Source organism: Rutidosis leptorrhynchoides, chromosome 3 (assembly GCF_046630445.1).
Source record: "Rutidosis leptorrhynchoides isolate AG116_Rl617_1_P2 chromosome 3, CSIRO_AGI_Rlap_v1, whole genome shotgun sequence".
Taxonomy (NCBI): domain Eukaryota; kingdom Viridiplantae; phylum Streptophyta; class Magnoliopsida; order Asterales; family Asteraceae; genus Rutidosis; species Rutidosis leptorrhynchoides.
The window spans coordinates 88,770,439-88,832,227 of record NC_092335.1 but is presented as its reverse complement, the minus strand read 5'-3'; the positions used below and the strand labels follow the sequence as shown (position 1 = coordinate 88,832,227).

General features: G+C 35.0%; 2 protein-coding genes across 2 annotated transcripts; one reads left to right on the top strand and one right to left on the bottom strand.

The window, feature by feature from the left end:
- Positions 1–2,220: 2,220 nt before the first annotated feature.
- LOC139900181 (FT-interacting protein 7-like) lies at positions 2,221–50,977 on the top strand. The gene is made up of 5 exons (XM_071882975.1): positions 2,221–2,329; positions 2,503–2,751; positions 2,847–3,094; positions 49,185–49,801; positions 50,554–50,977. The coding sequence occupies exons 1-5, from the start codon at positions 2,221–2,223 to the stop codon at positions 50,975–50,977; spliced, it is 1,647 nt and encodes a 548-aa protein (XP_071739076.1).
- A 927-nt stretch (positions 50,978–51,904) lies between these two features.
- LOC139900180 (TMV resistance protein N-like) lies at positions 51,905–58,202 on the bottom strand. The gene is made up of 7 exons (XM_071882974.1): positions 57,895–58,202; positions 57,700–57,774; positions 56,844–56,859; positions 55,827–56,681; positions 55,430–55,729; positions 53,896–55,311; positions 51,905–52,796 (listed from the first exon to the last, which is right to left on the bottom strand). Exons 1-7 carry the CDS (start codon positions 58,200–58,202, stop codon positions 51,960–51,962), a joined length of 3,807 nt encoding a protein of 1,268 aa, XP_071739075.1. The 3' UTR covers positions 51,905–51,959.
- Between the last annotated feature and the right edge of the window lie 3,587 nt (positions 58,203–61,789).

Genomic DNA, 61,789 nt, shown 5'->3' with positions numbered 1-61,789 from the left:
TATGGCTACATGAAGCCACTGCCTTCTAGAAATAGTGGCTCAACCCTTGAATGTGGATATTGCGAAATCCACTTGGTGACACGTGACAACGAAAACTAACACTACTCAATCTCACGAATGCGGTGTAGGGGAGTAGTATTGAACAATGCTAGACGTAGAGAAGGCTACGCACTTGGTGACATTTCTAGATATTAGTTTCTGTTCAAGGCACAAAAATAAAAACTCAAAATGTTTGTAAGTACCAAATCTTGAAATAAGTGTGCACTTCACAAATTAGTACCCTCCTCAATTGCTCTAAAATAATAAAATAGTTTTGTTTGAATGGAATTCGTATTCTAAATGAGAATTTGTATGATTTGGTTATGAGATAAAATGGGAGAAAAGTGACTTTTTTTATTGCCACGTTGTATCAAAGATTACACAACTTTTTAAATTAAGGTATATGGTAAAAGTTCGTTCAAAATAAAAGAGCGGATGGTTGAATTGTGTCGGTGATTTTAGTGTCATCCAATGTGCTTTTTAGCTAGTTGCGATTTACTTGAATATAGGTGTTAGCTAGCTATACTTAACAACGGGTTCGAAGAATGTGGAGTACACGCCCGTAAGAGTTGGCTACTAACTGTCGCGCAAAATGCGGGGGTCAAGGGGCTGCGCCCCCATGCGGGGTCCAAGGGGCAGCGCCCCTGACAGGGTCCAAGGGGCAGCGCCCCTGACTGGGGTCCCGCCAGAAATTGCACTAGTCGTTACTTAAGAAAAGTGCATTCGAACCCTTTCAGCGAATAGATATACCTTTTGGTATAACAGCTTTTCTCGCCAAAATGAAGGGACACACCCTTTCATTTTCCAACTGTTTCTATAACAGACAGAAAACACACACATATTCTCAGATAATTTGATCAGTGATTTCATTGCCAAAAACACTGATTGTGTTCTTGTCTTATCCCTGTAAAGATTTCGTGCAACCTAGGCAATCGTTGGGTCGAAATACTTTATAGAAAAAGTGAACACGCGATTCAAGAACGAATCCGGACAGTCAATGCATACCCAATTTCTAACCAATTGTACTCCGTACAATTCAACTAGTGGTTCATCTAATTCATCCTCTTCGTGATTAAAATATTCAAAGCCCGGAGGTAACTCGGAAGTAACACTGGTAGACGTTTGAGAAGATCTTGGAGGAGTGCTAAATAATTTAAAATTCTAATGTATAGCCATTCCATTGGTTTCTATATACGTACAAGACTAATAAAATAAGTAATTGAAGGATTATCCTATGATAAAAAGTCAACGCTTAAATTGGTATGACAGCGTGCATATATATATATATATATATATATATATATATATATATATATATATATATATATATATATATATATATATATATATATGGGGAAATAACCAATCGGGGGAAGCGGGGGAAGCAAAAAAAAAAAAAACTTTTATGAAAAAACTTTGTTCACGAACATTATAGATTGGATGAAAATATGAACATTTAGAAAAGACACTTCGTGATGAATGTTATTATTTTGGCGGGAAAACGATCGACAAAAATAACATTCAAGATAATATTGTTCGTGAAGAATGTTAACGTTTTTTTTTCCATGATTTGTGAAGTAAAATTTAGCCCGATTTAGAGTTTAGGGTTTAGGGTTTAGGGTTCGGTGTTTTGGGTTTATTCCATAAACCCAAAACACCAAACACTAAACCCTAAACCCTAAACTCTAAACCGTTCGTGTTAAAAACTCAATCTAAATCCTAAATCTAAACCCTAAACCCTAAATTTCTAAACCCTAATATCTAAACCCTATAAACCCTAATATCTAAACCCTAATATTCAAAACCTAATATCTAAAACCTCAAAATACGCTCGAAAAACACGATAATTGTTATATATTACTTCTTCGAGCGTTTTCCCGCCAAAATAAAAACATTTATCACAAAGTGTCTTTATTAAATGTTCATATTTTCATCCAATCTATAATGTTCGTGAACAAAGTTTTTTCAAAAAACGAAAAAAAAAATTTGCTTCCCCCCGAATGGTTATTTCCCTCTTGATAATGCCAATATATATATATTATATATATATATATATATATATATATATATATATATATATATATATATATATATATATATATATATAAATTTGTTCAATAAAAAAGATATATGCTCCTTAGACAAGTTCTTTTTGACTTTAATCTTGGTTGAGTTTTATCAATGGCAAAACTCATAATAGAGGTGCTTGATGCCTGTGACCTCTTGTCTACTGACAGCCATGGCTTAGCCAGCCCCTTTGTTGAGGTTGACTTCGATGGCCGCTGCCTGCGTACCCAAACCAAGACCCGAGATCTCTATCTATGTTGGAATGAAAAACTCATCTTTGATGTCCAAAATCCAAGAAATCTGCATAACTCCATCATCCAAGTTATCATGTACGACGATCATACTGCCAACCTAACAAAGACTTCCTTGGTTGTGTTCAAATTTCTGGTGGAACAGTTTTGATATCAGAGTCTGAAGCCTCTGTCCAGAGATATCCGCTCTGTAAACGAGGCTTCTTTCCTCATGGTCGTGGTGATATTTCTCTTAAGATATACACCGTTCGAGCACAGTATTATGGAAATCAACAACTCCTTTATTTGAATTTTAAAAACAATGAAACGAGGGATCGATATTCTTGTGGGACCAGTGGTATTGCAGCAGAGGCTAATGATGCATTTCCTGAACTATGGAACTCAGATTCGAACGGTAACGTACCTCATTAAAACCTCACAAACCGCACAGGCTCAGATGAATATATCCCTCTCCTACTTTGTACTATCTAAGGGTTGTTGTCCTTGAAGCTCAGCATGCGTCACCTCTATACCAAGATCGGCCACCTGAAATTCGAGTAAAGTTACATCTTGAGAATCAGACCAAGCTGACCAGCACCCCCAAGGTAATTGATGGTAATCCTTCTTGGAACGAGGAGATTTTACTTATAGCTTCGGAACCACTGGATGAAATTCTTACCATAAGCATTGTCAATAGAGGTACACCTAGCAAAGAAGAATTGATGGGAAGGACAGTTTTACCCTTAAGTGGCATCCCTGTAAGATCTGATTTTGAATATCACCTCCAACCTCGGTGGTTCAAACTCAATAAAGTGTTTTTCAACGAACAAGCAAGAAATAAGAATAAACAACCGAAGATTCATCTCAAAGTTTGTTTGGAGTCAGGTTACCATGTTGGAGGTTTTATTTTAATTTTCGTGTAGGGTAAAATAATCAAAAGCGGGATAAATTACTGAATCGTGGTATCACTTTCTGAAAGTAATTATTCGACCCTTATTGCCAGGGTTACACGAATATCACTTTGGGATAAGACAGAGATTAATTCTTGTTATTGGCAGTAAACAAGAACTCTTTTGCAGAGGAGTATTAGATGTTCGTAACTTGTATATCCTCTCATGCATATTGGTTAATATATTTATATACACCCTTAATCATGAAAGAGTCTTTTATTAAAATCAATTGGCCGATTGATTAATAAAAGTATCTTCTATAATATTCAAAAGTGGTTACAGGAAGAATATTTCTATAAACATATATTATCACTTCCATCATTAAAGTAAAAGTTATTACTTTTACAATAAACAAATATTATTACTTCTATCATTAAAGTAAAACTTGTTACTGTTACAATAAACAAATATTATATTTTACAACTATCAAAGCATGAGTGATTACTTTATAATAAACAAGTATTATTTCTTCCACTATTAAAGTAAAAATGGGTCCAGGAATAATTCTTCCGTAATCACTCAAAATTGTGTTAAGTGTTTTCTTGCTACTGCCTCTTAAGGACCAGCAGCGCAAAAGTCAGCAAAAGGACCAGCAGCGCAAAAGTCAGCAAAAGGACCAGCAGCGCAAAAGAGTCAGCACAGGGACCAGCAGTGCAAAAGTCAGCAAACAGGACTAGCAGCGCAAAAGTCAGCAAACATGACCAGCAGCGCAGAGGAACCAGCAAATAGGACCAGCAGCGCAGAGGAACGAGCAAACAGGACCAGCTGCGCAGAACAACCAGCACATGGACCAGCAATGCAGAACAACCAGCACAAGGACCAACAATGCAGAACAACTAGCACAAAACACTTAGCCAAATTTCAGCTTACTAAGAAAACTTAGTGCTGAAAACACTTAGTCAAATTTCAGGTAGACCAAGTCATGATAGTAAATAATGGAAAACCACTTTTGGGTCCGGGTAATATATCACTTAATGGGTGTACACTCCGTACCTCCAAACTCATTTACAAGTGTAGATTAAAACCCACAATTACACTAAATTTCCAACAATCCTCCCCAATTTAGTGCAATTCGTTTCATGAGAATCAAGCAAATTAAAACAAAACTCATGCATAAATGAAAATATCTTGAAGATTGAATTTTCACCTTATTACATTACGCATTCCAAATATTCGAGAATCGAGGTGTTCTAAGAATTGAACCCTTCAACCCATTTGAATAACTGAAAATAACATACACATAAGTTTTCAAATACTCTAAAGCTATCCTGACACTTTACAAGCCATGTGTCCATATCCTTTCATGAATGTATCGAAAGCAAAAGTCCAAGCTTTGTTGAAGCGACAAAACTTCACATTCACATAGGTAGTTCATTTCAGTCATGCACCTGCTCATGCACTTTTTCAAATGAACTATTAAGAAGCCAGACTTTAACCTCTCCTTCAGCAGGTCCGAGTACATACATTACCTTGGGATGATACAAAACTTACGTACTCCAAATTTCTAAGTATAAGCCTTCCACATTGAATTCAACTTCTAATTTTTATCAGAAGGGAATTGGGTATCTTATAATTAGAAATTTACGCGGACTTTAAACCCATCCCCACAGCAGACTTGTCAACCAAGTCTCTTGCCAATCCCTTCGTCAAGTGATCAGCTAAATTCTGTTGTGACCTCACGAACACTATGAAAATCACCCCATTCATGATGAGTTCACGAATCATGATATGTCTAACACCTAAGTGTCTAGACTTTTCATTGTACATCTGGCTATAAGCCTTTGCCAATGTCGCAGCACTATCACAATGGATAGACATGGGTGCTATAGGTTTAGGCCATAATGGTATCTCATAGATCCAGTTTCTAAGCCATTCTGCTTCTTTACCAGCAGCAGCTAAAGCAATAAACTCAGATTCCATCGTTGAGTTGGTAATACATGTCTGCTTCTTAGAAGCCCATGAAATAGCACCTCCCCCAAGCAAGAACACCCAACCACTTGTTGAAGAATGATCTTCAATATTGGTTATCCAACTCGCATCAGAATATCCTTCTATTACCGAAGGAAACCCATTATAAGATAAACTATAGTCCATAGTTTTCTTCAAGTACTTCAGTACCCGCCTAATTGCTTGCCAGTGATGAGTACTAGGATTACTAGTATATCTACTCAGTTTTCCCACCGCAAAAGCAATATCCGGCCTTGTACAAGTCATGGCGTACATCAAACAGCCAATCACCTGAGAATACTCAAGTTGTGATACATCTTTACCTTGATTAGGCATAAGCTTCTCACTTGGATCCACAGGGGTACTCACAGGAGTACATTCAAAGCAATTGAACTTTTTCAAAACCTTCTCAATATAATGAGATTGAGAAATTGAAATTTCTTTGCTTTCACGTTTGATCCTAATGCCAAGGATAACGTCAGCCTCCCCCATATCTTTCATGGAGAATTTTGATGACAAAAATTCTTTTGTTAAATCAACCTGACTTTGGTCAGTCCCAAAGATTAACATGTCATCAACATATAGACAAATTATAACTCCTTTACAAGAATCATCAAATTTACTATATACACATTTATCTGCTTGGTTTAATTTAAAACCACTAGATAAAACCACTTCATCAAACTTCTAATGCCATTGCTTAGGTGCTTATTTCAAACCATATAAGGACTTCACAAGTTAGCACACCTTGCCTTCATTTTCTGGCATGACAAAGCCCTGAGGTTGGTTCATATAAATCTCCTCATCTAATTCACCATTCAAGAATGCTGTCTTCACATCCATCTGGTGAATAACCAAATTGTGAATTATAGCCAAAGCAATCAGCAGTCTAATGGTAGTGATACGTGCCACAGGAGCATAAGTATCAAAATAGTCAATTCCAGACTTTTGTCTAAACCCTTGAATGACTAACCTTGCCTTGAACTTTTCAATAGTTCCATCCACCTTCATCTTCTTTTTGAAGATCCATTTGCAACCCAAAGGTTTGCAACCAGGAGGTAAATCAGCTAACACCCAAGTGTTATTGCCCATGATGGAATCCATCTCATCATTAATTGCCTCTTTCCAGAATGCAACATCCTGAGACCCCATTGCTTCATCATATGTTTTAGGATCATCATCAACATTGAAGCAATATGAATATTGGGTAGAAACATCATCCCTGGAACCTTCAACTAAGTATAGTTTAAAATCTGGTCCAAATGATTTAGGTTTCCTTTCTCTTTTGCTTTTTCGAAGCTCGAGTGACTGATTAACAGCCTTTTCAGGGACTTCATCATTACAATCCTTATTGATTCCATTGTTACTTGGAATCATATCTTTTGGTCTAGGTATAGATGAAAATTGATTTTCATCAAAGATTGCATCCCTTGAATCAATCACATAATTGATTGAGACAAACTCATTAGGCTCTATTACATAGAACCTATATGCCTTGGAATGTTCAATATATCCAACAAATATGCAATCTATACCTCTTTCACCTAAACTTTTCTTCTTGGGATCAGGCAGTCTTACGACCGCCCTACAACCCCATACCCGAAGATAATTCAAGTTAGGTTTCCTTTTATTCCAAAGTTCATAAGGTGTAATCTTGTTTCTTTTGTTAGGAACTCTATTAAGCAAATAACAAGCGGTTAACATAGCTTCCCCCCAAAATCCTTCACTTAAACCCGAATAGGATAACATAGAATTAACCATTTCCTTAAAGACCCTATTCTTCCTTTCAGATATACCATTTTGTTGTGGAGTATAAGGAGCTGTGGTCTCATGGATAATACCAACGGATTGGAAATACGATTGGTCAACGTATTCACCTCCCCTATCCGTTCTAAGTCTTTTAATCAAAGCCTTTTGTTGCAATTCTACTTCAATTTTAAATATTTTAAATTTATCTAATGCTTCATCCTTAGTATGTAACAAGTAAATATAGCAAAACCTAGAAGCATCATCAATAAAAGTAACAAAATATTTCTTATTCCCTAAAGTAGGAGTTGCATGCAAATCACACAAATCACTATGTATTAATTCCAAAATTTCAGTATCACGATGTACATTTTGAAATGGTTTCTTAGTGATTTTTGTCAACATACACGTTTTACACTTTTCATTGTCCATATCAAAGGCCGGTATTAAACCATCGTTAGACATATCTTGCATTCTTTTAAAGTGTACATGTCCTAGTCTAGCATGCCAAAGTGTGGAATTATTTATGCCAGAAGTTGAAATAAAAGCAAAATTAACATTTAAGTGATTAATGTTAAGTCTAAACATTCGATTACATAAATAACCAAAACCAACAAACATACCATGTTTTGACAAAACAAACTTATCAGATTCAATCACTTGTTTATAACCACAATAATTTAACACACTACTGGAAACTAAATTTTTTCTTATTTGTGGTACATGCAAAACATCAAACAAACAAACAGTTTTTTCAGAACTAAAACTTAAATCCACACTTCCATGTCCATGAACAGGAGTTGTTGACTCATTTCCCATATGAAGAATTGATCCATCAGTTACGGACTCGTAAGTCTTGAACCAAAATCTATCCTTGTATACATGGGTGGTAGCTCCCGAGTCAACTCACCACGCAACATCATCATCCTGCACAAAATAAGCTTCAGATATATATGAAACATAATTCTTAATTGAATTATTAAACATATTCTGACCTTTCGAGCTTTGGTTGTTTAAACCATTTCCCGAACCGCTTGTGCTAGTTCCTTTGGTATTATTATTACCAAATATAACCTTGCAATCCATTTTCAAGTGTCCAGTTTTACCACACTTCCAACAAGTCAATTTAGACTTCTTATTCAAATTAGCCTTGTTATAACCTTGATGTTTACATTTGCCCTTTTTGTCATTTTTACTAGTGAACTTTTTATGATCCACCATATTGACAACAGACGTACCAGCAACTTCGTTGCTCTTTGGTTTGTCATTATCCTGCACCCTGAGGGATTCTTTAATACGTAGATGACTACCTAACTCAACAAGAGTTAACTCCTCCTTCTTATGTTTCAAAGAATGTTTAAATTCTTTCCAAGATTGAGGTAGTTTATCAATGATACTTGAGACTTTAACTTTAATAGACTCGTCCATATTCATTTTATGTTGTGTGAATTGACCAAGTATACGAATGAGCTCATTGTATTGTTCCAAGACCGGTCTAGAATAGACCATCTTGTAATTATTAAAATTACTCACAAGGAACTTTTTACTATAAGCATCCTCAGACATATACTTGGTTTCTAAACAGTCCCATAGTTCTTTAGCAGATTCAACATTTTGGTAAATATCAAAAAGAGAATCATCCATACCATTGAGGATTAAACCTCTAGCGATGTAGTCATCGTTCTCCCACTTGCACCTTTTCCGAATTTGTTCAACAGTGGCATCATCACCATGATCTTCAGGAATTGGTGTGCTGAGTACGTACACCACACTCATGCTGCTCAGAAAGAAGTGCATCTTCTTTTGCCATCTCCTAAAATCAATTCCCTCAAACTTACCAAGTTTAGAGAAATTCGTCGTCATGTGTTTCATCGTAGCCGCCATCGATTATAACAAATAATTACTTTCGATTGTTGGAGGTTTTATTTAATTTTCGTGTAGGGTAAAATAATCAAAAGCCGGATAAATCACTGAACCGTGGTATCACTTTCCGAAAGTAATTATTCGGCCCTTATTGCCTGGGTTACACGAATATCACTTTGGGATAAGACAGAGATTAGTTCTTGTTATTGGCAGTAAACAAGAACTCTTTTGCAGAGGAGTATTAGATGTTCGTAACTTGTATATCCTCTCATGCATATTGGTTAATATATTTATATACACCCTTAATCATAAAAGAGTCTTTTATTAAAATCAATTGGCCGATTGATTAACAAAAGTATCTTCTATAATATTCAAAAGTGGTTACAGGAAGAATATTTCTATAAACATATATTATCACTTTCATCATTAAAGCAAAAGTTATTACTTTTACAATAAACAAATATTATTACTTCTATCATTAAAGTAAAACTTGTTACTTTTACAATAAACAAATATTATATTTTACAACTATCAAAGCATAAGTGATTACTTTATAATAAACAAGTATTATTCCTTCCACTATTAAAATAAAAGTGGGTCCAGGAATAATTCTTCCGTAATCACTCAAAATTGTATTAAGTGTTTTCTTGCTACTGCCTCTTAAGGACCAGCAGCGCAAAAGTCAGCAAACAGGACCAGCAGCGCAGAGGAACCAGCAAACAGGACCAGCAGCGCAGAGGAACCAGCAAACAGGACCAGATGCGCAGAACAACCAGCACAGGGACCAGCTGCGCAGAACAACCAGCACAGGGACCAGCTGTGCAGAACAACCAGCACAGGGACCAGCAATGCAGAACAACCAGCACAAGGACCAGCAATGCAGCACAACCAGCACAAAACACTTAGCCAAATTTCAGCTTACTAAGAAAACTTAGTGCTGAAAACACTTAGTCAAATTTCAGGTAGACCAAGTCATGATAGTAAATAATGGAAAACCACTTTTGGGTCCGGGTAATCTATCACTTAATGGGTGTACACTCCGTACCTCCTGTAGTGACCCGAACTTTTCCATGTTTATATATATTAATTGAGATTGATATTTACATGATTAAGTGTTTCCAATATGTTAAGAAATCAAACTTGTTTAGACTTGATTAAATGAAATAAGTTTCATATAGACAATTGATCACCCAAGTTGACCGGTGATTCACGAACGTTAAAACTTGTAAAAACTATATGATGACATATATATGGATATATATATAGTTAACATGATATTATGATAAGTAAACATATCATTAAGTATATTAAGAATGAACTACATATGTAAAAACAAGACTACTAACTTAATGATTTTGAAACGAGACATATATGTAACGAATATCGTTGTAACGACATTTAATGTATATATATCATATTAAGAGATATTCATATATCATAATATCATGATAATATAATAATTTAAAATCTCATTTGATATTATAAACATTGGGTTAACAACATTTAACAAGATCGTTAACTTAAAGGTTTCAAATCAACATTTACATGTAACGACTAACGATGACTTAACGACTCAGTTAAAATGTATATACATGTAGTGTTTTAATATGTATTCATACACTTTTGAAAGACTTCAAGACACTTATCAAAATACTTCTACTTAACAAAAATGCTTACAATTACATCCTCGTTCAGTTTCATCAACAATTCTACTCGTATGCACCCGTATTCGTATTCGTACAATACACAGCTTTTAGATGTATGTACTATTGGTATATATACTCCAATGATCAGCTCTTAGCAGCCCATGTGAGTCACCTAACACATGTGGGAACCATCATTTGGCAACTAGCATGAAATATCTCATAAAATTACAAAAATATGAGTAATCATTCATGACTTATTTACATGAAAACAAAATTACATATCCTTTATATCTAATCCATACACCAATGACCAAAAACACCTACAGACACTTTCATTCTTCAATTTTCTTCATCTAATTGATCTCTCTCAAGTTCTATCTTCAAGTTCTAAGTGTTCTTCATAAATTCCAAAAGTTCTAGTTTCATAAAATCAAGAATACTTCCAAGATTGCAAGTTTACTTCCAAGTTTTCTAAATCCATTCCAAGTAATCATCCAAGATCAAGAAACCTTTGTTATTTATAGTAGGTTATCTTTCTAATACAAGGTAATAATCATATTCAAACTTTAATTCAATTTCTATAACTATAACAATCTTATTTCGAGTGGAAATCTTACTTGAAATTGTTTTCGTGTCATGATTCTGCTTCAAGAACTTTCAAGCCATCCAAGGATCCTTTGAAGCTAGATCCATTTTTCTCATTTCCAGTAGGTTTATCCAAGGAACTTGAGGTAGTAATTATGTTCATAACATCATTCGATTCATACATATAAAGCTATCTTATTCGAAGGTTTAAACTTGTAATCACTAGAACATAGTTAAGTTAAAATCTAAACTTGTTCGCAAATAAAAGTTAATCCTTCTAACTTGACTTTTAAAATCAACTAAACACATGTTCTATATCTATATGATATGCTAACTTAATGATTTAAAACCTGGAAACACGAAAAACACCGTAAAATCGGATTTACGCCGTCGTAGTAACACCGCGGACTGTTTTGGGTTAGTTAATTAAAAACTATGATAAACTTTGATTTAAAAGTTGTTATTCTGGGAAAATTATTTTTATTATGAACATGAAACTATATCCAAAAATTATAGTTAAACTCAAAGTGGAAGTATGTTTTCTAAAATGGTCATCTAGACGTCGTTCTTTCGACTGAAATGACTACCTTTACAAAAACGACTTGTAACTTATTTTTCCAACTATAAACCTATACTTTTTCTGTTTATATTCATAAAATAGAGTTCAATATGAAACCATAGCAATTTTATTCACTCAAAACGGATTTAAAATGAAGAAGTTATGGGTAAAACAAGATTGGATAATTTTTCTCATTTTAGCTACGTGAAAATTGGTAACAAATCTAGTCCAACCATAACTTAATCAACTTGTATTGTATATTATGTAATATTGAGATACCATAGACACGTATACAATTTTTCGACCTATCATGTCGACACATCTATATATATTTCGGAACAACCATAGACACTCTATATGTGAATGTTGGAGTTAGCTATACAGGGTTGAGGTTGATTCCAAAATATATATAGTTTGAGTTGTGATCAATATTGAGATATGTATACACTGGGTCGTGGATTGATTCAAGATAATATTTATCGATTTATTTCTGTACATCTAACTGTGGACAACTAGTTGTAGGTTACTAACGAGGACAGCTGACTTAATAAACTTAAAACATCAAAATATATTAAAAGTGTTGTAAATATATTTTGAACATACTTTGATATATATGTATATATTGTTATAGGTTCGTGAATCAACCAATGGCCAAGTCTTACTTCCCGACGAAGTAAAAATATGTGAAAGTGAGTTATAGTCCCACTTTTAAAATCTAATATTTTTGGGATGAGAATACATGCAGGTTTTATAAATGATTTACAAAATAGACACAAGTACGTGAAACTACATTCTATGGTTGAATTATCGAAATCGAATATGCCCCTTTTTATTAAGTCTGGTAATCTAAGAATTAGGGAACAGACACCCTAATTGACGCGAATCCTAAAGATAGATCTATTGGGCCTAACAAACCCCATTCAAAGTACCAGATGCTTTAGTACTTCGAAATTTATATCATATCCGAAGGGTGTCCCGGAATGATGGGGATATTCTTATATATGCATCTTGTTAATGTTGGTTACCAGGTGTTCACCATATGAATGATTTTTATCTCTATGTATGGGATGTGTATTGAAATATGAAATCTTGTGGTCTATTGTTACGATTTGATATATATAGGTTAAACCTATAACTTACCAACATTTTTGTTGACGTTTAAAGCATGTTTATTCTCAGGTGAATACTAAGAGCTTCCGCTGTTGCATACTAAAATAAGGACAAGATTTGGAGTCCATGTTTGTATGATATTGTGTAAAAACTGCATTCAAGAAACTGATTTCGATGTAACATATTTGTATTGTAAACCATTATGTAATGGTCGTGTGTAAACAGGATATTTTAGATTATCATTATTTGATAATCTACGTAAAGCTTTTTAAACCTTTATTTATGAAATAAAGGTTATGGTTTGTTTTAAAAATGAATGCAGTCTTTGAAAAACGTCTCATATAGAGGTCAAAACCTCGCAACGAAATCAATTAATATGGAACGTTTTTAATCAATAAGAACGGGACATTTCAGTTGGTATCCGAGCGTTGGTCTTAGAGAACCAGAAAATTTGCATTAGTGTGTCTTATCGAGTTGTTAGGATGCATTAGTGAGTCTGGACTTCGACCGTGTTTTCTTTAAAAATGATTGCTTAACATTTTTGTTGGAAACTATATATTTTTAACATGTGAATATTATGTGATATATTAATCTCTTAACATGTTTGATATTGTGTGATAGATGTCTACTAGCAAAAATCCCATTGACTCACCTAATAATAACGAAGAGTCGAATAAGTGTATTTTTTTTATGAATCTAACTCTTGTCTATTTTACAATATAAAAACACAAAATGGATAGACAACCCAATATTTTAAGAGACCTACCCGGAGACATGATTGATGAAATCTTGTCTAGAGTCGGTCAGAATTCTTCGGCACAACTATTTACGGCGAAATCAGTTTGTAAGACATTCGAAGAACGTTCCAAGAATGCCTTGGTTTATAAGAGACTTTCGTTTGAAAGATGGGGGATATCACATTGGGAAACCCATAAGTTACGATGTGTTTACTTTGACGCATATATTGCGGGGAACCCAAATGCTATTTTACGCAAAGGGTTAAGAAATTATTTTGACTCAATGTATCCGAATATAGGACTTCATGATTTAGAAAAAGCGGCTAACATGCAACATAAAGAAGCATGCTATGCTTACGGGTTAGTAATGTTTGCTTCTCACCAAAGCGAGAAAAAGAACATCGGGCTACAACTATTAAACAAAACGTTCCCACAAGTGACGGAGTCGGTAATTGGGGTAAGAAATGAGGTTTTTAGGTTATTACGGGACTGTTGGTCATTACGCAACTCTCGTCCCTTTGACGACGTTACAACACGTTGTCTTATCAACGGCCATAACGGTTATATTCCACAAGACCAAGGATGGGAAGTAGTCCTAGTAAAACCAGAATGCATGACTTGTTTCTGGACGTATGAATTACTTGTCTTTATTGCCTTTGCTGAACGACTTGTGTACTAGCTAGAATTATCTTTACAACTATCTTGTATCAAAGTTATTGTGTGCTATATTTCATGCTTTATGTAAAATAAGCGGTATTGTAAGTTTGTAAAATATTGTATAAAAGTTTGAACGCGAAATATTATTATAATCAGTTTTTCATATAGAATTGTAGTAGTTGAATTGTATATTAGCTACTAAGTATGAACTTAACGGGTAGGTACTACCCGAATTTAAACTTATAAAATGCTAATATGAAGAAAAAGCTTTTATAAATGAGTTCATATTATGCTACGAAATACTATTAACTACTCTTAATATTCTGTATGATTAACTTGTTCCATTTGACTATTTTGAAGGAAATGGCACCGACTACTCGACACACCGTGAATATGAATGAAGAGGAATTCCGTACTTTTCTAGCTTCAAACATAGCCGCAGTACAGGCTGCGCTACATACCAACAATAACCTTGGATCTAGCAGTACAGAAAATCGTGTAGGATGCACCTACAAAGAATTCACTGCCTGCAAACCTTTGGAATTTGATGGAACCGAAGGACCGATCAGATTGAAACGGTGGACCGAGAAGGTCGAATCGGTGTTTGCCATAAGTAAGTGTACTGAAGAGGACAAAGTGAAGTACGCTATGCATACCTTCACAGGTTCTGCGTTCGAAGATGAGGAAGAGAAGATCGACGCGTTTGTGAAAAGATTACCAGAAAGAATCCAAGAAGATATAAGTTCACACGAGCCCACCTCCATACAACAGGCATGTAGAATGGCTCACAAACTAGTGAACCAGATTGAGGAAAGAATTAAAGAACAGACGGCTGAAGAGGCCAATGTGAAGCAAGTCAAAAGAAAGTGGGAGGAAAACGATGATAAGAATCACCAATACAACAACAACAACAATTACAACAATAATCGCAACAATTATCCCAACAATCGCAACATCAATCGCAACTACAACAAACGGCCCAACAATAACAACAACAACAACAACAACAACAACAACAACAATAGCAGCAACTACAACAATCATCCCAATAACAATAACAACCGCAACAACAAAAACAATCAGAAGCAGCTATGCCAAAGGTGTGAAAAGTGTCACTCGAGGTTCTGCACCAAATTTTGCAACAAGTGTAAAAGAAATGGTCATAGCGCGGCGAAGTGTGAGGTCTACGGACCAGGGGTTAATAGAATGAAAGGAACAAATGGTGTCGGAATGAGTAATGACGGAGCAAGTAGTGTCAGAGCAAGTTTTGCCAATGTAGTTTGTTATAAATGTGGAAAACCGGGCCACATTATTAGAAATTGCCCGAACCAGGAGAACACGAATGGACAAGGCCGCGGAAGAGTTTTCAATATTAATGCAGCTGAGGCACAGGAAGACCCGGAGCTTGTTACGGGTACGTTTCTTATTGACAATAAATCTGCTTACGTTTTATTTGATTCGGGTGCGGATAGAAGCTATATGAGTAGAGATTTTGTGCTAAATTAAGTTGTCCATTGACGCCATTGGATAGTAAATTTTTAGTTGAATTAGCAAACGGTAAATTAATTTCAGCAGATAATATATGCCGGAATCCAGAAATTAAACTGAGTAGCGAAATATTTAAGATTGATTTGATACCAGTAGAGTTAGGGAGTTTCAATGTAATAGTTGGCATGGACTGGCTGAAGAAGATGAAAGCAGAGATTGTATGTTACGAAAATGCAATTCGCATTGTACGAGAAGAAGGAGAACCCTTAATGGTGTACGGAGAAAAGGGCAACACGAAGCTACATCTTGTTAGTAATTTGAAGGCACAAAAACTAATAAGAAAAGGTTGCTATGCTGTTCTAGCACATGTCGAGAAAGTACAAACTGAAGAAAAGAGCATCAATGATGTTTTTGTCGCAAAAGAATTTCCCGATGTATTTCCGAAAGAATTACCGGGACTACCTCCACATCGATCTGTTGAATTTCAAATAGATCTTGTACCAGGAGCTGCACCAATAGCTCGTGCTCCTTATAGACTCGCACCCAGCGAGATGAAAGAACTGCAAAGCCAACTGCAAGAACTATTAGAACGTAGTTTCATTCGACCAAGCACATCACCATGGGGAGCTCCTGTTTTGTTTGTCAAGAAGAAGGATGGCACATTTAGGTTGTGTATTGACTACAGAGAGTTGAACAAACTTACCATCAAAAACCGTTATCCACTGACGAGAATTGACGACTTATTTGATCAACTACAAGGCTCGTCGGTTTATTCGAAGATCGATTTACGTTCTGGATATCATCAAATGCGAGTAAAGGAGGATGATATTCCAAAAACTGCTTTTAGGACGCGTTATGGTCATTACGAGTTTATGGTTATGCCGTTTGGATTGACTAACGCACCAGCTGTGTTCATGGACCTTATGAACCGAGTGTGTGGGCCATATCTTGACAAGTTTGTCATTGTTTTCATCGATGACATACTTATTTACTCAAAGAATGATCAAGAGCACGAAGAACATTTGAGAAAAGTGCTAGAAGTATTGAGGAAAGAAAAACTGTACGCTAAGTTTTCAAAGTGTGCATTTTGGTTGGAAGAAGTTCAATTCCTCGGTCACATAGTGAACAAAGAAGGTATCCAGGTGGACCCGGCAAAGATTGAAACCGTTGAAAAGTGGGAAACCCCAAAAACTCCGAAGCATATACGTCAATTTTTAGGATTGGCTGGTTACTACAGAAGATTCATCCAAGATTTCTCCAAAATAGCAAAACCCTTGACTGCATTAATGTATAAAGGGAAGAAATTTGAATGGAAGGATGAACAAGAGGAGGCGTTTCAATTATTGAAGAAAAAGCTAGGCACCTATATTGTCATTGCCTGAAGGGAATGATGATTTTGTGATTTATTGTGACGCATCAAAGCAAGGTCTCGGTTGTGTATTAATGCAACGAACGAAGGTGATTGCTTATGCGTCTATGATGTCGTACGAGGTGTATACAAAATAGCTTATATTTTACTAGGAAAATACTATTAAATACGATACAATTTTACACAAGATATTTATTTATTTATAGAATGGATATACTTAAACCTTGCTACAACACTTATAGGCAGTGTACCTAATCGTACAGTAGTGTAGTTTTTAGTAAGTCCGGTTCGTTCCACAGGGAAATCTTTAAACAAAGCTCAACGCTATATTAGTTTACTTTTATAAAAATACAAATATATATATAAGTAATATTATTATTATAAAGGGGGGTTTTTACCGTTTAATGACCGGTTTGTCGATTTTAAAACTTTAGTCGCAGTTAAAACCTAATGTAAAATATAAAATAAATAAAAGACGTAATTTAAAGCGTAAAGTAAATAACGATAATGAAATTGCGAATAATAAAAGTGTGATAAAATAAACTTGCGATAATTAAAAAGTACGATAATTAAAAGTGCGATTAAATAACAATAAATAAAAGTGCGATAATTAGAAGTGCAATTAAATATAAAATAAAGGAAATTAAATATGAAATAAAAGAATTATGCTTATTTAAACTTCCGTAATCATGATGTTTGACGTGTTGATTTTAGTTTTATGCCCATGGGTTAATTGTCCTTTGTCCTGGATTATTCAATATGTCCGTCTGGTTTTTGTCCATAACAGTCCATCAGTCATAAATATAAAGTGCGAGTGTCCTCGTCAAATTATTATTATACCCGAAGTTAAATATTCCAACTAATTGGGGATTCGAATTGTAACAAGGTTTTAATACTTTGTTTAATGAATACACCAGGTTATCGACTGCGTGTAAACCAAGGTTTTACTACTTTGTTAACAATTACACCAATTACCCTTGAATGTAATTTCACTCCTGTTTTAATTATTCTAGTGGCTATTAATCCATTTCCGTGTCCGGTTAAATGAACGATTATTCGTACATATAAATACCCCGCCCATCGTGTCCGATCGAGTGTATATGGTAAATTATAGGGACGTCCAATTGTAAATCTTTATATTAACATTAACAAACTTTCATTTAGTTAAACAAATATAAAGCCCATTAATAGCCCATAGTCTAATTTCCACAAGTGTCGTTCTTTTATCCAAACCCCAATTATGGTACAAAGCCCAATTACCCAATTTTAGTAATTAGCCCTACATCATGATTACTTCATTTTAAACAAGCATAATAATAACTTAGCTACGAGACATTAATATAAAAAGGTTGAACATAACTTACAATGATTAAAAATAGCGTAGCGTTACACGGACAGAATTTCGACTTACACCCTTACAACATTCGCTAACATACCCTTATTATTAGGATTTAAAATTAAAATTAAAATTAAAATATAAATTATATATATATATATTACGTATATATTGAGAGAGAGATAGATATTATGTGTTTAAAACTCGGCAGAAAACTGGCTTTATATAGGACCTGACCAGCATTTTCACTCCATGCGACTCGCATGATTTTGTGCCTCTGGCCATGCGAGTCGCATGGCCACCCTGGATCCAGCCAAATTGCTTTGTTTTCTTCTTGCCGACGTAATATAATAATAATATATAATATATAATTATATATAATTATATATATATTATATTATATTCTTGTGCATAGTAGACTAGATATTTTTGGTCCGTTGCGTCGGGCGTTTCTTCTTGGCTCAGGTCCCGGTTCCGGATTTTCGGACGTCCTTGCGTACAATTTTATATTTTGTACTTTGCGTTTTGAATCTTGTACTTTTGTAATTTCGAGACGTTTCTTATCAATAATTGGAACCTTTTTGATTGTCTTTTGTACTTTTGAGCTTTTTGGTCGTTTGCGTCTTCAATTCGTCGAATCTGTCTTTTGTCTTCACCTTTTATTATTTAAACGAATATCACTTGTAAATAGAACAATTGCAACTAAAAGCTTGTCTTTCTTGAGGAATAATGCTATGAAATATATGTTCGTTTTTAGCATTATCAAATATTCCCACACTTGAGCGTTGCTTGTCCTCAAGCAATATCGTCTTGAAATACTAGAATCACTTCTTTATTCTTCACACTATGTACATCAGTGATTTCTATACGGCGGTATAAACAATGGTAGTAACGATATGGTTTACAGTCCCACATGACTATAAAAATTTAGATCCATTAAGGAAATTGGATCTTTATGAAAACATTTGATCTTTTGAAAATTAAATCTAGTTTTTACCCTAGATAAGTTTTCCGGAATAACCCTTTACCGGTGTTTGCAAAATATTTTTGTGGGTTTGGTGGGTTTCAGATTTGAAAATTTTAGCTCAAAACTTGCGGTTTTGTGTCACCCACTTGCTAACCTTGTATTTGGAAAGCAACACGTCCAGTTTACTTGTCCCGTATATTACCTTTCGGTAAACTACCGTCCGGTTGAAAGGAAAGCGTTGAACAAGCAACTGTTAAGGCAATGTCCCGTGACATGCTTTTGATTATGGTCTATAACGTGTCGGACGCAATTACTATCCTTGGTAGGGGCAATAGTAAAGCTCACCCTTATAATTTTTTCGGTCTGGCACAAGGTCCTGTCTTTGACCATGTTATGCAACCACCGTTCTTACGGTTGACACCCGATTTAGTTCAGGTGACCTAATGAATTCCAGGTGAATTCCTAGGATTTTACGTTCAATGGTAATGAACGCATTGGAAATAGGGTTTTCAGAAAACAAATCGGTTTGTAATTTTGATCAAAATATTTTCTCGTTTAAGCTCGAGTTTAGATATCATTGAATTCCATGAGTTTGTAATTCTCAATCTTTAAGGTCAATCTCTAGGATTGAGTAATATCAGTCTTAAAAGCTGATTTTTAATCTTTAAGGAGATTATCCTTTCTGGGGATCTGATTCATTAGTCTTATCCAGCTAATTTGCACGGTGCCTCCCCATTGTACGAGATAAATCCTTCTCATGGTTAGGATAAATCTGACCACTTGGCGACCCTGTTTGATGCTGAGGTCCGTGGATTTCCAGCCGATTTTAGTGATGACTTTTCTAGATTTTTCGTCAACCTACAGCTGGTCTGGACGACAACTTCATGACCTAAATCAAGAAGCGCGTGTCTTTTTCGGAAGACTTTACTTCCTTTTAAATGATGGAATTGATTCATCGTGTAGATCCATCTCTTCTTTTCTTTTATCGGGTAGAACAGTTTAGTTTAGTCCAAAGCAAAAGTATTTTCAGTTATTTGTTACAGATATATGTGACATATGTTTAAAATAACTTGGTAAATTTTCCCACACTTGGCTTTTATTTTCTTTTTTATCGTCCTCTATTCCATTTTAAATGAATTTTAACATTTTAGTTTGTTTCTCAATTTATGTCCTTTCCGAGGTAACAATAATTTCGGTGTTAAAACCTAGTTTTATCGTTCATAAATATGTATAAACATGATTTGAATTCATTTAACTGAAAATTTTACTAGAATTGGGTAGTCAGTATATAAGACTAGGGCTGTTCTTTTTTTATCAGAGAGCACTAGATTCTAATACAACTACTGCTTTACTAGTATTTTTAATGGTAACCAAGTGTATAAAGTAAAAATTTTTAAAATCCGAAAGAATTTAACCCCTTCCCACACTTAAGATCTTGCAATGCCCTCATTTGCAAGAAATCAGTAACAATTTAAATTATTGAGGGTGATTTGTGTGAAAATGATTAAATTTTTACCAAAGTTTCCAAATATATTGGCGTTTGTTTGCTGAATGATAAATGGTGCACATCATTTGTTCATTCCGTCTTGTTGTTATTTCACATATATTTTGCATCTTGTCGTCAAAATTAGTTGCTTTTGCTGAACTTAATGCCAGTCTTTGAAAATGCGTTGTTTTACCCTGTTGTGTACATAACATAAAATACATACAATACAAATATAATCATACATGCAATTTGAAATGGAACTTTGGCATCTCACTTTCAAACTATAAGAAAAATATTAGTACATAATAATAAAAAGAATATCAAGCATTACATAAACGTAATTAAAATGTTAAGTGTTTAAAATAATAAAAATATAAATTACCAACTTATCTCTACTGATCAGGAGGTGGGTTAGGAGGATAATTAGGATAAGGATCCCAATTCATGTTTGCGTCCGGGTTCCATGGCTGTTGATAGGTGAACTGGTATGCTGCGTCATAATCATATAAATCATAGGGTGGTCTCATTTCTGGCTGATGTGCAGGATAGTATGCGGGTCGGGTCGGATAATACATCTCGCCAGGCTGCAACTGGCTTATAATTTGGCGCTGATGATAATCCCATCGGCCATGCTCTCGTTGCCGGGAATGCTCGTAGTCATTCCGACGTTGCCATGCCTCGTACTGCATATGCCTATCATAGTTCGTCATGTATTCATCCTCCATACGAACGCCTAAATCAAGAGCAGTCTCCCGAACAACTCCTATAATGTTGTTCGCCTCTTCCATTTCGTCATCCGAACCTCTTTCTACCTGTCGCTGAGGTCCCTCGTATCGATATACCCGACCACGTCTCATCAATAATACCCTTGCACCGTGATAAAGGTTTGAACTTATAGTTTCACCTTCGTCCTCTATTTCGTTCATTGGACCCCCTTGGTGCTTATCCACACCTAAATACTCTCCAATGAGAGTAATGAAAATACCACCACCTATAATACTCCCCGATTTCATCCCCGAAACTACATTAGCGAGATAATAACCAACACAATAGGGAATGTTAACGAAACTCCTCGGGTCTCTAATACACTTGAGGTAGAACAAATCGTTTACGGTCAATTTCTCCTTATTCTTACCCCTTTGTGTAATTGTGTTTGCTAAGAATCTATGAATCACCCGGAGTTCAGCTCTGTCTATATCTAAGTATGTATGATTTCCACTGGCGTGAAATTCATTAAAGTGGGACATACGCCTCCAGACGGCGTTAATATCAAATTCCCTATCTATCCTTTCTCCTTGGGCAATCAGGCTATTACAGTCGGGGCTCAAAAGTTCAGCAGGGGTGTAAATCTGTAAGGCCCTGGCTAAATCTATCATGGACATTCTGTACATGCGTCCACCTAACAGAAATCTAATAAAGCTTCTATCATCTATCCTCCTAACATCACTGTTTAACTTAATAGTACTAAGTAATTCTATACACCATTCCCTATATATGGTTCTACGAATTGAAAATAGGCGCATCCAATCGTTAAACTGAGAATTACCATACCTTTGCACCAATAATTCCCGAATTGGTTCGGCAAGGTCAACTGTTTCCAAAGGTACCCAGTCAATTGCCCTTGGCATTTCAACAACCTTAAAGTAGAGAATGTGCATGTTCTTTTGATAATCTGGATACTCTATCCAACATCGATCAAATCTCAGATTTGGGTGTAACTGATCTTCATTAATGTCTAAGCTCAGAATCATTTGATGTGGAGCGAATTGACGAAACTGATTCATGAATAATTGATCTTGATCGTGATATGGAATATGTTGATCCTCATATTGTTCTTCTTCTTGTTGCATATGTTGTTCTTGTTCATAAAACATTTCTGGTTCGGGCTCTGGTTGTCTGGACGATGATGCACCGTCCGTATCTGTATTTCTCTGCAAAACACATTAAACACAAAATTTGTGCATCCAAATATGCATTAGTGTTAGCAAAATAATAACTTGAAACAATTATGATGACATGTTCAATTCATAACACATTTTATACACATTTTCTTAACAATAACAATTCTACACTTTTACATACGAAAATGTGTACAATGTTTTATCACATTTAAACTCTTAAACATGTCAACAATAATCATTATAGCAATTAAACACTTGTTACATGGCATTCAAATCAAACTAGTGCTCATTTTCATATTTTTGTCAAGTCTACACTTTGTCAAATAAGCATATACGAAAAATGTACATCAATTTCATAAGCATTTATCTCAAATAACATGCCAAAATAATCACTACTAGCAATGAAACAAGTTTCAAATGGCCTTTATATCAATTTAACCTAGTTCATGAATTTTTAGACTTAAAAAGTCTACTTTAATTCTCAAAATCATGTTTAAGCTCAAAGTTTGGATCAATTAACTACCTAAACATGTTACACTATTTAATTTAGCAACAATTCATGACAAAAATCGGCCATAACCTGTTTATATCAAAAAGCCCCAAATTGCTCAAGAACACAAACCCTAGATTCTTAAAAATTTGAAGTTTTTAGCTTCAATTCATGTTAAATAGCTTCTATCTAGGATATACATGCATAATATAACAACAATTTAGCTCTAATTACACCTAAATTTAACAAAATCAAAATATAAATTTTCTAGCTCAAGAACACAAAAAATTCGAATTTAAAGAGATTAGGGGTGAAATCTTTACCTTTCTCCTGAAGGGGTTGAGACAACTGAATCTAGGCATGATTGTTGTGAAGTCTTGCAAGAAATTTGGTGAAAAATGATGAATTTTTGAGAGGGTTTTGGAGTAAGTTCGTGTATGTGTGTGTGTTTTGTGAAGACAGAGAACAGATCGCTGGGTTTTTCTATTCTGGCCAGTTTTTGGAAGTCATGCGAGTCGCATGATTTAGAGCCTACCCCCATGCGAGTCGCATGGGGGTATTTTCCAGGTAATTTTTTTTTTTTTTTTTATTTTATTTTATTTTATTTTTATTATTATAAAAACCTTATACTTTTATAACATAAAATTTAATAAAATTTTAAAAATTTTGTTTCTTTTTAAGACGAGGTCGTTTCGGGACGATGCCCTAGTCCGTCCCTCGACAAAATTTTAAAATTTTGTCATTTTCAAGCGATTGTTTTAAAAGCTTAGATTTTTGGATTTTTTTAATTTTTTTTGGCATAATTTAAATCAATAAGATTAAAAATAATGATAATAAAAGTTCTCGTCCCTCACTCGGGTAAAGCAATTTCGGTTCAAAGACCTAGTCTTCAACTTACGACGAATTTTAAAAATCATATTTTTAACTTAATGAGATAAAGTAAATTTTTGTTTTTAAATTCACACAACTTAAATATAAAATTCAAAATTAATATTAAAAATTCACACCAAACTTAAAATTTGAAATGCATAAAATGAAAAATTCATATTTTTTTAAAAATTCACACCAGACTTAATTTAAAAATTCATATTATAAATTCACACCAAACTTATATTAATTTTTCAAATATTTACAATTTTAAATATATTGTTTTTACAAAGTTTACAATATTAATTTAAGATTTAAATATTAAGATTAAAAACAAAATAAAATTAAAAATTTTTTTGTCTTTTTATCCCACTTTAATCAATCAAATATTATCAAAAATATGCGCCCCTCTTTTCGGTAAAGTAATTTCGGTTCCAAGACCTAATTTAACTCATGACGAATTTTTGAAATATTTTGGGTTGATTGTTTAAAGATATTTATACCTTAAGAATAAACGTTAAATTTCGCAGTGATGTAATAAATTTTTTTGAATGATATCAATAATTTCGGTCGCCAAACCTAATTTTATTCAATACCAATTTAATACTTTTTAGCGAACAAATTAGCGTTTATTATCAAAAGATTAAAAATAAAAATAAAAATAAAAACTGTACAGACATACCTGTGAAATAGATTTCTTAGTTATATGATCTATTCCATTCATAAGATAGTCGGTTTAATTGGTTTTCCATGGCTGCATAGGCGTAACCTCGAGCATTCAGTGTCTTTTCTTCTAAACATATGAACGGTCCGTCTCTGCATAAAGTAACAAATTCGGTATTTGAATAGGTTTGATTATTTGAACATTTACCTCCATGTGACCATTTTCCGCATTTGTGACATCGTTCTAGGTGTCGTGCTCTTCTTTTCGCTGCGGATTTTGATTTTCCTTTACCAAATTGTAACTTATTATCTTCGCATCTGGATCCTTTTCTAACTCCGTCCATTCTTTCTCTGATTACTGATACTAATTCGCTCGGTAGTATATCATTATTACGTTTAGTGATCAAAGCGTGTAGCATTAGACCATGGTTTAGTTCACAGGCAGTCTTCATTTTGTAAAAACCTAAAAAAAATAAAAATTCAGAATGGGGGGAGAAGACTAGTTCTTTAGGGTCTGCTAGGGAAAGACCATACGTGTTCCATTTTCGAGAACTACACGAAAACAGACAATCTAACTCTAACAGAAATATATATTATCCTTTAAAGACTTGATTCTCCCCATACTTAGTTAGCTGTGGTGTCGAAATTGTGATTAACTTCGTTGTCGACTTCCATCGGACCATGTATGTAATGTTTAACTCTGTGACCATTAACTTTAAATTCAATCCCATTTGAATTTATCAATTCTATCGTTCCGTATGGGAAAACTCTTTTGACTATGAATGGTCCAGACCATCTTGATTTCAATTTTTCAGGAAATAGCTTGAATCGTGAATTGAAAAGAAGAACTCTGTCTCCTTCTTTAAATTCTTTTGAACTTCTGATTCTTTTATCATGCCATTTCTTCGTTCTTTCTTTATAGATTAACGAATTTTCGTATGCTTCATGTCTTAATTCTTCTAATTCGTTTAGTTGACTTAATCGTAGACGTCCGGCTTCATGTAAATCAAGATTACATGTCTTCAAAGCCCAAAATGCTTTGTGTTCAATTTCTACTGGAAGATGACATGCTTTTCCATAAACAAGTCTAAAAGGTGTGGTTCCAATTGGAGTTTTGTAGGCTGTTCTAAAAGCCCAGAGTGCATCCTCCAATTTAATGGACCATTCCTTCGAATTTGATCCTACGGTTTTCTCTAGAATACGTTTTAAAGCTCGGTTGGTATTTTCAACTTGTCCACTTGTTTGTGGATGATATGCTGTGGAGATTTTATGAGTTACTCCATATCTTTTAAGAACTTTCTCAAGTTGATTATTACAGAAATGAGTACCCCGATCACTTATTAAAGCTTTCGGTGTTCCAAACCTTGCAAAAAGACGTTTTAAAAAGTTGACTACAACTCGTGCATCGTTAGTTGGGAGAGCTTGTGCTTCCGCCCATTTAGATACATAATCAATGGCTACGAGTATATATAGATTATTATGAGATTTTGGAAATGGACCCATAAAGTCAATACCCCAAATGTCAAATACTTCACATACTTGGATGACATTTTGTGGCATTTCATCACGTTGACTTATTTTTCCGGCCCTTTGACATGCATCACAGGATTTGCAAAGAAGGTGTGCGTCTTTGTAAATTGTAGGCCAATAGAATCCAGCTTCATAAACTTTTCTTGCTGTTAGTTGAGGCCCATAATGCCCTCCTGTTGGTCCTGTGTGACAATGGTTTAAAATTTTACTAGCTTCATCTCCAAATACACATCGGCGTATTATTCCATCGGGACAACTTTTAAACAGATGTGGATCTTCCCAGAAATAGTGTTTTATATCACTGAAGAATTTCTTTCTTCTTTGGTACGATAATCCTTTTTCAAGGAATCCACAAACTAAGTAGTTTGCATAGTCTGCAAACCATGGGATTTCTTTATAATCTATCTTCAATAGATATTCATCAGGAAAGTTGTCTTGTATGGCCGATTCATTTAGAACTTCTAATTCGGGATTTTCAAGATGAGAAAGATGATCAGCGGCGAGATTTTCTGCTCCTCTTTTATCTCGGATTTCAATATCAAACTCTTGTAAGAGTAAGATCCAACGGATTAATCTTGGTTTAGCATCTTGTTTTGAAAATAGGTATCTAAGAGCAGAATGGTCGGTATAGACCACCGTTTTTGCTAGAACGAGATATGATCGAAATTTGTCAAAAGCAAAGACAATAGCAAGGAGTTCTTTTTCAGTAGTTGTATAGTTTGTTTGTGCTCCTTGTAACGTCTTACTAGCATAATATATAGGTTGAAATCGTTTTTCAATCCTTTGTCCTAAAACGGCTCCCATTGCAAAATCACTTGCATCGCACATTAGTTCAAATGGTAGATTCCAATTTGGTGTTATCATGATCGGCGCATTAGTGAGTTTTTCTTTAAGAATATTAAAAGATTTGATACATTCATCTGAAGAGATGAATGGCGCATCCTTTTCTAGGAGTTTATTCATAGGAGTGGCAATTTTAGAAAAATCTTTTATAAAACGTCGGTAAAAACCGGCATGCCCTAGAAAACTCCTAACTCCTCTAACATTGGTGGGATGTGGAAGTTTAGCAATTACATCTACTTTAGCTCTATCCACTTCAATTCCTTCTTTTGAAATTTTATGTCCAAGAACGATGCCTTCTTTAACCATGAAATGGCATTTCTCCCAATTAAGTACTAGATTTGATTTTTCGCATCTAATTAGCATTCGTTCCAGATTAACTAGACATGATTTAAATGTATCACCGAAGACTGAAAAGTCATCCATGAATACTTCCATGCATTCTTCTATCATGTCGTGAAAAATCGCCATCATGCACCTTTGAAAGGTTGCAGGGGCGTTGCAAAGTCCAAATGGCATGCGTTTGTAAGCAAAAGTACCATAAGGGCATGTGAATGTGGTTTTCTCTTGATCTTCGGGTGCTATTGGAATTTGAAAATATCCGGAAAATCCATCTAGAAAACAATAGTAACTATTTCCGGCTAATCTTTCCAACATTTGATCTATGAAAGGTAAGGGAAAGTGATCTTTTCTGGTGGCGTCATTTAATTTTCTATAATCAATACATACACGCCATCCTGTTACAGTCCTAGTAGGAATAAGCACATTTTTCTCATTTGTAATGACAGTCATGCCACCCTTCTTAGGCACGCATTGAACTGGGCTTACCCATGGACTATCAGAGATTGGATATATCAAACCTGCATCTAGCAGTTTAATAATCTCTTTCTTAACTACATCTTGCATATTAGGATTTAGTCTTCGTTGGCGTTGCACATACGTTTTATGACCTTCTTCCATAAGGATTTTATGTGTGCAATACGAAGGACTTATTCCTTTAATATCATGAATCTTCCATGCAATGGCTGGTTTATGAGCTTTCAACACAGAAATGAGTTGTGATTTTTCATTTTCAGTAAGAGAAGACGATATTATTACAGGTAATTCAGATTCACCATGTAAATAAGCGTATTCCAAATGGTTTGGAAGTGGCTTTAACTCTAATTTCGGAGGTTCTTCTATCGATGATTTATATCGATATCTGTCTTCTTCTTTTAGCATTTGAATTTCTTCTGTTGTTGGTTCATATCCATTAGCTATAAGTGTAGCTAACATTTCAGCTTCATCAATTGGTTCATTACCTTCTCCTAAAGAACATTCTCCTGTTCCTTGTAATTCTGGAAATTCTTCTAATAATTCTGCATGTGTATCTATAGTTTGAATATAATAACATGTATCATCTGCAGATTGTGGCTGTTGCATTGCTCTATCAACTGAAAAGGTAACACTCTCATCCTCTATACTTAGGGTCAGTTTCTTACCGAACACGTCTATCATTGCTTTAGCCGTGTTTAAGAATGGTCTTCCTAATATGAGAGGAACTTGAGAATCTTCTTCCATGTCCAAAACAACAAAATCTACTGGAAATACTAAAGTACCAACTTTAACTAGCATGTTCTCCATTATCCCTCTAGGATATTTTATTGATCTATCGGCTAGTTGTATGCTTATTCTGGTTGGTTTCAATTCTCCAAGGTCTAGTTTAGCGTATAGTGAATACGGCATTAGATTTATACTAGCACCTAAGTCTGCCAATGCTTCTATTGAACTAAGACTACCCAGAAAACATGGAATTGTGAAACTTCCTGGATCAGATAATTTTTCTGGTATCTTATTCAACAGCACTGCTGAACAATTAGCATTCATAGTAACAGCCGAGAGTTCTTCCATTTTCTTTCTATTCGTGATTAGATCTTTCAAGAATTTAGCATATCTTGGCATTCCTGAAATCACATCAATGAAAGGAAGATTTACATTTATCTGTTTAAACATATCCAAGAATTTGGATTGCTCGGCTTCAAGTTTTTCCTTCTTCATTTTACTCGGATAAGGAAGTGGTGGTTGGTATGGTTTAACATAAGGTTTATCCTTAACTGTGTTATTTTCATTAACCTTTTCAACTACCGGTTCTTTTTCCTTATCTTGATCAGGTTGTGGTTCTTGTGGAGTAGGAATAGTTTCATCAGAAGTTACAGGTATTTCAGGTGGTTTAAGTGTTGTACCACTTCTTGTGGTAATAGCTTTAGCTGTTTCATTCCGGGGGTTAGCATTTGTATCACTAGGTAGACTTCCCGGTTTTCTTTCACCTATTAACCTTGCTAGGTTACTTACTTCTTGTTCCAGATTTTGAATAGAAGCTTGTTGATTTCTAAATGCTTGAGCATTTTGTTCATTGGTTTGTTTTTGAGATGTGAAAAACTGCGTTTGAGTTTCAACTAGCTTTGTCATCATATCTTCTAAATTTGGCTTTTTATCATCGGTTTGTTGTGGTGGTTTGTTTTGAAAATTAGGTCTTTGCTGATTGTAAGTATTATTGGATACTTGTTGATTGCTAGGACCTTGTTGGTTGTTGTATGGAATATTTCGGTTATAATTCTGGTTTTGATTGTAAATCGGTCTTGGCGGTTGATAATTATTCTGATAATTATTTCCAGGCCTTTGGTTTATGTATGAAATATTCTCTCTTTGTTCCATTGTTAATTCAATACTGAGACAATCTTTTGTCAAATGTGGTCCTCCACACTGCTCACAACTAATTCGTATAGCATGAATATCTTTAGTCATCTTTTCCATTCGTCTCTCGAAAGCATCTATCTTTGCCGAAATGGAATCTAAGTCATGGCTAGAATCGGCTCTAGCTGCTTTAGATGATCTAATGATATCTTTTTCTTGGTGCCACTCATGTGAGTGGGAAGCAGTGTTATCAATAATTTTGTAAGCATCAGTTTCGGTTTTCTTCATAATAGAACCACCAGCTGCTATATCTATATCTTTCCTTGTAGTGATGTCGCATCCTCGGTAGAATATTTGTACTATTTGACAGGTGTCTAAACCATGTTGCGGACATCCTCTTAATAACTTTCCATATCTTGTCCACGCCTCATATAGAGTTTCATTTGGTTTCTGTGTGAACGTAACAATTTCTGCTTGAAGTCTTACGGCTTTAGATGCAGGAAAAAATTGTTTAAGAAATTTGTCAATTAAAACATCCCATGTATCAATCGCCCCTTCAGGTAACGATTCCAACCAATCTTTGGCTTCTCCCTTTAAAGTCCAGGGAAATAACATGAGATATATCTGTTCATCCTCCACTTCTCGGATTTTAAATAGTGTGCAGATCCTATTAAAGGTACGTAGATGTTCATTTGGATCTTCCTTCGGCGCACCACTAAATTGGCATTGATTAGTCACCATGTGTAGAATTTGTCCTTTGATTTCATAATCTGGCGCATTAATGTCTGGATGAGTAATTGCGTGACCTTGGCCAGTGCGTTTGGCTCTCATTCAGTCTTCCATACTTAAAGGTTCTAGATTCTCCATAATTGAATTTGTTGAATCGGTATCACTAGATGATTCTGATTTAATGGTTCGTTCCTCAACAATCTCTGTTTGAATGATTGGTGGTTCCGGAGGAAAGTTTAATGGTTCAGGATCTACGAACCGTTCCTGAATATTCTCTGGATTCTCAATTGTGAGGTCGGGTTCAAAAAATGGATTATCGGAAATTTGAACTGAAGTACTTGGTTGACTAGATGACGATTCTAAAGAAAAATCAACGGCGGTTATATTTGTTAAACGATGTCTTGATCGAGTTACAGGTGGTGAACGTACAAAAGGTGATGAACGTCTTGCTCGGTGCATTCACAGAATATCCTATTAGTTTTTAAAAGGAAAGAAAAATTATAATAAGTTATCCAATCAATAGACTTTTCTGATTTTGCCCACGTTTCGAATAGCCAAAAGATGCAGCAGAGGGGCAGGATTCGTTTGGTCTCAATATAATTGAGGACTGTTTGGCTCCAATAACCCGGTCCACGTACAAATCCAACTATTACTACTAACCAGAAAATTTTGATGTCTATCAATTTAACCACTTAAAATAAATTTTCGTAATTTTAAGAAATTTAGATAAGTAGAAAAAAATTCTAAGTCCTAAAACTAGAATAGCGAGAAATAAGAGAGAAAAAGAGTTCGTCGAAAAAGGTTGAAAAAGAAAAAATGGTTGAAAAATAAAAGGTGACGGAAAAATAAAAGAAACTTATAAAAACTTAAAAATACTTGACTAACCTAACCTTATTACTACAACTAACTTAAAATTATAATCGCAAATTGAAATTACTAATTGGAATGATAATTGGTACATAGTAAAAGGTCTAAAAATATTAAAGCTTACAGGAAAAACTAAATCCCAAATGGAAATAACTTAAAAAGAAACTAAAACTTAAAAAGGCGTCGCAAAATTCTAAAGCACCTAAATCTTAGTCTAAAGAAAAAGCACTTAAGGAATTCTACGGCAAAGCCTAAAAATCTAGGAGTAAAAATAACTATAGCAAAAACTAAGTTTAAAATTAAATATGAGCTAAAAATACAAATATTACGCTACAACGATTAAAAAGGGACAAAATATAAAAATATACAAAAAGTTGTAAAAAGTATAATTTTTATAAAAATATTATTTTTATATTTTATAATGAAAGTATTAAGTTTATAATAAATAAAACTAGTTTAAAAGTAATATAAATAAAATAAACTAAAAACTTAATTATAATAATAATAATAAGATTAGGGTTTAATTAATAATAATAAAATAATATCCGTAATAAATGCGTGATTAGGGTTTGGTTGTGGCCTGGTCAACCCCTTCATGCGAGTCGCATGGAATAAGGGGGTGGGTCATGCGAGTCGCATGGACACCCTGAACTGGTTCAATTGGACTGGTTCAAATGACAGGTCACGTAATTATTTAATATTTATTTTTAATTTCTGTTTTATATATAATATAAGATATAAATATATAATTTAAATAAAAACTTAATAAAATACTAAAATACAAATACTTTAATATTTTGTAAATAATAAAGAAAAACTTAAAATACACTTTAAAATATGTTTTTTTTTTTTTTATTATTAGCGTTGCGCTTCCGGCGTTTAAGAGTGTTCCCCGGCAGCGGCGCCAAAAATACTTGATGTGCAGCGGGGTAGTATATAAAATAGTTATTAATTTTAGCAGAAAAATACTATTAAATACGATACAATTTTACACAAGATATTTATTTATTTATAGAATGGATATACTTAAACCTTGCTACAACACTTATAGGCAGTGTACCTAATCGTACAGTAGTGTAGTTTTTAGTAAGTCCGGTTCGTTCCACAGGGAAATCTTTAAACAAAGCTCAACGCTATATTAGTTTACTTTTATAAAAATACAAACATATATATAAGTAATATTATTATTATAAAGGGGGGTTTTTACCGTTTAATGACCGGTTTGTCGATTTTAAAACTTTAGTCGCAGTTAAAACCTAATGTAAAATATAAAATAAATAAAAGACGTAATTTAAAGCGTAAAGTAAATAACGATAATGAAATTGCGAATAATAAAAGTGTGATAAAATAAACTTGCAATAATTAAAAAGTACGATAATTAAAAGTGCGATTAAATAACAATAAATAAAAGTGCGATAATTAGAAGTGCAATTAAATATAAAATAAAGGAAATTAAATATGAAATAAAAGAATTATGCTTATTTAAACTTCCGTAATCATGATGTTTGACGTGTTGATTTTAGTTTTATGCCCATGGGTTAATTGTCCTTTGTCCTGGATTATTCAATATGTCCGTCTGGTTTTTGTCCATAACAGTCCATCAGTCATAAATATAAAGTGCGAGTGTCCTCGTCAAATTATTATTATACCCGAAGTTAAATATTCCAACTAATTGGGGATTCGAATTGTAACAAGGTTTTAATACTTTGTTTAATGAATACACCAGGTTATCGACTGCGTGTAAACCAAGGTTTTACTACTTTGTTAACAATTACACCAATTACCCTTGAATGTAATTTCACTCCTATTTTAATTATTCTAGTGGCTATTAATCCATTCCCGTGTCCGGTTAAATGAACGATTATTCGTACATATAAATACCCCGCCCATCGTGTCCGATCGAGTGTATATGGTAAATTATAGGGACGTCCAATTGTAAATCTTTATATTAACATTAACAAACTTTCATTTAGTTAAACAAATATAAAGCCCATTAATAGCCCATAGTCTAATTTCCACAAGTGTCGTTCTTTTATCCAAACCCCAATTATGGTACAAAGCCCAATTACCCAATTTTAGTAATTAGCCCAACATCATGATTACTTCGTTTTAAACAAGCATAATAATAACTTAGCTACGAGACATTAATATAAAAAGGTTGAACATAACTTACAATGATTAAAAATAGCGTAGCGTTACACGGACAGAATTTCGACTTACACCCTTACAACATTCGCTAACATACCCTTATTATTAGGATTTAAAATTAAAATTAAAATTAAAATATAAATTATATATATATTACGTATATATTGAGAGAGAGATAGATATTATGTGTTTAAAACTCGGCAGAAAACTGGCTTTATATAGGACCTGACCAGCATTTTCACTCCATGCGACTCGCATGATTTTGTGCCTCTGGCCATGCGAGTCGCATGGCCACCCTGGATCCAGCCAAATTGCTTTGTTTTCTTCTTGCCGACGTAATATAATAATAATATATAATATATAATTATATATAATTATATATATATTATATTATATTCTTGTGCATAGTAGACTAGATATTTTTGGTCCGTTGCGTCGGGCGTTTCTTCTTGGCTCAGGTCCCGGTTCCGGATTTTCGGACGTCCTTGCGTACAATTTTATATTTTGTACTTTGCGTTTTGAATCTTGTACTTTTGTAATTTCGAGACGTTTCTTATCAATAATTGGAACCTTTTTGATTGTCTTTTGTACTTTTGAGCTTTTTGGTCGTTTGCGTCTTCAATTCGTCGAATCTGTCTTTTGTCTTCACCTTTTATTATTTAAACGAATATCACTTGTAAATAGAACAATTGCAACTAAAAGCTTGTCTTTCTTGAGGAATAATGCTATGAAATATATGTTCGTTTTTAGCATTATCAGTCTAGACAATTGAAGATTTACGAGCAAAATTATACGACGCATGATTTGGAATTAGGCGCGGTTTTTTTTGCATTAAAGACTTGGAGGCACTACTTATATGGGGTCAAAAGTATTATATATACCGACCACAAAAGTCTTCAACACATATTTAATCAGAAACAACTGAATATGAGACAGCGTAGGTGGATTGAATTGTTGAATGATTACGACTTTGAGATTCGTTACCACCCGGGGAAGGCAAATGTGGTAGCCGACGCCTTGAGCAGAAAGGACAGAGAACCCATTCGAGTAAAATCTATGAATATAATGATTCACACTAACCTTACTACTCAAACAAAGGAGGCGCAACAAGGAGTTTTAAAAGAGGGAAATTTAAAGGATGAAATACCCAAAGGATCGGAGAAGCATCTTAATATTCGGGAAGATGGAACCCGGTATAGGGCTGAAAGAATTTGGGTACCAAAATTTGGAGATATGAGAGAAATGGTACTTAGAGGAGCTCATAAAACTAGATACTCAATACATCCTGGAACGGGGAAGATGTACAAGGATCTCAAGAAATATTTTTGGTGGCCGGGTATGAAAGTCGATGTTGCTAAATACATAGGAGAATGTTTGACGTGTTCTAAGGTCAAAGCTGAGCATCAGAAACCATCAGGTCTACTTCAACAGCCCGAAATCCCGGAATGGAAATGGGAAAACATTACCATGGATTTCATCACTAAATTGCCAAGGACTGCAAGTGGTTTTGATACTATTTGGGTAATAGTTGATCGTCTCACCAAATCAGCACACTTCCTGCCAATAAGAGAAGATGACAAGATGGAGAAGTTAGCACGACTGTATTTGAAGGAAGTCGTCTCCAGACATGGAATACCAATCTCTATTATCTCTGATAGGGATGGCAGATTTATTTCAAGATTCTGGCAGACATTACAGCAAGCATTAGGAACTCGTCTAGACATGAGTACTGCCTATCATCCACAAACTGATGGGCAGAGTGAAAGGACGATACAAACGCTTGAAGACATGCTACGAGCATGTGTTATTGATTTTGGAAACAGTTGGGATCGACATCTACCGTTAGCAGAATTTTCCTACAACAACAGCTACCATTCAAGCATTGAGATGGCGCCGTTTGAAGCACTTTATGGTAGAAAGTGCAGGTCTCCGATTTGTTGGAGTGAAGTGGGGGATAGACAGATTACGGGTCCAGAGATAATACAAGAAACTACCGAGAAAATCATCCAAATTCAACAACGATTGAAAACCGCCCAGAGTCGACAAAAGAGCTACGCAGATAGTAAAAGAAAAGATATAGAGTTTGAAATTGGAGAAATGGTGATGCTTAAGGTTTCACCTTGGAAAGGCGTTGTTCGATTTGGTAAACGGGGGAAACTAAATCCAAGGTACATTGGACCATTCAAGATTATAGATCGTGTCGGACCAGTAGCTTACCAACTAGAGCTACCTCAACAACTCGCGGCTGTACATAACACTTTCCACGTCTCGAATTTGAAGAAATGTTTTGCTAAAGAAGATCTCACTATTCCGTTGGACGAAATCCAAATCAATGAAAAACTTCAATTCATTGAAGAACCCGTCGAAATAATGGATCGTGAGGTTAAGAGACTTAAGCAAAACAAGATACCAATTGTTAAGGTTCAATGGAATGCCCATAGAGGACCTGAGTTCACCTGGGAGCATGAAGATCAGATGAAGAAGAAATACCCGCATCTATTTCCAGAAGATTCGTCAACACCTTCAACAACTTAAAATTTCGGGACGAAATTTATTTAACGGGTAGGTACTGTAGTGACCCGAACTTTTCCATATTTATATATATTAATTGAGATTTATATTTACATGATTAAGTGTTTCCAACATGTTAAGCAATCAAACTTGTTAAGACTTGATTAAATAAAATAAGTTTCATATAGACAATTGATCACCCAAGTTGACCGGTGATTCACGAACGTTAAAACTTGTAAAAACTATATGATGACATATATATGGATATATATATATATATAGTTAACATGATATTATGATAAGTAAACATATCATTAAGTATATTAACAATTAACTACATATGTAAAAACAAGACTACTAACTTAATGATTTTGAAACGAGACATATTTGTAACGAATATCGTTGTAACGACATTTAATGTATATATATCATATTAAGAGATATTCATACATCATAATATCATGATAATATAATAATTTAAAATCTCATTTGATATTATAAACATTGGGTTAACAACATTTAACAAGATCGTTAACTTAAAGGTTTCAAATCAACATTTACATGTAACGACTAACGATGACTTAACGACTCAGTTAAAATGTATATACATGTAGTGTTTTAATATGTATTCATACACTTTTGAAAGACTTCAAGACACTTATCAAAATACTTCTACTTAACAAAAATGCTTACAATTACATCCTCGTTCAGTTTCATCAACAATTCTACTCGTATGCACCCGTATTCGTATTCGTACAATACACAGCTTTTAGATGTATGTACTATTGGTATATACACTCCAATGATCAGATCTTAGCAGCCCATGTGAGTCACCTAACACATGTGGGAACCATCATTTGGCAACTAGCACGAAATATCTCATAAAATTACAAAAATATGAGTAATCATTCATGACTTATTTACATGAAAACAAAATTACATATCCTTTATATCTAATCCATACACCAACGACCAAAAACACCTACAAACACTTTCATTCTTCAATTTTATTCATCTAATTGATCTCTCTCAAGTTCTATCTTCAAGTTCTAAGTGTTCTTCATAAATTTCAAAAGTTCTAGTTTCATAAAATCAAGAATACTTCCAAGATTGCAAGTTTACTTCCAAGTTTTCTAAATCCATTCCAAGTAATCATCCAAGATCAAGAAACCTTTGTTATTTACAGTAGGTTATCTTTCTAATACAAGGTAATAATCATATTCAAACTTTAATTCAATTTCTATAACTATAACAATCTTATTTCGAGTGGAAATCTTACTTGAAATTGTTTTCGTGTCATGATTCTGCTTCAAGAACTTTCAAGCCATCCAAGGATCCTTTGAAGCTAGATCCATTTTTCTCATTTCCAGTAGGTTTATCCAAGGAACTTGAGGTAGTAATTATGTTCATAACATCATTCTATTCATACATATAAAGCTATCTTATTCGAAGGTTTAAACTTGTAATCACTAGAACATAGTTTAGTTAAAATCTAAACTTGTTCGCAAATAAAAGTTAATCCTTCTAACTTGACTTTTAAAATCAACTAAACACATATTATATATCTATATGATATGCTAACTTAATGATTTAAAACCTGGAAACACGGAAAATACCGTAAAATCGGATTTACGCCGTCGTAGTAACACCGCGGGCTGTTTTGGGTTAGTTAATTAAAAACTATGATAAACTTTGATTTAAAAGTTGTTATTCTGGAAAATGATTTTTATTATGAACATTAAACTATATCCAAAAATTATGGTTAAACTCAAAGTGGAAGTATGTTTTCTAAAATGGTCATCTAGACGTCGTTCTTTCGACTGAAATGACTACCTTTACAAAAATGACTTGTAACTTATTTTTCCGACTATAAACCTATACTTTTTCTGTTTAGATTCATAAAATAGAGTTCAATATGAAATCATAGCAATTTGATTCACTCAAAACGGATTTAAAATGAAGAAGTTATGGGTAAAACAAGATTGGATAATTTTTCTCATTTTAGCTACGTGAAAATTGGTAACAAATCTAGTCCAACCATAACTTAATCAACTTGTATTGTATATTATGTAATCTTGAGATACCATAGACATGTATACAATGTTTCGACCTATCATGTCGACACATCTATATATATTTCGGAACAACCATAGACACTCTATATGTGAATGTTGGAGTTAGCTATACAGGGTTGAGGTTGATTCCAAAATATATATAGTTTGAGTTGTGATCAATACTGAGATACGTATACACTGGGTTGTGGATTGATTCAAGATAATATTTATCGATTTATTTCTGTACATCTAACTGTGGACAACTAGTTGTAGGTTACTAACGAGGACAGCTGACTTAATAAACTTAAAACATCAAAATATATTAAAAGTGTTGTAAATATATTTTGAACATACTTTGATATATATGTATATATTGTTATAGGTTCGTGAATCAACCAGTGGCCAAGTCTTACTTCCCGACGAAGTAAAAATCTGTGAAAGTGAGTTATAGTCCCACTTTTAAAATCTAATATTTTTAGGATGAGAATACATGCAGGTTTTATAAATGATTTACAAAATAGACACAAGTACGTGAAACTACATTCTATGGTTGAATTATCGAAATCGAATATGCCCCTTTTTATTAAGTCTGGTAATCTAAGAATTAGGGAACAGACACCCTAATTGACGCGAATCCTAAAGATAGATCTATTGGGCCTAACAAACCCCATCCAAAGTACCGGATGCTTTAGTACTTCGAAATTTATATCATATCCGAAGGGTGTCCCGGAATGATGGGGATATTCTTATATATGCATCTTGTTAATGTCGGTTACCAGGTGTTCACCATATGAATGATTTTTATCTCTATGTATGGGATGTGTATTGAAATATGAAATCTTGTGGTCTATTGTTACGATTTTATATATATAGGTTAAACCTATAACTCACCAACATTTTTGTTGACATTTAAAGAATGTTTATTCTCAGATGAATACTAAGAGCTTCCGCTGTTGCATACTAAAATAAGGACAAGATTTGGAGTCCATGTTTGTATGATATTGTGTAAAAACTGCATTCAAGAAACTGATTTCGATGTAACATATTTGTATTGTAAACCATTATGTAATGGTCGTGTGTAAACAGGATATTTTAGATTATCATTATTTGATAATCTACGTAAAGCTTTTTAAACCTTTATTTATGAAATAAAGGTTATGGTTTGTTTTAAAAATGAATGCAGTCTTTGAAAAACGTCTCATATAGAGGTCAAAACCTCGCAACGAAATCAATTAATATGGAACGTTTTTAATCAATAAGAACGGGACATTTCACCTCCAAACCCATTTACAAGTGTAGATTAAAACCCACAATTACACTAAATTTCCAACATTCCTCCCCAATTTAGTGCAATTCGTTTCATGAGAATTAAGCAAATTAAAACTAAACTCATGCATAAATGAAAATATCTTGAAGATTGAATTTTCACCTTATTACATTACGCATTCCAAATATTCGAGAATCGGGGTGTTCTAAGAATTGAACCCTTCAACCCATTTGAATAACTGAAAATAACATACACATAAGTTTTCAAATACTCTAAAGCTATCCTGACACTTTACAAGCCATGTGTCCATATCCTTTCATGAATGTATCTAAAGCAAAAGTCCAATCTTTGTTGAAGCGACAAAACTTCACATTCACATAGGTAGTTCATTTCAGTCATGTACCTGCTCATGCACTTTTTCAAATGAACTATTAAGAAGCCAGACTTCAACCTCTCCTTTAGCAGGTCCGAGTGCATACATTACCTTGGGATGATACAAAACTTACGTACTCCAAATTTCTAAGTATAAGCCTTCCACATTGAATTCAACTTCTAATTTTTATCAGAAGGGAATTGGGTATCTTATAATTAGAAATTTATGCGGACTTTAAACCCATCCCCACAGCAGACTTGTCAACCAAGTCTCTTTCCAATCCCTTCGTCAAGTGATCAGCTAAATTCTGTTGTGACATCACGAACACTATGGAAATCACCCCATTCATGATGAGTTCACGAATCATGCTATGTCTAACACCTAAGTGTCTAGACTTTCCATTGTACATCTGGCTATAAGCCTTTGCCAATGTCGCAGTACTATCACAATGGATAGACACGGGTGCTATAGGTTTAGGCCATAATGGTATCTCATGGATCAAGTTTCTAAGCCATTCTGCTTCTTTACCAGCAGCAGCTAAAGCAACAAACTCAGATTCCATCGTTGAGTTGATAATACATGTCTGCTTCTTAGAAGCCCATGAAATAGCACCTCCCCCAAGCAAGAACACCCAACCACTTGTTGAAGAATAATCTTCAATATTGGTTATCCAACTCACATCAGAATATCCTTCTATTACCGAAGGAAACCCATTATAAGATAAACTATAGTCCATAGTTTTCTTCAAGTACTTCAGTACCCGCCTAATTGCTTACCAGTGATGAGTACTAGGATTACTAGTATATCTACTCAGTTTTCCCACCTCAAAAGCAATATCCGGCCTTGTACAAGTCATGGCGTACATCGAACAGCCAATCACCTGAGAATACTCAAGTTGTGATACAACTTTACCTTGATTAGGCATAAGCTTCTCACTTGGATCCACAGGGGTACTCACAGGAGTACATTCAAAGCAATTGAACTTTTTCAAAACCTTCTCAATATAATGAGATTGAGAAATTGAAATTCCTTTGCTTTCACGTTTGATCCTAATGCCAAGGATAACGTCAGCCTCCCCCATATCTTTCATGGAGAATTTTGATGACAAAAATTCTTTTGTTAAATCAACCTGACTTTGGTCAGTCCCAAAGATTAACATGCCATCAACATATAGACAAATTATAACTCCTTTACCAGAATCATCAAATTTACTATATACACATTTATCTGCTTGGTTTAATTTAAAACCACTAGATAAAACCACTTCATCAAACTTATGATGCCATTGCTTAGGTGCTTGTTTCAAACCATATAAGGACTTCACAAGTTTGCACACCTTGCCTTCATTTCCTGGCATGACAAAGCCTTGAGGTTGGTTCATATAAACCTCCTCATCTAATTCACCATTCAAGAATGCTGTCTTCACATCCATCTGGCATGACAAAGCCCTGAGGTTGGTTCATATAAACCTCCTCCTCATACGCTTCGAACCTTAACTCCTCCAATTCATGCATTTGCATGAATCGATTTTCTCCGGCCTTTTTCATGTCCAAATTACAAAGCTTCAACGCCCAGTATGCTCGATGTTCTACTTCAACCGGTAGATGGCACTTTTTACCATATACAAGTTTAAATGGTGTGGTACCGATAGGTGTTTTAAATGCAGTTCGAAAAGTCTACAACGTGTCATCTAACTTGCGTTGCCAAATCTTAGGGTTGCTATCAACCGTCTTCTCAAGTATGCGTTTCAAGGCACGATTTGTGTTCTCTACTTGACCACTCGTTTGCGGGTGGTACGGACTAGAGAAACTATGAGTTACGCCATACTTCTTCAATACCTTTTCAAGAAGGTTGTTGGCAAAATGTGTTCCTCGATCGAATATGAGCGCCTTTGGGATTCCAAAGTGCGAGAAGAGATTTTTTAAGAAGTTCACCACCACCCTATCATCATTTGTAGGCAAAGCTTTTGCTTCAGCCCACTTGGACACATAGTCAACGGATACTAAGATGTACTTGCACTTATGGGAACTTGGAAATGGTCCCATGAAATCGATTCCCCAAATATCAAAGACTTCACAAACTTGGATGCCGTTTTGAGGCATCTCATCCCTTTTTGATATGTTACCCATTCGTTGGCATGCATCGCAATTCCGAACGAAACTATGGGCATCTTTGAAGATCGTGGGCCAATAAAATCCCGAGTCAAGGATTTTTCTTGCGGTGTGGTTTGGTCCGAAATGACCGTCGGTTGGCCCTTGATGGCAATGCTCAAGAATTTATTGAGCCTCTTTTTCGCACACACAACGGTGAATCACTTGATCCGCACCAACACAAAATAGGTTGGGGTGTTCCCAGAAATAGGACTTCAAATCCGCAAAGAATTTCTTCTTTTGTTGATAAGAAAGTCCTTTTTGAAGAATGCCTGAAGTAAGATAGTTTGCAAAATGGGCAAACCATGGGATTTCAGATTCCTTGTCAACCCTCATTAGAGATTCATCGGGAAATGTGTCCTTGATGATTGTATCATCGAGTTTATCTAATTCAGGGTTTTCAAGTCGGGATAAATGATCGGCAGCTAGATTCTCGGCTCCTTTCTTGTCACGTATCTCAATGTCAAATTCTTGAAGTAAAAGAACCCAACGTATGAGACGATGCTTTGCATCTAGTTTCGATAATAAGTACCTAAGAGCCAAATGGTCCGTGTAAACAATGGTTTTGGACAACTCCAAATATGACCGAAATTTATCAAATGCATAAACAACCGCTAGGATCTCCTTTTCCGTGGTGGTATAATTAATTTGAGCTCCCGTTAGAGTTTTGCTCGCATAATAAATTGGGCGAAAATGTTTATCGGGACGTTGTCCTAAAACAGCACCTAAGGTATAGTCACTTGCATCACACATTAGCTCAAATGGCATACTCCAATCCGGAGATACGATAATGGGAGCTTGTGTGAGTTTTGACTTTAGAATGGAGAATGCATTCTCGCAATTAGAATCAAAGTCAAATGGAGCATCCTTTTCAAGAGGTTTGGTCATTGGGTGGGCAATTTTAGAAAAATCTTTGATAAATCGTCTATAGAATCCCGCGTGACCAAGAAAGCTTCTAATGGCCTTAACATTCGACGGTATAGGTAGCTTAGAAATAACTTCAATTTTAGCTTTATCTACCTCTATTCCAGCACGAGATATCTTGTGGCCAAGTACAATGCCCTCCTTCACCATGAAGTGGCATTTTTCCCAATTTAGGACCAAGTTTGCTTTCTTACATCGGATAAGCATACGTTCAAGGTTAAAAAGACACGATTCAAAGGAGTCTCCAAACACGGAAAAGTCATCCATGAAGACTTCCATACAATCCTGTACCATATCATCAAAAATTGCCATCATGCACCTTTGAAAGGTTCCGGGTGCATTGCATAAACCAAATGGCATGCAGCGATAGGCAAAGGTACCGAAAGGACAAGTGAATGTGGTCTTTTCTTGGTCGTTGGGATCAATTGGAATTTGGAAGTAACCGAAGAAACCATCTAGAAAGCAATAATATTCTTTCCCCGCTAATCGTTCAATCATTTGATCAATAAAAGGCAACGGGAAATGATCTTTTCTAGTGGAATCATTGAGACGCCTGTAATCAATACAAACTCTGCAGCCGGTAACCGTTCTAGTTGGAACGAGTTCGTTTTTTTCATTTACAATAACGGTTGTACCCCCCTTTTTGGGTACTGCTTGTACTGGACTAACCCAAGGACTATCGGAGATGGGGTAGATTAACCCGGCGTCAAGAAGCTTGACTACCTCATTTTTAACAACCTTTTTCATGTTGGGATTTAGCCTACATTGTCTTTGTACTACTGGTTTAAAGTCATTCTCAAATAGAATTTTATGTGTACAATAAGACGGGTTTATCCCAGGAATGTCGGTAGTTTTCCAGGCTATAGCCTTTTTATGGGTTTTCAAAACAGAGATTAACCTATCCTTCTCATTACCGGAAAGATGTGAAGCAATAATTACCGGTAATTGAGATGTACCTTCAAGATAAGCATACTCCAAGTGTTTGGGTAGCTCCTTAAGCTCTAGTACGGGTGGTTCTTCCAAGGAATTCTTTATACGGAATCTATCTTTATTTTCGATATCTTCAAATGATTCCTCTTCCTTGGGGATTCCTTCTTCTATGGTCTCATCATCCGTGACCACCTTCATCAACTCATCAAAATCTTCATCAATATTGAGGTATTCACTTTCACTTACCAGGGCAAACCCCGAGGTATCAATTTCAAGTAGCTCCTGCAATTCATCCTCAACACAAAGATTTATAACATCAATTTGAAAACAAGAGTCATCGGTGGAAGTGGGTCTTTTCATGGCTTTGTCAATATGACAAATTATTCTCTCGTTTCCCACACCGAGACTTAATTGTTCTTTTTGGACATTAATGATAGCATCTGCGGTGTTAAGGAAAGGACGTCCTAAAATGATAGGAACTTTTGTGTCCTCTTGCATTTCTAGAATAACAAAGTCGACGGGAAAGATAAGTGAGCCAACTTTTACAAGAATATCTTCGGCTATACCTATGGGAGTATCAAATGATTGGTTTGCTAATCGAATATCCATCCGGGTTGGTTTCAAGTCTCCTAAGTCAAGTTTTAAATATAACGAGTAAGGCATTAGGTAAACACTTACACCTAGGTCGGCTAGTGCATCGTACACTACCGAATCACCCATCATACATGGTATGATAAAACTACCCGGATCTCCCAATTTTGGAGGTACATTTTGCTTTTTCAAGATGGCCGAACACTCCTCATGGAGGAATGTGATAGAAACTTCGTGGTATTTACTCTTCGAGGATATGAGATCTTTCAAAAACTTCCCGTAATGGAGCATACCCTTAAGAACCTCCACGAGTGGCATGTTAATGCTGATTTGCTTGATCATATCCGCAAATTTCTGATATTGGCTCGTGAGTCTGTCTTTCTTCAATGCTTTTGGGTATGGAATAGGTTCCTTGTACACCTTTACTGGTGGTTTTTCACTTTTCTTCGATATGATCACTGGTGGATCATCTTTCTCTTGTTCTTTTTCAACATGCTCATCTACATCAACGGGTACCTGCAAAACAGAAGGAGACAAAGGAACTTTCGGGGACTTAGGGGTCTCTGGGTTAATAGTTAAACCACTTCTAGTAGTTATAGCATTTACATGCTCATTCCTTGTTTGATTGTTGTTGGGATTCACTTGAGTATTTGAGGGGAGAGCACCCGGCGGCCTCTCTGCTAATAACTGTGACATCCTTCCAACATCTCTTTCTAAATTCTGAATCGTAGCTTGTTGATTTCGAATTTGCTGAGTTTGAAGTTCCGCATTTTGCTCGTGTTTAACCATAAAATCTCTCAAAAGATCTTCTAAACCGGATTTCTTCTAGGGTTGTGTTTGTACATGTGTTTGTGGTTGTGGTTGTGGTTGATTGTGTTGGAAATTATTTTGGTAATTTCGTGGAGGTTGATTACGATTGTTTAGGTGATTGTAACCCGGTGGTGCATTTCTTTGATTTTGATTTGGGAAATTCCGGTTATTTTGGTAACCTGAATTTCCTCCGTGGTAATTATTGTTTGAACCTGAAGGTCCTCCTATTTGATAACTGTTGATAGGAGGATATTTCTGGTTCATTGCTTCAACCGCCTTAAAGTCGTCAAAATTCATTTCACCTTTACGCAAGTAACCTAAAAAATTTGCTTGCTCTTCCATTGTCGTTTGGTCACAATCTCTAATAAGATGGGGACCTTGGCATAGTTCACACTCTACCTTGATAGCATGCATTTCTTTTGTCATCTTCTCAATTTACCTTCCTTGATTTTCCAATTGAACTTTTAAAGCAGCGATTTCATCGTTGCATTCAATACTAGCAACCGTGGTTGATCTAGAGAACTCCATCTCTTGATGCCAATTATGAGAATGTGCTGCTATATCGGCAATGATTGTGTGAGCTTCTTCGGGCATTTTTTTCATGATTGATCCTCCTGCTGCAACATCAATATCCTTTCGAGTAGCCACATTGATGCCTTTATAGAATATTTGGACCTTTTGGAATGTATTCAACCCGTGTTGAGGACATACCCTAAGCATTTTATTGAATCGGGTCCAAGCTTCATAAAGAGTCTCATTAGGCTTTTGCTTGAAGTGATTTATATCACTTAGCAACTTTGCTGCTTTTGAAGCAGGGAAGAATTCTGACAAAAACTTGTCCATCATATCATTCCAATCTTCAATATATCCTTCTGGTAATGAGTCTAGCCAATCTCTTGCATCATCCTTTAGTGACCATGGAAAGATTTTTAAACATGCGACATCATCGGTGACATCCTTGATCTTGAATAGCTTGCAAATGCTTACAAACTTACGAAGATGCTCGTTAGCATCCTCATTTGGAGCTCCACCGAATTGGCATGTATTAGTCACCATGTGGAGAAATTGACCCTTTATTTCAAAGCCGTCAGTCATCGTAGGTTGAATAATTGCGTGGCCTTGACCTGTTCTTGTTGCCTTCATTAATGCATCCATCGTTTAATTTGTAGCAGCCATATCTCTCTCTTCTTTAATAACTGGCTCTATGATTGGTTGAATAACTGGTTCAGAGTTAGAATTTAATGAAAGTGATTCTAAACCCTGAGCAAGAGACTCTACTTCTTGAGCTCTTAGGCGTTCGTGAAGTTCTCTTTCAGGTTCAGGATATGAAGGAATTAAATTAGAGTTGGAAGAACGTAGATTCATGCATCAATACCAATCCTGCAATCACAACACCACAAACAAACCAATTGCAAAAACACAAGCTTACAATAAAAAGTAACTTTTATAGGAATTGAATTCCTACAAAAGGATCGAATAATTCAAAGTTTATTAAAATCTTTTAACAAAATCCATCCCCGGCAGCGGCGCCAAAAAGTTGATGTGTCAAGACGTAACCTTTAAAATGTAGACAGTATGCTCAATAATTAACACATAATACAGGCAACTAAACCCGATCATGCAGTAACTAGCAAGTAAATTGACCAGTTCGAACCACAGGGAGAAGTTTGTTTTAAGGACTTTATAACGATTAATTATTCTAAAGGGGGGTTTGTGTTTGAAGTTGTATTTTTGTTTAACGAAATAGTAAATAAATATAATGAATAACAAGAATGAGAATGTGGTGTTTACTTCTATGCTTGATAAATGACAGGGATTGTTCTTTTGTAATTAAAACGGTTATTTCATAGTTACAAGTAATTAGTTTATATCAGTTTCACAATATCTATAAACTTAAGAGCTATGTTTAATCAACAAGATTCTTTTATGGTTGAATTCACATAAAACCTAGTTTACTAAGATCACTCTAAGTAAACTACATGATTGTATATCCTAGATATCATTCAATTAACATCCTATACTCACATATAGGTGGCTAAATCACTAGGTGTTGAAGTATAAGCTATGACCTTTGATAAACTCACATAAACCAAGTCATAACTTACATAATTGAACTAGGATACAAGGATGGTTACAACAATGGATCTTTTGAAAGAACATGGTGATTTAGATTGATTAACTAACTAGACCCAACCCGGTTAAACTCACGTGAAACCTAAATTACAACAATCACTTGAGGTAATTTCATAACTATGTTGCTTTGGAACTTATTCAATTACCGAATTAAACACATAACAAAATCACTTAAGCTTATGCATCTAATCGTCTAGATTACTAGGTGTATTGAAGTATAGATTATTTTCCTAGTTAACTCACATTAATAGGTTTTCAATCTATATAACTGAAGTAATGAACTAAGCAATCATAACTATGGTTCTTGTAGTTGGACTAGATGATTTAATCAATCAAACATATATATAACTAGCATAACATCAAAGTATAGAACAATCCCAAGTCATAAATCTTACATTGAAGCAAACACACAAGGCTTTTAGCCAAACATAATCATAATAGAACTAATGGAACAGTTAATACAAGTTGAATTCATGTTTAAAAGATATAGAACGATAATACCGATTGCGATGAATAATCCTAGCTTAATCTTGATGTTGAAAGAATGGAGATTGACTTGTAGCCTTCCTTGAGCCTTGAAAAAACGTATTGAAACTGAGGGAGAATGTAATAGTGAAGGTGTGTCAAAGAATGAAACCAAAGCCTCTCTTAAATAGGCTCAAAAGTTAGGTAAACTGGCCTGGAAAATCACTAGATGCGCCGCATCTCTTAAGGATGCGCCGCATCCCTTTACAGTTTGTTTAATCCAGCTCATTTAGCACTCAGGAACTGTCGGCAGGCAAGGGATGCGCTGCATCTCACAACAGATGCGCCGCATCTGGCTCCCAAAATGCGTCTTATGGCTTGAAAACGCCGTATCTGAAACCTTCGGCAAAAACATGCATACAGATGCGCCTCATCCCTTTTGGGATGCGCCTCATCTGAGTCTGGAAGTGTATTTCTGGGCTGGTTTCGGTATCGGACTTCATTTTAAGCATCGCTTTCGCTGTTGGTCTTCATTTATTCAATCACAATGGACTTTTACAAATATACATGAATTACAATACATACGTACAACAATTACATACAAATAGATACAGAATTAGATTGAAATAACGACAATAAACATGTATGATTTTGGCATTATCACTTATCGTATGCAAGATTCAACCGTTGAAATTTAATCGGAAGATAGTTGTTACTAAGAAGCGATCTCCATTCATGTGGGGGATTGTTGGAAATTTTGGTTGGAAAGTATGTTCCACCAATTTTTTAGACAAAAATTAATATATAATAAAGTGATACATATTAACGACTATTTAGTGGGTTTTGTAGCCACTAATGAGAGCTTTAAAAACGAACTAAAGTATGTCCAAAACGGGTTAATGGTGAATGAGATATCGCGTCTCAAAGTTGTTAGTTTAAGTGCAAAGTAAGAAAAGACTTAATTTATTAACCAAGGATTTGTAAATCTTTTCTTAGATTTTGTAAATATTTTCTTTTCCTTTTCAAATCCTAAAAGATTTGATTTTCAATCAAAGATTTTGTAAATCTTATTTGTGTGATTTTGTAAATCTTTCTTTTATTAATCAAGATCTTATTTGCACTATAAATACCAAACTTTGGTATTGAGAAAGAAGTATCAACTAACACACAAAAAATCGTAACCCTCATACTTACGAATTTGTATTCGTTTTCCGGCTTCTTCTTCTACAACTTCGGTCACCTCGCTTCCGGTCTTTTTTCAGGCAAGTGCTCTCCTCCGGCAGTACGCTGCTTCGAACCAGTGTACCCTGAGAACAGACGTCGAATCTGTTTAAGGGAATTGTGTCAAACACAAGCCCGGTTCAACCTTCAATTCAGTTAGATCGTTCTATCTTTTCATTCTTATTATGATTACATGATCGTTATATGAATATTATGTTTGTGTAATCTATATGTTTCAATTTCGTATATGCAAATATTACTACAGAGTCTTCAATTAGGCATTTTGAGGGCCCACAATTTGCCACCATTAAAGAAGCATACAGATGGTGTAACTACTACTGACGCGTATTGTGTAGTCAAGTATGGAAACAAATGGATAAGAACCAAAACTCTCATCAACAGTCAAGAGCCTATTTGGAATGAAGAGTATACTTGGGACGTCTGTGATCCTTGTACCGTTATCAGGATTGGTGTAATTGACAATAGAAATGTTACAGTAAGTAATAAAGAGACTAAAGACATGCGGATTGGTAAAGTATTTATTCCGATTCAAACTTTACACGTCAATCGTATGCACACACAGTACTACCCACTGTTAGTTTTAAGTCCCTCCGGTTTGAAGAATCATGGTGAGATCCAGGTAGCTGTACGATTCACTGTCATATCATGGGCCAATGTTGTATTATTATACACAAAGCCGTTGCTACCCAAAATGAATTATTTACAACCAGTTGATAAGGTGCAACTTGATGTGGACCGCTTTAGGGCGATGAAAATAGTGGCGGCTTGTCTATCAAAAGCAAACCCGCCAATCAAAAATGAGATTGTAGAGTACCTGCTTGATGACGAATACAGTATATGGAACCTAATGTTAGAAATCGGGTATGAATTGACTGCCGGATTCGTTCTTGAATCATGTAATCACTATCTCTATAAAGTATTTCAACTCTACGATTGCCTCGGTTGCACGAAATCTTTACAGGGATCAAACAAGAACGCAATCAGTGTTTTTGGCAACAAAATCACTGATCAAATTGTTAGAGAATATGTGTGTGTTTCTGTTGGTTTGATGAATGCAGAATTAATGAATAAAAACGTTCATAAACTGTTATAGGAAAACAGTTAAACCGAAAGGGTGTAACCCTTCAATTTTGGCGGGAAATTCGGTTATACCAAAAGGCACAACTATTCGCTAACACTTATTCGAATGCAACGTTTCTATGTATCGCTGCCCCTTGGACCCCGCAAGGGGGCGCAGCCCCCTTGACCCCCGCATTTTGTGCGACAGTTAGCAGTCAACTCTTACGGGCGTGTACTCCACACTCTCCGAACCCGTTGATAAGTATAGCTAGCTAACATCTGCATTCAAGTAAATCGCAATAACTAAAATGTACGTTGGATGACACTAAAATCACCAACACCTAAGAAAACAGAAAGACCAACTTTGAGCATCTAATGTCATTTGTATTGGGGATAACAGCGGTGTATAGATGGTTTGGTGAGATTTTTCATTGGAGATATCCGTTGAGAACAGTTTTCATCCTTTTATTATACATGGTTTTCGTTTGGTACCCGAAACTCATACTTCCAACATTTTTTCTATCCTTGTCGATGATGGGGATGTGGAACTACAGATTAAGGCCAACAAACCCACCTCTATTAGATGCTCGCCTTTCACATGCAGAAACAATAGATCCAGAAGATCCGAGTGAGGAATTTGATACTTTTCCAACAAGTCAGCCAATTGGTACAGTGAAAAGAAGATATGACCGATTAAGAAGCATTGCTGGTAGATATCAAACAATGGCTGCAGATATCGCAACAGTCAGTGAAAAACTAAAAGCAATATTAATTTGTAAAGATCTAAGGGCTACATTAATCTTCACATTAATCGCCTTCATCTGTGTGGTCTTCATCTATATGGCTTCATTTAAAGTAGTAGCTACTCTATTTGGATTTTACTTGTTTCGGCCTCCTAGGTTCAGAAGCAAGCAAACAAGGCTGCTTCTTAATCTTTTCAGCAAATTACCCTCTAATATGGATGTTATGATTCTCTGAAAAGAATGTATAGGATCATTGTATTCAGTATGATATCAGATTTGATTATGCAGTGTTGTACATGTTAATCATATTATTCCAAGTAATCATGTATTCATAATAATAATAATATTGTAATATGAAACTTATTTTTTTTTTACGAAAAGCACAGCCAGTCACGAAGGCCAGAGTCGAAGAGCAGCCCATTTCTAGCAAAATGCTAGATATGTTAATCATATTATTCCAAGTGATATAGTTCTTGGTTAGTTCTTAGCAGTTAGTCTTGGTGATGTATGCCATAATTGAGGGTGGTCAAATGAGAGAAATATTAATAGCCTTGATACTTCTCCCTTACATTTGATTACAAATGTCAATACACGCCACTTGCATACATTCTTATCAAATTACAGAAGCATCGTAAGATGTCTTTAAACAAAAATAAATGAGATCCTAAAAGAGTGTCATTAAAAGTACAATCACTGAATGTCACTCTGTTTGTATTGTCTAGTGTCTATACAGAGACAGGTCATACCTTTAAGAAGATTTTTAATGGTGATGGCGTAATGAGGTGTGATGATAGTTTTGTAAGATATAATGGTGATTTGAAAATTGTGATGGGAGAAAGGTAAATAGTGAGTGTGACTAAGTGTGATACTGTGATGAGAGTGTTAGTCCCATCCTTTTATACTTTGTGATGATTTTTTTTTTTTTATTTGTTCTTTTTTATTTTAATTTATCCCTCACCCGATTGGTCCAAATATCACTCAAACCCTTTTCTTCCTGTGATAACTTAAATCACGCCAACAAATTTCATTTCCATCATGGCACGCCACGTTAGTGGCATGATGGTGGCGCTATGGTGGTAATAACGATCGATGGCGCTGCGTTAAAAATGGTCCAATACAAAACATCTTAATTAATTACATCAAATCAATCGGAGTAACTAGAATATATACAGTTTGACATGAAATTTGGTTACTTCGGTGAACTTTAACCATGCAAACTAGAAAAACTTTGTTTCAGATCCCCAATGGTCATGCAACCAGTCTCCAAGTTCTTCTGGCCTCAAAAGGTACCATGGCCCCCCGTCACTTGGTATACCATTCAGGCGATCATAGCCAGCACCATCATCCTCTGCACCACCACGATTCTCACCAATACCTTCACCATCACCTCCACAAGCGTCCCTACTAACATGATCCATGCCAACATGATCATAAGTATGACTACCAGCATCAGCATCATCATCATCGTCGTCATCATCATCATCATCATCATCATCATCATCGGCCTTTGAATTTAAGTACATTAGATATGTCTCACGAAAGTCCTCCCACTTCTCCTCATAAACCATGTGGTGCAGATGTTGACGCAAAGTAGAAGGTGTGTATTGAACTACTACTTGACTATTTAATTCGTGAATCGAAATATCTCGCTCGTAAATTAGACATAGCCCACATTCCTGTACCTCCCAGTTATTCTTACATTCTAATTCAAATCCAAGCACCAATTCATCAGCTCCTTCTACCAAAAATGTTAGACGAGGAATCAAGTCAATAAGATGTGGCACAAATGCAATAAACATAGGGCCGTAACCACGTAAGGTTGTACCAACGTAATCAGTCCGCCCTTTGGTTTTATTAACCACTTTACGTTTCAATATGCATTCATCGTCTTTACAATTAGGAGCAATAGCACAGTATATCCAGCCACTGAATTTCTTATCCAAGTCCATGGGCACCACAAATGACAAAAATCTACCACGGCCTTGATAAGTGCACCAATCAGGGATCTCAGTTCCATTGAGTGAGACCCTAATTTCGGGAATGATAGGCCAAACCTGTCCATAGAGTTGTTTTTCTCTCATTAGCTTTGTGTTTGAATGATATACATATAAGTATATGTACACGCATACAGGATCAAGATAAGGGTCAAATGATAAGCTATTTTGAAGACCACCAAATTGTAAAACATATAATTCATAATTTTTCATAAAATTATTTTTACTTGACTCTTACCCTGTGTGTACGTATACTTATTATTATTGACTTAATATTCCTTAAATATAAATATATTAGACGAGTGTTCATAATATTCTTTAATGAATGTTATTGCACTAAAAGAAATTTATAATTTGTTCACACATACTTTTACACAATTACAAGAAAGTGTGAACTTTCTGTTCAATACTTCACACTTTTAAATGTATGTAAGCTTATTACATGTATAAATGTAGAATATTATTGAACTTTCACACATAAAAATGTAAGAAACTAGTGTTTACACTTACTAGAGTGTACAAAAACAAAATTTAATAGAGTAATTTGTTAAACCTCATTTTTTCACACAAGGGGAAGTGTGACAAAACTACTTAACGCTCTTAAGTGTGATTATATTTATGATTGTAAAGACTAGTAAGTGTGAACATTTTTTCCTTACAATTTTATGTGTCAAACTATGATGATATAATACATTTTTAAATGTAATGCATTTACACACAATTATAAGTGTGAAGAATTTAACAAAAATTTCACACTTTTTAAAAACATGTAAAAATATATGTGAACAAATGGTAAATTTGTTGTAGTGACATATTTTGTCTTTTTATTTATAAGACAAGTTTAAGTAGCTTTACTGAGCATCCTTATGTTATGAACCTATCTCATGCTAAGCTCATAAGCCCAAGTGTAGAACTCACTTCCAAAAGTTAGCTTGAAAGAGGAGGGAACACCCAATCTACCATCTTTTGGTGTGCACCCCATCGAGTGTGGGATCATTAATACCTTACCCTATATTAGTATGTAGGTGTGTGTATGTGTGTGCCTGAACAGTGATATCCTCCTCTATTTACTCGTGTGTGTGTTTTGGAGGATTGGAGTAACTGAATATTTCACATTATAAACAGAAAGTAAGATATAGCAAAGTGATAGAGGGAGTACCTGCTGGAACTGGAAGAGCTCTTGATGAAACTGAAGGATGTATCTTTTGAAACTACGGGCATAATTATTGCCTACCCACTCAGGACAATGAGAGAACCTTAACTCCTGACCCGAGCTATGGAGAAAGAATGACTTGAATGGTAGCATTTCAAGTGACCTACAGTTGTCTGCCTTGAGCACGGTAAAATCTGGCGGTAGAACTGGAAATGACCTCAACAGCGCACAACCGTTCAACTCAATTTCTTTCAGGTTTTGAAGGTTGCATAGGCTAGCAGGGAGGCTAGAAAAAATGCTATCTGAAAGATGCAGCTGCTTCAGTGATTCTAGACCCTCAATCTCAGAAGGTATATGAGACAAATTGCAATTTGTCATGTTTAAGTAAACAAGGTTGCTTAATCCTTCCAGTTTAACAAAGCAAAAAGGATCTTCTTGTCCAAGTTTGGAGCAACCGTCGAGGTTCAACTCTCGGAGTGATTTTAACTCCGAGATGTTTGAAGGCATGTTGTTCAGGCTTACGCAGTTGGTTGCTTTAAAACTTCTCAAATTTTTTGGAAGCAATGGAACTGTGTGGAGCGCGCTGCAATCTGACAAATCCAGATCCAATAAGTGGTGAAGGTGGCCGAGGCTACTAGGTAGACTAGAGAAATTGTTTCCACCAAGATTTAAGAAATTCAATGACACTAAGTTACCAATCTCAATGGGAACATGGGCTACATTGCAGCTGCACAGTTCTAGAAAACTAAGGCTACCTAATCCTGTCAGTTTCATGAGAAAATTTGGATCTTCAGATCCAAGTTTCTTGCAACCACTCAGTCTTAGTTCATCAAGACAACGTAACTTTAACATATTTGTTGGAAGACTCTTTAGGCTTATGCAGTTTACTGCAATTAACATCACTATCTTTTGTGGAAGATCTGGAATTGACTGCAGCTCAACACAATATGAAAGTGTGAGCTGCTTCAAGTGAATAAGGTTTCTGAGAGTTGGAAGGCTTGAGAAGTTGTTTTCATGGAGTTCTAATGTTACTAGTGTCCTTAGTCTTTCAATTTCAGAAGGGACCATCGACAAGTTACATTCGACCAAAGATAGCTTGGTCAAAGGGGCTCGTGTTCCATACTGTGGAACACAAGTATTTTTTTTGAACTGTTCGAGCTTGGGACAGTGATAGATGTAAAGTTCTTCAAGAGATTTTAATTGTAATATACATCTTAAGTTGGGTGCCCTTTCCAATTTTACACAATAACTTAAATCCAAAATATGGAGTTTGTCAAGACATGTAACAGAGCTATGTAACTTAACTAATTTTGAGCACCGCGCAAGTAACAGCTTTTCAAGATTTTTCATTCCCGAGAAGTCGGGAGTTTCGGTTAAAAAGCAGGAATCACTGAGATTGAGGAATCGCAGTTTATCCAGGTTCTGAGGAAACCAAAAACAAGAAAAATATTTAGTTACTACTTTTATATAAGTTAAACGTAAAAAAAGAGTACTACTGTAATTAAACAACACGGTGAAATGTAACAAACATCATACATACCATGGCTGTTTCCCATAATTTCTTCAGTCTGCTATGTTGCATGTCCATAACAACTACATTTTTCATAATCAACTTGGAAGGCATGTAATCCATAGGGAATCCATGCCACCGCAAATATTTCAGCTTCTTAAAAGCATGCATCATCTGATTATATTTTCCATAAAGCCGTAGATGATGAAGCCAAAGCATTCTCAGGTTTGCCATATTTTCAAATGCCTCCATATTCACAGGTTCAAGGGGTACGAAATTACTGTAATTGACATGGAAGACGCTTTCAACAGCTGATGTACCCTGGACAGTAAAGTATGCATAGATGGTAAGGAAAAAATTTTTGTTAAAAAACAGATTGTATAAGTCGGCAGGAAAATCAAATTGAAAAGAAACCCATAACTCATACCGAACATTGTTTAAATACGTCAGAAATGTCGTCATGATTCCACAGTCTGCTTCGTCTTCCAGGCTCCTTAATTGATTGTTGTCGCACAATTTCTCTACCCATGTCTCTAATTAGATTATGCATCGATAACACTCCACCATCAATGCTTACAAGAGCTCGATTAACTAGTGTCTTGATATCGATTTCGGGAAAGCAATTGGAGTCTTCCATTACATTGACCATCAAATCTTTCTCCATCCCAATGAAGAAACAACATATGTTTAGAAATGTTTCTTTTTCTTCATAACCAAGTGAATCAAAACTTACTTTAAGTTTTCCCTGGACATCATCATTGGGAACTTTTTTTAGTTTTCTAAGATTATCTTGCCATTCAGACTTGCTCAAATTGTAGCTAGAGGAACCGATAGTCTTAAGAACTAGCGGAATCCCGCCAGCATATTGGACTACCTCCGCTGTGAGCCCCTCATAGCCTTTATCAGGATGATCATTTCCAAAAGCATATAAACTGAATAGTCTCTTAGAATCGTTTTCGTTCAGAATTTTTGGAGAATAAACATCATTTATCTTTAGAGAGCCTACCGAAGCTTTATCTCTGGTTGTTATTATTATTCGGCTTCCTGGGCAAAAGAAATGAGGATCAATCGCTAACATTTCCAACTGCTCAAAGTTACTAATGTCATCAAGAACAACAAGAACCCTTTGAGACATTAAAACCTGTCGAATCTCCTCAGTTGCACGATGAACATTATTTATATTTGGAGTTTTATCAATCTTGAGATCCGAAAGAAGCTTATTCTGGCAAAGTGGATTTCTCTGAATCCCTGATATCGTCAAGAAAACTACTGCTTTCGAATTCTGAAAAGATACAGTTATATGTAGCTTTCGCACGTCATCTGTTCCCATTTGTAGCAATTCTACGAGTTCTGTCATACGAGATTCTATGCCAACAGGGTGGTATGAAACATTAAGACATGGCCGTTATAGATATTTCGCAACTTCTCTAATGATTTTGGTCACCAACTTCGCTTCATACCTTCCAAGAAAAGAAAATTATAATTAAAAAAAATAAAATGGAAATGAAAGTATCCCTGTATTTATTCTACAATGTCAAAAGGGCTATCAGAAAACTTTCAAACATTACTTCAAAACTGTTGTAACACTTTAACTGACGTTAGGCACATTTTTTTCAATTATAGGTAGATATCTACACCATTTTCCTGTTGGAGCTAATAGGTTAATTCTGTCCCACATCGGAATATGGAAGGAACAAATGTATGCATATTATTATTTTTAGAACGGCAATTTTTGGCATTAAATCCTCTCATTTGTCACCCACACACCCGTTAGGAAGAAACCTCTCGCATCCATCGCGCAAAGCGTACTCGGAATGCTTTAGGTTAACTGCTTGGCCCGCACAGAGTGAGGGATACCAGAGGCACAACTTTTGAGAAACCTCCCCCCTCAAGATTTGAACATGCACCTATTTTTTCAAAGATACGGGCCCATAACCAACAGAGGCTTTTTACCACTCAACCAATATTTCGGTGGTTAAACTATGCATACTATTATTATTAAACGTTGAATATTTTGCTCCCAATCAGTTAATCCTTTTAATTAATTAAATAACTATTATTAAGGTTATGGGTTCATGAACTTGTATAAAAAACTAATAACACAAAACTGATTACATAATAGGGAGTATAATTTAATGTTAGTTATCAGATAAGGTTTTTTCAATGTTAGGCTACATAGTTATAGTTACTAACAAGGAATTGAAACATAGCCCAAAGGATGCCAAAAGAAAATGCTAAAATATGAAGAAGAAAAAAACTTAATAAATATTCAAAATTGCTGGAGAAACTCAGATTAGTACCCATTGGCATCATTTTGCAAGTGTAGACCTGACAATTTGCCAGCATCTTCTAGAGCCTTCCTCCAACTCTCAACTCTGTTATGGTCAAAGTACAATTCATGATTATTAAATGCCTGAGCAAATAAACCCTGCTGCTTTCGGACATCAGACGGTTCTACGTCAAGAAACACAGGTAGAACGATATGTTGAAAATACCTTCGGCAAAACATGATCTTTACCAGCTCATCAAGGCACCATTTGGAATCTGCATGGTTTTTTGAGAATAATATGATAGACATCCTCGATTCCTCAATCGCTTTAAGCAGCTCAGAATCAATATATTGCCCCCGATTGAGTATACTGTCATGAAACGTGTGATATCCATTCTGCTTCAAACATTTCAACAGGTGGTCTGTGAAATTCTTTCTTGTATTCGATCCTCTGAAGCTCAAGAACACATCATATCGACATGCTTTTTTTAATTGGAAGTGATTTGATGAAGTTGATGTCACAAATTTATTCATGTTTAGGTTCAATTTTAACAGAGCAAAAAATCAGTGTTAAAGATAAATTTGATTAAAGATTAAAGATTTGGGAAGAAATGAAAAGGAAAGCTCCTCTGACTTTCATTCGCACGGGGCTTAATCTATCTATCTAATCTATCTATGGCTTAATTTATTTGTTAAAAAAAATATAAAAAGAAAAGAAAAAAATTTAAAGATATCATTAATATAAATAATTTTGTATTAAAATTAAATTTTATTAATTATGGAGTAATTATTATTATTAAATTTTATTAATAATTATTTTAATTATTAAAATTAAATAATTTTGAATTATTTTAATTAATTATTTTGAATCGAGTATAAAATTTAGGCAAAAGGAAACCAATTCTAAATTTATATTTTAATTTACACTTTTAAAATAAAATTACAACCAATATTATCTCTTACGATTGGATATTTGAATGTGGATTGTTTAATATGCATTTTAGGTGTTTGATAAATTTTCAGCTGACGAGTTTCTTAGTCGGACTATGTGGTTACACGGGTCATTAAACTAAATAACTTTAGCATTTACGTTCACTTAATACCTAAAACATATTATTAAACTGTTTCGTTTAAAAAAACGGTGATTCCACGAGTCATTTCACTAGTTATTAATTAATTATTTTTTTTTTTTACGAGGAACCCCCTAGCGACGAGCCATAATGGCTTCCCTCTAGTTGGTAAACCCCGGGTAAACGGCAAGCCAGGCCTCCACCGCTATCAGGCAAAGCATCCTCTAGTCAATCAGTCACTAAATGGAGCTCGCCCTAAGGTATTTTGGCTTGAAGGGAATCGAACCCGTGACCTCTTACTTATGCCGTCCCCATTAAAAAATTATCGTACATCCTTTGTGTTCACACCACAGATTTTCACTCACCACCCCTTAAATATATTCGTTCGTTCAATTCTGCAGGGGTTAAAATTGTTAATTTTAGGGCATAAATAAAGTGTAATTTTAATATTAAATTCATAAATATATCACAAAAACCACCACGAATTTTAAACCGGTCGTATTTTTTCGTCCGTCGAGCGTTATTGTTCATCGTCACCAGCATTAAACTCAAAATAATTTTACGAACAAAATGAAACTAGCCGCGTTGAAAACGGACACTTCTTAAAAAATCTAACCACAGCGACAGACAAAACGAAGCTTACAACATGGCTCGTTATTCCGTCTGTAAACACATAACGCTACGTTAAATATGAATACTCAAGTCGAAAAATCCGGCCGCAACGCGCGGCCCGGTCCGGTACTAGTCCTATATACAAAACCACATCCAAAATTTGGCCGTAGCATCACCATCAGACGACATCACCAATTTACAAAAAAACCCTCCAACTTTGTTCACTTCTCAAATCTTTCAGGGTAAAAATAGTAAATTTATTTTACTATTAAATTAACTTAAACAAAATTCACCCGAATTTCCAACAGCCCATATCTTCCCGCTCGCCACAAATTAAATTTTACCGACTTCACCATTCAACTCGAAATAATTTTACGAACACAACACAACTAGCTATGCGTGAAATGGACAGTTTTTATAATACGTAAAATTTTTCGGGATATTTTTCACAGATACGTACACGTATAATAAACAACCTAAACTAACCACCTCATATCGATGGTTCTGTTCCCTTATTCATGTGATTTTTCTGGCGTTAAAAACTCGGAGTCCATTACGTATATTATGTACTAACCAGGTGTTTCTAAACATACATGTAGCAATAAGTTTTTAAATCTGTAAATACATAACGCTACGTTAAATATGAATACGCAATCCAAAAAACTCCGCCGCATTGCGCGGGCTGATATTTTTCTAGTATTAGTCTATATTGGTAGGTAGACTGAAAGTAATAAACAAAGACTTAATTCTTTAAAACTCCCCAATTCAAATTTACAAAGGAAGAACTGACATTTACGACGTCAATTTTGATATATCCATTAAAATTTCCTAAACTACCTGTTATTTTTATAGATATATAGAGAAAATTGCGTGTTAATCCTTATAATTTATATCATATGAAGTGGATTGCAGATGACTAATCAAATTAAAAAAAATATAAAAGAAATGATGAAATTACCCTCTTGTGCAAGGTACATGACTGTTTTTATGAAAAAAAATTATGATCGTTACTGACAGAAACCACTCACACCTATTTTATAAACCATATGGACCAACCACCTCGAAAAAAGTTCAGGAACCAACGACTTCATATTAAGATAAATCGCTTTCTATCCTTTTAGGATGACAAAAAAAGACTTGTATCTGATGGATAAACCTGAAACCTAACATTTTTGGGTCGGGTTCGTGTCCGGGCATTCGGGTATAAGGTCGGGTATGGGGATGGTTTTAAGTTATTTTGCGTGTTCGGATATGTGGACGAGTTTACATAAAAACCCACATATACGTCCCGTTTACCCGACTTGTACTGTTGTTTGATGATGATATATAGTCATTTAGATCTATTACTCATTTTAGCAGCATTATTGGAAAAAATACACTTAGTGAATGGTGAATGAGACTAACTAACAAGTGGAGATATTTGATACCTTCGGAAAAACCGTTAACCCGATAACCCGACAGTCAGTAACTAGATGAAGAATCGATGGATATGAGTCCCGATGTAGGGCATAGTTTTTTTAATCGAGTTCGGGTATGAGATTACCTAGACGTGGCCCAAAGACGACCCATCCCCATTGCTTTCTCTTCCAATCCGCCCGAATATAGAACGAAAGTGTTAGTTAATAAAAATCTTATGTACTCTTTTTTCTAATCACCTTCTCTCATTTTCTTTCCACTAAAATAACCTCGAGAATAATTATTATTTTTTAATCCCTTCAATTCCTTTACTTTCCGCCGCCTAAAAAAATGGTTAAGGCTACCAAATAGCTATATACTTTTTATTTTTTCTAATGTAGGCTATATTACTGTGACAACCCGGAAATTTCCGACCAAATTTAAACTTAATCTTTATATGTTTCCAACACGATAAGCAAAGTCTGTAATGTTGAGTCTCAAAAATTTTGAAACTATATTCATGTAATCAATTACCCTTTGACTGTGCTCGACGATTCACAAACATTTATGTGTATAGATATGTATATATATAAGATATAGTTATATTAATTGAAAACGTTAACAAAGTATTAGATGTATAATACTTTACATGAACGTAATGGTTGCAATATATATTTAATATGATTATCGACAGAATTAAAAGATAATATCAAATGATTGAATTATCAGATACATGGTGATTATGATTACGTGTCTCTATTATGAGGTTCACTATGATTTAAGAAATCGTTTCTTTTTAACGGTATTCGGAATAAGTGGTAAAGTGATTCACAAGTAAGAACAAATGTGTTAATTAACTAAAGTTAGACAAAAGTTAGTGGAGAATGGGATTTTCATAATATTCAATTGATCTATTTTCAAATGTGCGAAAACGCTTTTCAATTCAATAGAATTTGATTATTAAAAATGTTTTGATTAAATAACATAATTTGGATATATACAATAGGATATTAAATATATAAATAACTCGCAACGTGTATTTGA

Bases quoted from the DNA above. Each gene is read 5' to 3' on its own strand.
- LOC139900181 (XM_071882975.1), top strand. From the start codon at position 2,221: ATGGCAAAACTCATAATAGAGGTGCTTGATGCCTGTGACCTCTTGTCT. The intron at 2,330-2,502 runs GTACCCAAACCA...CTGGTGGAACAG, and splicing joins CTTCGATGGCCGCTGCCTGC to TTTTGATATCAGAGTCTGAA. The intron at 3,095-49,184 runs GTAAGATCTGAT...ATATTACTACAG, and splicing joins TACCCTTAAGTGGCATCCCT to AGTCTTCAATTAGGCATTTT.
- LOC139900180 (XM_071882974.1), bottom strand. From the start codon at position 58,202: ATGAATAAATTTGTGACATCAACTTCATCAAATCACTTCCAATTAAAA. The intron at 55,730-55,826 runs GTATGAGTTATG...TATGCATACTTT, and splicing joins ACGTATTTAAACAATGTTCG to ACTGTCCAGGGTACATCAGC. The intron at 55,312-55,429 runs GTATGTATGATG...TGGTTTCCTCAG, and splicing joins AATTATGGGAAACAGCCATG to AACCTGGATAAACTGCGATT.